The sequence below is a fragment of the Oryctolagus cuniculus genome, chromosome 12 (genome assembly GCF_964237555.1).
Source record: "Oryctolagus cuniculus chromosome 12, mOryCun1.1, whole genome shotgun sequence".
NCBI lineage: Eukaryota > Metazoa > Chordata > Mammalia > Lagomorpha > Leporidae > Oryctolagus > Oryctolagus cuniculus.
In genome coordinates this window covers 86,157,215-86,228,224 of record NC_091443.1, presented here as the reverse complement: position 1 = coordinate 86,228,224, position 71,010 = coordinate 86,157,215, and the positions used below count along the sequence as shown (strand labels likewise).

The following is a 71,010-nucleotide window of genomic DNA, read 5'->3' as shown; positions in this document are numbered from 1 at the left end:
TATCAGCTCCCACCAGATCTCTTAGGAAAACACTTGAGAGATGACATTTAGAATCTGCTTCCTCAGAAAAGAAAAAGTCCCACTCAAGACTGACTGCCAAGAACTTGCAAACTCAAACTTCCCCACGCCCAGACATCACAACACCAAGGAGGTTTCAGGCTGTTCAATCCGTACGAAAGAGGCCGGAGTCAAGCAGCAAACCGTAGGTTCTCTCGGTCTTGAACTGAAGAGGGCTCCATACTCAGGTACTTTTTTTTTTTTTTTTAAGGCAATTATCCTCACAAACACAAGTACATAAACACACTTATTACCAAAGTACAAGCTTTCCATTATTTCCCAATCCAGAAACTCATGCAGAGAAATATTTTAAGAACCATTTAAGAGATGTCTAAATTAGCTACTTCTAGAGGCCAGAAACATCTCCCAGACGGCCCAAAACCGATTCTTAAAGTACTTAATCTACTGTAGCCATTTAACTACAGAAGTGAGGTTAAGGACGCTTGTACAGCCGGGTAAAACCAACTTCGCTCCGCTTTTCAGTTTCTGATAAGTTAGAGATCTTTTTACCCGAACCCATTTCTTCCAGTAAAAAGGGAGGAAAAAATTAGTGTTGCATCAGTTGGAAGTAATTGGGGTACCGGTATATTGCAGGTTGTGATTGATTTAACAAGTCATCATTAGAACCGAAACAAAATATACAGAGTGGCAACAGAAAGCAAGATCAATTCCTTGGTTCAGAAGTTGTTAAGCATTCAAGTTCCCAATTAAAAAAAAAAAAAATCCAGCCGCGTTGCTTCTCAGGAGACAAGAAGGGGCGAGCCCTATTTTCCTGACCACATCACTCCCCGAAGTCAGCAATCCCCTTAACGCCCGTGCACACTGGGAACAACTCAATGCTCCACAGATAGCATTCCATCAGTAGTCACTTTCTGCTTTCTCCTGCACTGGACCCAAAGCAGCAGAGACGACGGTAAGCCGGAGCACCCAGTAAGACCGCGAAGTCCCGCACCCCTCTCACTGCCCACCTTGTCCGCCTCGCCTGCCCGCTGCTGCGTTCCCTTTCCACCCGCACCCCGCCCGCCTTTACTTTTCCAACCAGGTAGCCTCATCCCCCCTTCCTCCCCGCAACTCTTCTCCTGCCTGCAGTTCTCCTCGGCCTCCCCCCGCCCCCCAATCTCTGCCCGCACCTCTGCAGCCACCCCCCCGCGCGCGCCCTCCCCTCCGGATCATTCATTCCCCTCAGCCCCCTTCTCCCCGCCGGGTCCTCACCTCCGTCCCTTGTGTCCTCTGCCCGCCCCTCTCGTTCCCCCAACCCTTCCATTTCCCCTTCACATTTCCTTTCTCTTTCCTGCCCTCTAATCCATTCGCACATCCACGAGCCCCTTCTCGCTCTCCGCGGGATCCCCGTGTCCCCTCCTCACTCTGTCCCGCTGGGACCCTCCCTGTCAGCCCCCGCGCGCCCCCGTCGCCCCAGTCCTCCCAGTCCTGGCTCCTCGGGTTCGCCTTCCCCTGCCCTGGCCCCCAAGTTCCCCCTTCACGCCCAGGGCGCACGTCCCCCGCGCGCCCCTCTCCCTCACGCTGTCGCCCTCTCGCACGGCTCCCGCCGCCCCGCGGTCTCCGCTCCGGGGGCTCCCAAGCCCCTCGGTCGTCCCTCCGGCCCCTTCGTACCCACCCTCCAGGTCTCACCCCCGTCCCGGGCCGCAGCCCCTCCCTCACCGATGGTGGAGATGAAGGTGGTGTTGAAGGCGTCCTCGGAGAAGCGGAACAGGAGGCAGGTCTTGCCCACCCCCGAGTCGCCGATGAGCAGCAGCTTGAACAGATAATCGTACGTCTTCGCCATCTTCTCGCTCCGGCCCTCTGACCGGGGAGCTCGAGGAGGCGGCGGGGAGAAGCGAGGAGGGGGCCGCGGGAGAGGGGGCGTGCCCGCCGCGCCGCCACTCGCCCCGCCCCGTGCCCCGCCCCGCCCCTCGGAGAAGGCCTGCGCTCCCCGCCCCGCGTAGCCAATCCGCGAACGCTTCGTCATCACCGCCCGCGCCCCAGGGGCTTCATGGGATTTGTAGTCTCTCTGGCGGGGCGCTCGGGCGTGCCCAGCGCGGACAGTCCAAGCGACCCCAGCAGATAAAAGATGTCTGGGTGGGGTGACCGGGTGGAGTAGGCGGTGCCGCTGGAGCTGGGAAGGGAGGCTCCGTTTCGAACTCTGCTCTCGTCGCGCCGCCGGAATGGAACTCCGTTGTTTCTTTGTGTGCGGAATCTGTCTCGCAGTTCCCACATCTCTTCCGCCGGGACCCTGAGTGGAGATGCTCGTTTTCCTCGGGGCTGCCAGGACGCAGCCTGCGATTCTGGGCCGGGTGTGTTATTCGTCTGCTCCCCCGGCTCGCATCCGCAGCAATGCCCTTGCGCCCCCTCCGCAGCCCCTCGGCCCCGGAGCTGGGCGGGAGAGACCCCCGTGCTCACCGGAACCTTCCTCTGGCCCCTTTCTCCACGTCTCAGGCCAGAGCCAAAGTCTACTCCTCCCGGAGAGCATGGGCCACGCAGGCCGCTCCCTGCGCCCTGCAAATCCGAGAAGGCTCGTGCCACACATCTGCGCCCTGCAAAATTTCGGGCCTCGTGTCCTGAGAATTTAGAGGATAAGACTTTGTTTCCGTCTGGGCTCCGTCTCCTAGCTGCTGTGACAAGGCACGCGGGCTGCACGGCGGCAAGGTGTATTGAAAACATGCTACTTTGGAGGTGTGCAGAGAACATTAAATGAGATCCTGAAAAAAAGTGAAAGCACTTTGTTCCGTTCATCCCCCATCACTCATTGGTGACAAATGACGAGGGAATACTGTTATATGCGACTCAACTCTTTATTGCACATCGTCTGACTCATTCCTCCGTTTTATGAATCCACTACTGAGTCCTCTTTAATTCGCTCGTGGTAGAAACCCCTCCTGGAAAGGGGAGTTTACTGGTGCAGGTAATGTGGAAGAGAGAAGCTAGGGAGGCCCGGCCTGGGAGCTGCATCCTGGAGGGGCTTCCTCACTCTCCTCCCACCTTAGTTTTAATTTCTAAAAGGGGTGTGGGCGCTGTTGGTAGGGGGTTAAAGCTGGGGCCTGCAGCACCTGCATCCCATATGCGCACAGGTTTGAGTCCTGGCTGCTCCACTTCTAATCCAGCTCCCCGCTGATGCGCCTGGGAAAGCAGTGGAAGATGGCCCAGGTCCTTGGGCCCCTGCACCCACGTGGGAGACCTGGAAGAAGCTGCTGGCTCCTGGCTTTGGATAGGTCCAGCTCCGGCCATTGTGGCCATTTGGGGAGTGAACCTGCTGATGGAAGACCTCTTTCTCTACCCCTCTCTGTAACTCTGTCTTTCAAATAAATAAAAAATAAATATTTTGTTTAAAATGTCTAAAACGGCAAATTCAACAGGTAAAACCCACATGACAGTAGCTCCTTGGAATCCACAAAGATATTTAAGAGAATAAAGGGGTCTTGAGATCAACAATGATAAATATTTGAGAAACACTGGCCCAGACACCTACCCTTCAGGGGTGGGGAATTTCCAGCCCCCACCTGTAAGGCGCATGAGAAATGAAATCACGTGGTCTGGCTCTGCCAAGGCAACAGCAAGCGAGACTCAAAATGCAACAAATCTATAATAGCGGGCTGATTTTTAAGTTGGTGATTTTATATGGCCTGTGAATGAGGTTATAAATATCCAAATGGCCCTGGGCAGGAGAAAGGTTCCCCAGTCCTGCAGGGAAACACCTTCTGGAAGGCTAGCAGTATTAAGGGAGCCAGTGGACTCAGTGGAATAAGAGGAAGACACAGAATGGTTAGCTGAAGAAGACAGCAGCTTCTAAGATGCATCTTGAGTGCGTGCACAATGCCACTGATACTCCAAGCTCAGTCCTATTGTGGCAGAGACTTAGCTGGTCCTGGAATTGGCCTTCACCTTCTATGTGGACAGAAGGTAAATACATCGTAGTTACTGATCCTACAGTGTCCAGAGGGCTACCGCTGCTGCTGCAGCCTACCTGATGGGAACAAGGACCTTGGAGGTCAAAGTCACAGTGTCTGCCCCGCTAATAAGGAATCTCACGGGCTGGGCCTCTTTGCCCAAGCCAGCCCTTGGACAAGTCTTTGGCTTCATCCAGGCTCTGAATAAGTGGACAGCCCAGTTCTACACCTTCATCTTCATTGCTAGGAAAAAAAGGGGGGGGAATATAGCTCCAAAAACTAGTGGAATCATCTGTCTTTTGAAGAATGTGTACTTATTAAAATAACTTTAGTCCCACCATCTGCTGGCAACTAGTATCTTTCTCTTTCTGTATGAATAAGAACTTATGTTCACAAGAGAAGCTAGAGTTAGGAATTTTAAAGTCCCTAAATTTCCTTAGGGGAATTTTGTTAATACATGGGAATTTTTTAAAAATAATTCTGTCATATTTTCACTTCCCCAGTTTTTCTTTACTGGCAAGCATATATGATGTTTGAGACTTTTTAAAAACTTTTTTTTTATTTGAGAGGAAGAGTGGCAAGAGAGGAGAGAGAGAGAACTTCCATCCACTGGTTCACTCCCCAAGTGCCCACAATAGCCAGAAGTTGGAGCCAAAATCTGGAGCCAGGAACTCCAGCTGGGTTACCCACGTGAACGGCAGGGACCCAAGCACTTGAGCCATCATCTGCTGTCTCCCGGGTGCATTAGCAGGAAGCTGGAGACACGATTTGATCCCAGACACTTTGATAGAGGCTGCAGGCGTCCCAAGTGGGAACTTAACCAGCTATGCTACAATGCCCACCCCAATATTGGGACTTTCTTACTGCTAAGTTTGGCTTCCACTATTGAACCACTTGAACATACCAACCAAGAAGAATCAAATTTCCCTTTTTGAATCATTTTCCTATTTTGTGTAGCAGTATGGCATCAGGAGCTGAGATTTTGGTAGTAGTAATCGAGTACCACCAATTCAAGGCATTGTGCTCAAAGGACTGGACACAGCACATTTGTAGAGCTGAGGGTACCACAGGTAATATGCTGCTGGCTGCCATAGTCCCCTCTTTGTCCAAGTGGTATCAATGGCCCTTTCCTAAAAACCCATGTTGCAGTGTTCTGAGATAAGCACACCAATAATGCATGCCACCTGCCCAGCCCACCCTGGAATAGCTACAGCTCTGCAAGGCACTGGGCAGAGCAGCACCTTCCACGGGATTCTAAAGTCTTCCACAGAGCTCACGTTTACATGACAGCCTGACTACCCAAGGGTAGATATCCAAGGATTTGACCCTCTGTCGATTTTGTCACTATCACACTTTCCTCCTGCTTTGTGGAAGCTGCTCCTCCCCCCTGGTGGCTGTGCATCGTGGGACTCCAGTCCTGCATCCACAGAGCTGTGTCCATCTGGGTTCTCCCCTGTGAACTTGCTACTTTAAAGAAAAATTTTATTTTTTATTTGCTTGAAAGGCAGAGTTACAGAGAGGAGGAGAGCCAGGGAGAGAGAGATCCATCTTCTGTCCACTGGTTTACTCCCCGAATGGCCACAATGGCTGGGGCTGGAGCCTGGAGCTTCTTCCGGGTCTCCCACATGGATGCAGGGGCTTAAGTACTAGGGCCATCTTTCACTGCTTTCCCAAGTGCATTATCAGGGAGCTGGATTGGAAGTGGAGCAGCCAGCTCTTGATCAGGATGACCATATGGGATGCCAGTATCGCAGTTAGAGGCGTAACCTGCTATGCCATAACGCCAGCCCCAGAACTTACTACTTTCTTTTTTTTAATTTTAATATTTCCATTTTAAAAATTATTTGAAAGAGTTACAGAGAGAGGTAGGTAGAGACAGAGAGAGAGGTCTTCCATCTGCTGGTTCACTCCCTAAATGGCCACAATGGCCAGAGCTGGGCCTATTAGAAGCCAGGAGCCAGGAGCTTCTTCTGGGTCTCTCACGTGGGTGCAGGGGCCCAAGCACTTGGACCGTCTTCTGCTGCTTCCCCAGATGCATCAGCAGGGAGCTGGATTGGCAGTGGAGCAGCTGGAGGCTAGCACTGCAGGCGGGGGCTTTAACTTGCTGAGCTACAGCGCCAGCCCCAGAATTTGCTCCTTTCTGGTGAGGATGGTTTTGAGCTGAGCTTTATCCATTTCCTTTATTCCTCATGCCTGCCCTCCTCTGTGATTACTCTGTCCTCAGTCTGGCTCTCTTAGCAAGCCAGAGCGTCACCTTGCACAACTCCCACAGCATTGTTCACCTCCTACTGTAGATTATTCTTCTTGGGGGTCAAAGACCTCCCCCTCCCAAGAACCTACAAACATCCTCCTGAGAGTTTATGTTCTCTATGCAAATGTTCAAAATAAGTTAAGGATTTTTAGACTGGTGTCAGTTTCTCTAAGACATGTGAGTGCAAGAAATGTCAACTGTCTTAACTGCTTAAAGGACACTAAATGTGAGTGAAGCCCCTACTTGTCAAGCGTTAGCCAAACCAGTATTGGTGGTTACTGGGACTGTTTTTCCCCCTTAATTGTACCCTACAAGAACCCAGAAGCTAACATGGTCCCGAAACACTGTGGACAAAGCAGCCTCTGGCCGTCCGTGTGCAGCCATCAGTGTTGATGGATCCTGGCCCTCAGCCAGCTGTGGAGCACAGCTGTCCCGGTGGGCTACAAAGATGTCCTTCATGGTGACTATCTTCACTGGCTGATGACTCAGCTGTTGAATACGTTCTCTCACTGTTACCGAATGGTTTGTGTACTTCTTTGTCTTCTCCCTTGGAACTTGAGCTGTTTTAGGAAAGAGACATTGCTAAGTTCTTGCTATATTCCCAGCATGCCTAGCATGAAACCTTTACACATAGTAGGTATTCAGTTAACTTGTCGAATGGATGAATGAGCACCTATGACTGTCATGCCAGAAGCCTAGCTAATTTAAAAATGTCTGGGACAATTTCATGTGTTATTTGCTATAAGATTTAGGTGTATTGGGCCTTACCAGTACCTTTCCATTGATAGTCTACCTGGTATTTATGTTATTCTTCCTCTAAGTACCCTATTCACTGCTGTGTTTAAGAAACCAGTGTGATTATATATTATGTGTCTAGCTCATCAAGATCATATTGAATGATAAGCCCTTAAAAACACCCATTTGTCTTATCAGCTGTGTGTCATCCAAAAACATGCTATTTTAGTGATATTCTAGTGGTCTAATTCTATAATTATCCTCAGCAGAGAAGGGCAAACTGTACTCTTTCCACCCACTGATATTTCCTAAGCAATCACTAAGTGGATAATGTCCACGCCAACAAATATTCATTAAACTCACATTATGAAACCCACTCAGGAAGGCCACTGGGAAGATACAAAGATATGCATCATGTGGTCCCTGCCCTCAGTTTGCTCCCAGTTAATGGAGGGGAGAGCTGACAGATGAAAAGGTCAGTGATAAGCGTGAAGCAGATATCCACCTGGAACACACTGCATTTGTTCTGATGGGCCAAGTGTCCATTCTAGTTGGACGGCTTTTAATTTGAATTGGTAAGGCACCCGTTCTGATTTGATGATTTAAGCATCCATTCTGATTGGTCAGACTCCAAGTCTGGTAGGTCACATACTCATACAAAACTGATTGTTACATATTTCATATATCACCACTGGATGCAAAAGTTGGATGAAAATAAGATGATAATACCACAATAAAAAGCTACATGAACGTACAGTTTCTAACAAATTCCTATAAATCTAGCTTCTTAGAACTGAGTCAGTGTAGAGGGTGTGGGAGGAATGTGCATCCCTCAGCTGTGAGTTCATGAACATGACTGAAGGGAGGGCTGTCGTCTTTGGCTCAGGAGCCTAGTACATGGACAAGGGCCAAGGCCAAGGCCCAGATGAAGGCAAAACTCTTTTCTTAAGGGTCTAGGGTAAATACCTAATCACTTAAATGGAGAAGAAGCCACCCAAGTTGCAGTTATTTTGGGTGACTTCATTTCTGGATAGGGCTCAGTCCATAGAAAAGCGAGGTACAGTCTAGCATTCATGGAGAGTAGGCTCAATATTTTACTCCACTTAATGATGTCTTGGAAGGAATCCATTGTAATATCTCTTGCATTATTTGTCTAATAATAAAGTTTCTGATAGTAAAATATTAGTAAAATTCATCTCATACGTTAACTTAGGCATTGGTATTTTGTAGGATTTTTGTGTCAAGTAAAGTATATGTGCAGTAAATACTATGTATTTTTGGGTAGAGCTTATTATAAACCTGAGTCACTAAAAAAAGGTCTTTGGGGGCCAACTTTAAAATGGATTCAGATCCAACAGCAAAAGTCAAGATGAGCTGAAACACAGGCTGGTATTGTGGCATATTGGATAAAGCCACCACCTGCAATGCTGGCATCTCATATGGCCAATGGTTTGTGTCCCGGCTGCTCCTCTTCCAATCCAGTTCCCTGCTAACAGCCTGGGAAAAGCAGCAGAAGATGGCCCAAGTTTTTGGTCATTTGGGAAGTGAGTGATGGTTCACTCCCTGCAACCACATGGGAGACCTGTTGTGGCCATCTGGAGAGTGAGCCAGTGGATGGATGATCTCTCTGTGTCTCTCCCTCTCTCTCTCTGTAGCTCTTTCAAGTAAATAAATAAGTAAGTAAATAAATTTTTAAGAAAAAAAAAAGGGGGGGCTGGCACAGTGGCATTGCAGGTAAAGCTGCTGCCTGCAGTGCTGGCATCCCATATGGGCACTGGTTCGAGTCCCAGCTGCTCCACTTCCGATCCAGCTCTCTGCTGTGGCCTGGGAAAGCAGTAGAAGATGGCCAAGTCCAGCACCTGCATGGGAGACCTGGAAGAAGCTCCTGGCTCAGCTCAGCTCTGGCCGTTACGGCCAACTGGGGAGTGAACCAGCGGATAGAAGACCTCTCTCCCTGCCTCTGCTTCTCTGTGTAACTTTACCTTTCAAATAAGTAAAACTTAAAAAATAAACAAACAAACAAACAAACAAAAAACAATGAGCTGAAACAAGATCAGCCTCACAACAGGTATTGGGATGCTTATGGTAATAAATGACTTTAATAAAAATACTTAATCACTAAAGGATACTAAATATCAGATATACTAAAAGATATTCAGAGAGGAGGTGATATTGTGGTATAGTAGGTAGAGCTGCTGCCTGCGAGGCCAGCAGACCATTTGGGCACCAGTTCAAGTCCCTGCTGTTCCACTTCCGATCCAGCTCCCTGCTGTGGCCTGGGAAAGCAGCAGAAGATGGCCCAACTGCTTGGGCCCCTGCACCCACCCACAGCAGACCCAAATGGAGCTCCTGGCTGCTGGCTTCAGCCTGGCTCAGCCCCGGCCACTGTGGCAAGCTAGGGAATGAACCAGTAGATGCAAGAGAGCTTTCTCTCTCTCTCTTTTCTCCTTTTCCTTCTCCTCTCCCCCTCTCTATCTCTCCCTTTCTGTAATTCTGACTGCCAATAAAATAATGAATAAATCATTATTAAAAAATACTCAAAGAATCAGATAGAGGTCTCTTAACAAGTGAGTTTTAATCCAGCAGCTCAGATAAAACTCCTGGGATCTGGTTTCCCTGTTTCTTAGCAAGGCTTCCTGAAAGTAACGCTGACTTCAACAAGCCAGCCCCAGAGGTTTGCCAAAAAGTCTTCCTGAAACGCCTGGGGCTTCTTGCTTCAAGATTCACAGCAGAACACAGAGAATCCTTTTCTCCAAGAGTTCAAATAAATGCCCTGAAATTGAACTCTTGTCTCAGGTCAACTGGTTTAAGCCACTGGAATGAGGTGCAGGGGTCAGTCCTACCCTGAACACGTGGTTCTATCAGAAACAGAGAAGACCAGAGAAGACAGGCCTGGGGACACAATATGTGCCCGCTATCACCTGCATTTTAATGTCAGATGCACATAATCTTTGTTCAGGTATTACTGAGTGGTTGGTTATATTGAAATTTCTGGAGAAATCACATAGTTGAATCCAGGAAAATTCTGACTTGTCATTCTCTTAAACAGTTGAATTGATGTTTAATTGGAAGAGAAAATATGGCCTCCTTGAGGAGTATGTAGGTGGCCCGAAGTCAGCATTAACATGGGCACTCGGACACCAGGTCAACAACTAGCTAAGGCCAAGGCTCAGATGACACACTCTGGCAGCCTTGAACTTTCTAATTTCTCTATTTGACAGCTTTGGCCTGGGTGCCCAGCCCTGCCACTAACCAGCTCTGTGCTCTTAAACACGTTTGACAGCCTTGCCATGCCTCAGTGTCCTCATCTGTAAAATGAGCGGGCTGGACCAGATCGTCCCCTTCTGTCTGTCTTTAGACTCCTGCATCCAGGCTCCCATAAGAGATGAGCCAAGATCTGGGGCTTCCGGTCTTACAGACGTTGCTCTCCCAGGTCACCCAACCCCCTGGTGAACCCAGGGGACTTACCAGCAGCCTCAGAGACCATGCAGATCCGTTGGAGGCCACGCAACGTGTGGTGCTGGGAAGGGGGCCCAAGGCACCTAGTTCCTTGTTCTAGAGAGTACTCAGTACACCCTTATGACTCAGTTATCAGCACTTCTCTCTTTCCAAAAGGGGTGCAAAGTTTCATCCTGCCTGGGACAGTACCAGTGAGTTACCAGGTTGTCAAACTGCTGTATTAGAGAAAAATGAAATTCTGCTCTGCGTGTTAAACTGAATCCAGTCAGATTCCTGCCTCCTGTTCCCACTGAATATGGATGGTCAGACCCGGGAAAAATCCCCAACGTGGACAGTTTTCTGCTTAACTGAACAGCAGCAAGGACTTACAAACAGAGTTAACCAGGGAACGTGTGCAGCTGCTCTGTTTCCTCTGACAAAACACCCTGTCTCCCTGTGACTGCTCCCGCTGCTCGGACAGAGCTGAGGAGTTAATAAGAAACGAAGCACAACCCTCTGATTCCTCATTTTCCAGCCTGATGCTGAGAACATGATGCCGACAATGTAATAGAATGCTGAGGAAATTAAGCGGAATGGGTGATTCCTCTGGGCCAAGATGATTATTCAGATCAAGAAAAACTGCTAATGAAATCCCGGTCATATAGTCATTCCCCACCTATTACTTGCCGAAACCCAAATGGCAATGTGGCCTGATGAAGGCCCATGTGGGGATTATCCCAACATCTTACTTTTGCAATGAATGGCGTCATTCGAGGCTTAATATTCATTGAGGCTTTTTTGAAACAAAGAGGGCCCCATATGGCTCTAGAGCTAAACATTTGGATTTGCCATCTGCCTCTCAGGAGTAATTCTGTAGGAAAAGAGTGCCACTCGTGTGGTTCTTTAATTACTCTGGGGCGAGGCTACACTGCAGTTGGGGCAGCCGATTCCCTGGGAGAACGCCGTGGCTGACTTGGCCACCAACGTGCAGAATTCTTCACCAGCAAACAGCAGGAATAGAAACTGAAGCCTGAAATGATTTCTGTCCTTCTGCCTCGAGGCAAAGTCCACGAGAAGTGAGGTGCAACCCTTTTTCATCTGGCATAAAAGAGACGTCAGCTAGGATATTGGCTTGTGAGGTCGAAAGATCAAGTTTCTGTTCACTTTTCCCAGTTCTGACGCCAAAGGGATCTATGACTCATATTCAATATTTGAAAAGAAAAAAAATTATATTAAAGGCTCTTCTTGAGCTCGGTATCAAAAAAAAGATAACTTATTGTTTGCCATTAGGCGCCAGTTACCTGGGCTTTGGACTCGACGACCTTTGCCGCTTCCCTTCTTTTCATTAGTTTCTTTTCTTCTAATTTATTTATTTGAAAGTCAGAGTTACAGAGAGAGGGAGAGAGGCAGAGAGAAAGAAAGAGGTCTTTCATCCACTGGCTCACTCCCCAAATGGCTGCAACGGCCAGCGCTGGGCCAGGTCGAAGCCAGGAGCTAGGAACAACTTAATGTTGTTCCAGTCTCCCACGTGGGTACAGGGGCCCAAGCACTTGGTCCATTTTCTGCTGCTTTCCCAGGTACATTAGCAAAGAGCCGGATGGGAAGCGGAGCAGCCAGGACACAAATCGGCACCCATATGGGATGTCAGCATTGCCAGCAGCAGCTTTAACCCCTGGGCCACAACACCAGCCCCTCATTAGTTTCTTGACTGGTCGAAAATTCTCTACTCAGTAAAAACCCCACTAGCCTCTGGAGAGACCTGGTTAGAAAATACATTTCAGGGGCAAGCATTTGGCCTAACAGTTCAAACATCAGCTGGGATGCCTCCATTTCATACTGGAGTGCCTGGTTTTAAGTTGTGCCTGAGCTCCTAATTCTAGATTCCTGCTAATATGCACCCTAAGAGACAGCAGGAGCTAGCTGAAGTAGCTGGGCCCTGCCACCCACATGAAAGATCCACACTGAGTTCCTGGCTCCTGGCTTTGGCCAAACCCAGCTCCAGCTGCTGCAGGCATTTGGAGAGTGAACTAGTGAATGGTTGGGAGTATACTCTGCTTATCTCTGCCTCTCAAGTAAAATAAAAATGTAAAAAATAAAATACATTTCAAATCATTGAAATTCTTATTTTACTTATTTGAAAGGCAAAGAGACAGAGACAAATCCCACCTGCTGGCTTCCTCTCTAAATGCTAGTGACAGCTGGGGCTGGGCCAGCCCAAAGCCAGGAGCCAGAAACTCAGTCTGGATCTCCCACGTGGATGGCAAGAACCAAAGTACTCGAGCCATCACCTGTGGCCTCCCTGGGTGGCCATTAGCAGGAGGCTGAAGAGGAGATGGGACTGAACCCAACACTCTGATCTGGGGTACAGGCATCCCAGGTGCAGTCCTCACCACTATGCCAAACACCTGCTCCCTCAACTCAGTCCTGCTTCATCAGGCTTAATTCAGCCACCGGAGCCTGCCAAAACCAGCAACTCCGGAGCCTGGGGATGATCTCTAGATTCCGGTCCATGATGCTTTTTCTCTCTCTCTTCACAGTAAAACAGAGAATATAGGAAACTGACCAATGAAGGCAACCTAGGGTGGCCAAGGAGTGTGAGACCCCTGACAGAACACTTAACCCCACTGAGCTCCGACTCCCAAGGCTTGAAGATGTGGTCAAACCAGACTACAGAGATAGTTTATTCCAGTGTTTCTCGGAGTGTATGCAGATGTTAGTGGGTGGTACCAGAACAAAGAGTTCCATGGTCAAGGCTTTTGGCAAAGTGCTGCAGTCAGAGCGTGTAATGCCACAGCTTCTCAGAACCTTACGTAGACCACGTGCATGGCGATTCTCCCAGGCAGGTGCAGCACACAGCTCTCCCCACACTCCCTTCTGATCTTCTGGCACCTGCGCTCTGCAGACAGCATACTGGGAAACTGATGAGATAGGAAGACATTGAGCTGTGAAGTCCCAGTGTCAAGATGAGAATCGGCATGTTTATAGGAGGCTGTGGGGAAGGAAGGCAGTGTCACTTCCCAGCTTTCCTGACAAACTGGACCTAGAAACGCCTTTCCCTGCCTCCTGGATCCCCGGAGGCCCAGGGTAGGGCAGTGTCACTTCCCAGCTTTCCTGACAAACTGGACCTAGAAACGCCTTTCCCTGCCTCCTGGATCCCCGGAGGCCCAGAGTAGAGCTCCCTGCTGCTGCCTCTGCTACCCTCACAGGCAACAAAGATCAGCCGAGGACGGCTCTTTCCTCCCGATGGCGGGGAGGGAGTTAGTGCTGGAGGTTCGGCTGCTTTGCTCTCCAATCCCTGGAGGCACTAAACTGAAACAAACATCGCCTATGTGCAGACACGTATTTACCCCAAATCCTGAAGGCGCAAAAAACTACTCTTAAATGAACACTCGTTACGCCCATGGCAACTCATTACACGGACAGTCACATTGATTTCTGCTATTGTTCTGTCTTTTGAGTGGGTTATAGGACATGTGACAGGGTCACATTACACCCAGGCTAATTTCTGACACTGACATTTAAAGTGCTGTAAAGTCACCTGCACAAGGAAATGTTTTTCGAGATGAATTATTTAAATTTCTCGAGGGCATGATTATAATCACGCTGTATTCCTGGTAACTGACACAGAGCTCAGAGTATATTAGCCTCAGAGTAATAAATACACATGCCTTCTCAGAAAATTGTGAGCTAATGAGTGGGCTTTAATGAAATTAAGTAAAGGCAATAATACCCTAATAGTACTAATGGAATCCTGCCTCTTCAAAAAAAAAAATCTCAGAGATGGATTCCTTGACCTACCGTGGCCAAGAACCCTGGACTCTGGCTACAGCTCATAAACAGAGACTATTTAGCACTGTTTATGTGCAGTCAGATCTTATCAACAAGTGACCTGGCATATGCTGTTTTCTTTTAGCTAATAACTAGGATCATTCCGATATCTGGCTTATAAATACATGCACAGAGTCCTAAAATTGGACTGAGCTGGTAGGTATCAAGTCTTATCTTCTGGTCACTGCAGAATTCTCCTTTCAACCACTTGGCCTGTACTTAACCATCCCCGAGATAACATACTCAATAACAACCCTGAAGATATGCGTGGCCCTCAAGGGCCTGCTGGCTCATCCAAGGAGGATTAAGTCACGCTGCTAAATTACAGTCTGTGTTCTGTATTCTCATTCATTTAATAAAAACTTTTTTTTTTTGACAGTCAGAGTGGACAGTGAGAGAGAGAGAGACAGAGAGAAAGGTCTTCTTTTGCCGTTGGTTCACCCTCCAATGGCCGCCGCGGCCGGCGCGCTGCGGCCGGCGCACCGCGCTGATCCGATGGCAGGAGCCAGGTACTTCTCCTGGTCTCCCATGGGGTGCAGGGCCCAAGCACCTGAGCCATCCTCCACTGCACTCCCTGGCCCCTGGAAGAGGGGCAACCGGGAAAGAATCCGGCACCCCGACCGGGACTAGAACCCGGTGTGCTGGCGCCACAAGGCGGAGGATTAGCCTAGTGAGCCGCGGCGCCGGCCAATAAAAACTTTTTTAGCACCTACAATCTATAAAGCCATGTGCAGGGTGTGCTAAGGGGAGTAAAGATAAGACTAAAGCAGAGCATCCCTCAGGAAGCCCCTTAGAGGAGATTACTATGGAAATGGTTACGTTACCAGGTAGAATTATGATACACTGCTAAGGGGCTGATGTGCTGGTTTATAGTTGTTTCAAAACTGGCAGTCCCTACGTAAGCAGATTTTTTTTAAGGTTTATTTATTTGAAAGGCAGAGTTACAGAGACATAGAAAGAGAAAAAGATAAAGAGAGAGAGATCTTCCATCCACTGGTTCACTCTCCAAATGGCTGCAATGGCTGGAGCTGGGCCAATTTGAAGCCAGGAGCTGGGAGCTTGTTCCAGGTCTCCCACGTGGGTGCAGAGACCCAAGCACTCAGGCCATCTTCTCCTGCTCTCCCAGGCGCATTAGCAGGGAGCTGGATTGGAAGTGGAACAGTTGACTTGAACTAGCACCCATATGGGATGTCAGCACCACAGGAGGCAGCTTGACCCCCTATGCCACAGGCACTGGCAGATTACCCAGCGTAATAGACTACCCTATTCTGTAACTCGCCCAGTGAAGGGAAAGGTTAGGACGCTTACAATGGCATCAGGTTTTATTTTATTTCATTTTATTTCAGAATAATTTCAAATTTGCAAGACAAAAATTGTAGTACAAAGAATTCCTATATAGCCCTTACCCCACTTTCCCTGTTATTAACATCTCATATTAGTATATCTGTCACAATTAATGAACTATGCCTAACTTCCTCTATTTCTATTTTTAACCAAACTCTTTTTATCCTTCCCACTCCTCCCAGCCTCTACTAATCCATTCTGTGTTCAGATTGATTTATTTTTAATTTTAGCTCCCACATATCAGGGAGAATATATGGTATTTGTCTTTGTGTGTCTAGCTTATTTCACTCAATATGATGTCCTTGGGGCTGGTGCTATGGCATAACGGGCAAAGCTGCTGCCTTCAGTGCTGGCATCCCATATGGGCGTTGGTTCGAGACTCGGCTGCTCCACTTCCAGTCCAGCTCTCTGCTATGGCCTGGGAAAGCAGTAGAAGATGGCCCAAGTCTTTGGGGACCTGCACCTGCATGGGAGACCAGGAAGAAGTTTCTGGCTCCTGGCTTCAGATAGCTGCAGTTCTGGCCATTGTGGCTAATTGGGGAGTGAACCAGTGGATAGAAGACCTCCCTCTCTCTCTCTCTCTCTCTCTCTCTCTCTCTCTCTCTCTCTGTATTTCCTTCTCTGTGTAACGCTTTCAAATAAATAAATAAATCTTTAAAAAGATATTATGTTCTCCAGTTCCATCCATTTTGCTGCAAATGACAGGATTTCATTCTTTATAGCTGAGTGGCATTCCATGGTGTACATACATTTTCTTGATCGATTCATTTGATGATCAACACCTTGGTTGTTCCCATAATCCTGGCTATTGTGAATGGTGCTGCTATAAACGAGGTGGTACAGGTTATCTCTTTGATACAATGAGTTTGTATCTTTTGGATATATACCCTGTAGTGGGGTTGCTGGATCATATGGCAGTTCCATTTCTAATTTTTTTTAATAATTTCATTTTTTTAAATATTTATTTCATTTACTTGAAAGACAGAGTTACAGAGAGAGGTAGAGATAGAGAGAGAGGTCTTCCATCTGCTGGTTCACTCTCCAATCGGCCACAACAGCTGGAGCTGTGCTGATCTGAAGCCAGGGGCCAGGATCTGGGTCTCCCACATGGGTGCAGAGGCCCAAGGACTTGGGCCATCTTCTACTGCTTTCCCAGGCCATAGCAGAGAGCTGGATCGGAAGAGGAGCAGCCAGGACTAGAACCGGCGCCCATATGGGATGCCCGCACTTCAGGCCAGGGCGTTAACCTGCTGTGCCACAGCGCCGGCCCCTCTAATTTAAAAAAAAAAAAAAATTGCCATACTCTTCTCCATAGTGACTGCACAATTTACATTCCCACTAACAGTGTCTAAGAGTTCTCCTTTCTCCACATCCTCACCGGCATCTATTTCTCTCTTTTTGACAGCAAACCAGACAAGTGAGGTGATGTCTCATTGTGGGTTTTGATTTGCAATTCTCTGGTGGCTAATAATATTGAGCACTTTTTCATATTTTTGTTGGCCATTTGCAGTTCCCCTTTTGAGAACTGTCTATTTAGGTCCTTTGCCCATTTCTTAACTAGATTGATTTTGTTGTTGTTGTTGATTTTCTGAGTTGCTGCTATATTCTGGATATGAATCCCTTGTCAGATAAGTAGCTTGCAAATACTTTTTCTCACTCTGTCAAAAGTCTCTTCACTCTTTTGCTTCCTTTGCGTGCAGAAGCTTCAGAGTTTGATATAATAACACTTGTCTAGTTCTGTGTTTGCTGCCTGTGGGTCTTATTCAAGAAATCATCACCTACATTTGTGTCTTGAAGCATTTCTCTTGTTTTCTTTTAGCAATTTTATAGTTTCCGGTCTTCCGTTTAGGTCTTTGATCCATCTTGAGTTGATTTTTGTAAATGGTAAAGAAGTAGGGATCTAATTTTGCTCTTCTACTACATGTACATACAGTTTGGCCAATACCATTTATTGAAAAGTCTGTCCTGGGGCTGGCACCGAGGCGCAGTAGGTTAATGTTCTGCCTGTGGCACCGGCATCCCAAATGGGCACCGGTTCTAGTCCCGCTGCTCCTCTTCTGGTCCAGCTCTCTGCTGTGGTCTGGAAAAGCAGTAATAGATGGCCCAAGTCCTTGGGTCCCTGCATCCACATGGGAGACTGGTAGGGGGCATCTGGCTCCTGGCTTTGGATCAGTGCAGCTCCAGCCATTGTGGTCATTTGGGGAGTGAACCAGCGGACGGAAGACCTTTCTCTCTGTCTCTCCCTCTCAGTGTCTGTAATTCTGCAGGGTCTTAGCCCACCCAAACGACGGTGGACTGGGTCCAAGGAAAGGTAAGTGCGCGGCTTGCCCGTTCCCCAGCCTCCCTTGATCCCAGAGACAATCACACGCCACGGGGAGTGGAGTCAAGCAGGAACTCATTTATTATTGTAAGTAAGCCTCTTTTAAAGCAAAACTCGGCAGAGCTATAGGGGAGGGGAAAAGAAGCCAGCCAATCATTTTAAAGGTTACCCTATCATGCGCTTGGTTTCCATAAGGCCCACGCGCTGTTCACGCACTGACGTCGTCCTCTTTCCTGATGCCTGTGCCCAATCAAGTTTTCTTGTAAACAACTCGGACTCTGCCCGTCTAACTTCCTCTTGGTGCCATCTTTGCCACCCTCATGCCCCGCATAATTCTACCTCTCAAATTAAAAAAAAAAAAAAAAAAAAAAGACTGCCCTTTCTCCAATGTATATTCATGGCATCTTTGTAAAAAAAAAAAAAAAAACAGTTGGCTGTATATATGTGGATTAATCTATGGGCTCTCTATTCTGTTCCACTGATTTATGTGCTCATTTTTTTTAAATGTTCAATTAAGTTTAATTGAATATTTTATTTCATGGCCAGCGCCGCAGCTCAATGGGCTAATCCTCCCCCTGCGGCGCTGGCACACCAGGTTCTAATCCCGGTCAAGGTGCCAGATTCTTTTCCAGTTGCTCCTCTTTCAGTCCAGCTCTCTGCTGTGGCCCAGGAGTGCAGTGGAGGATGGCCCAAGTCTTTGGGCCCTGCACCCGCATGGGAGACCAGGAGAAGCACCTGGCTCCTGGCTTCGGATTGGTGTGGTGTGCCAGCCGCAGCGCACCACTGCAGTGGCCATTGAGGGGTGAACCAACGGAAAAGGAAGACCTTTCTCTCTGCCTCTCTCTCTCACTGTCTCTCTCTCTCACTGTCCACTCTGCCTGTCCAAAAAAAAAAAAAAAAAAAAGATATAAAAAAATAGTACTTCATGCACTTAAAAATTACAATAGGTCTATTTTCAGCTTCAGTTTAAAAAAAAAATCTTTGGATGCTCTGTGCTCCATATCTAAGATTTTATTGCTCATTTACCATTCATTATCATGTGTGTTTGAATTAGTTGCGTTTTATATTTTTTTTAAGTGATGATTTTTACATCAGTACCATGATTCTTTTATTACTGTAGTTTTGTAGTATGTTTTGAAATCAGGGTTGGTTTTTTTTTTTTTTTTTTTTCCTCAGGATCACCTTGGCTATTCTGGCTCTTTTGTGACACCATACGAATTTTAGTTTTTGTTTTTTTTTTTCTAATTCTGTATTTTGATTGGGACTGCATTACATCTGTAGACTGTTTTAGTGATGTTAATTCTAAGTTTTTAAAAAAGAGTTATTTATGTATTTGAAAGTCAGTGTTACACACACACAGAGAAGGAGAGGCAGAGGGGAGGGGGGGTCTTCCATCTGCTGGTTCTCTCCCCAGATGGCCGCAACTGTGCTGATCCAGAGCCAGGAGCCAGGATCTTCCTCAGGTCTCCCATGTAGGCACAGGGGCCAGAGCAGAGAGCTGGATTGGAAGTGGAGCAGCCGGGTCATGAACCGGTGCCCATATGTGATGCCGGCACTGCAGGCGGCAGCTTTACCCACCACGCCATAGTGCCAGCCCCAATTCTAACATTTTAATGATATTAATCTTTTCAATCCTCAGTAAGGAATATCTTCATGTGTGTGCCCTTGAGGACTTCTTTCATCAGTGGTTTATAATTTTCATTGTGGAGAGCTTTCACTTCTTTGGTCAAATTTATTACTACGTTATATTTTGGGGAAGTAACTTGTGAATGGAATTTCTTTCTTGATTTCTCTTTCAGCAAGATCATTACTGATGTATAAAAATGCTATCATTTTTGAATGTTGCCTTTATATCCTGCAACTTGACTGAATTGTTTTATCAGTACTAGCACCTTTTTTGTGGTGTGTTTAGGTTTTTCCATGTACAAGATCATGTTCTCTGCAAACATATTTTAACTTTTTCCTTTCCAATTTTGACACTCTTTATTTCTTTCTCTTAATTTCTCTTGCTAAAACTTCCAATACCATATTGAATAACAGAGGAGAAAGTGGACGTCCTTGGCTTATTCCAGATCTGAGCGGAAATGCTTTCAACTTTTGCCCATTCAGCATGATATTGGCTGCTGGTTTGTCATCTGTAGCCTTTACAGTTTAGAGGTATGTTCCTTCTGTGTCTAATTTGTTGCAGGTTTTTATCATGAAGGGACATTGAATCTTATCAAATAGTTTCTCTGCATCTACCATGTACAGTTCTGATATCTGATCTTTTTTATGGGAGCTCAAATTCTCCTGGAATATACAAGGGCTCTTCAAACAGTTCATGGAAAGTCCATGTTATAAAAAAAATTCTGCATGGATTTCAATTTTTTTGCACCAAACTAAAATTATATTTAAAAAAATTATTTGTTTGAGAGACAGAGAGCTGCCATCTGCTGGTTCATTCCCCAAATGCCCACAAAAGCTGAGATTGGACCAGCCAAGAACTCAATCCAAGTCTCCTCCATGAGTGGCAGGGACCCAAACATTTGAGCCATCACCTGTTGCCTCCCCCCGGGGTCTGCATTAGCAGGAAACTGGAGTCCAGAACCAGCGCTAGGATGTGAACCTAGGCCCTCCAGTAAGGAACACGGGCATCTTAACTGCTAGGCCAAACTCCTGCTCCTAGAGTTACTTTCAATTCCACTTTCCATGAACCTTTTCAAGTCCCCTCACACGTCATGACAGAGCTTGTCCATTTGGCTTCTGGCTCTTACACCTACGGGAGACCATGCTTACTTCCGAGAATAAGCAAGGTATTTATGGGAAGCAGCAGACAAAACACTTGAAATAGCACAGGCCTCCGTGTTCTACAGTTCAGGCAGGAATTCTTTATGGCACCCAGACTTGTGCAGATTCTTGTATTAACTCATATTTTTGGCTTAGTTATCATTTGGCCAGACAGGATTTGCTGTCCGGTCTTGGCAAGAGGCGTTCCCTCTCCGAGCTCACTCTTCAGAGGGCCCTACCCTTCCCTTCCTCCACTCACTGCCGCTATGAAGCAAGGAGTCCACAGGCCAAGGAGACTGGCCCGACTCCAGGGACCCAGATCCCAAAGTTCCTTGCCAAAGGCTGTGGCTCCCTGATCTACCCTTTAAGGTTGGACTATATAACTGATGTGGCACCAAAGGCCTAAGTGGTGGCAAAGACAGATGGAGAGACACGTGGAGCTTGTTCACTCAGACTGAGATCCACATCAGCTGTGTGTGAGGCCAGGCCTGAGGCAGGTCAGAGTGATGAGAGTTCAGGCCCAGTGTGCTCACCCTGAACCCCACGTTTTAATCTAGAGCTCTGAAGAACTGGAATAGTCAACTCAAACCAATTTTCTAGGCCACTTTAAATGTTGAATTATGGCTTCAGCTATAATTTTTAAATATTTAAATAAATGCGATACAAGTCCTCATTTTCACTGCTGTACCAGGTCCCACTGTGGGATGGGACTTGCTCGTGGGACAGGTTTGATTTTGAGAATTTTAATATTCTAGGGGACTTCAAAATACTCGTAGAAAAAAAAAACAGAATAGGAATTAAAAGATAATGGAGGCCAGCGCCGCGGCTCACTAGGCTAATCCTCCGCCTTGCGGCGCCGGCACACCGGGTTCTAGTCCCGATCGGGGCGCTGGATTCTGTCCCAGTTGCCCCTCTTCCAGGCCAGCTCTCTGCTGTGGCCAGGGAAGTGCAGTGGAGGATGGCCCAAGTACTTGGGCCCTGCACCCCATGGGAGACCAGGATAAGTACCTGGCTCCTGCCATCGAATCAGCATGGTGCGCTGGCTGCAGTGCGCTAGCCGCGCGGCCATTGGAGGGTGATCCAACGGCAAAGGAAGACCTTTCTCTCTGTCTCTCTCTCACTGTCCACTCTGCCTGTTAAAAAAAAAAAAAAAAAAAAAGATAATGGAGGGACGCCGCTGTGGCGTAGCGGGTAAAGCTGCTGCCTGCAGTGCTGGCATCCCATATGGGCGTTGGTTCGAGACTCGGCTGCTCCACTTCTGATCCAGCTCTCTGCTATGGCCTGGGAAAGCTGTAGAATATGGCCCAAGTCCTTGGGCCCCTGCACCCGTGTGGGAGACCCAGAAGAAGCTCCTGGCTCCTGGCTTCAGGTCAGCACAGCTCTGGTAGTTGCAGCTATCTGGAGAGTGAATGAGCAGATGGAAGACCTGTGTGTGTGTGTATGTGCGTGTGTGTGTGTCTGCCTCTCTGAAATTCTTTCAAATAAATAAATAAATTTTTTTAAAAAAGATAATAGGAGGGGCAGGTATTGTGGCCCAGCAGGTTAAACTGACACTTGAGATGCCCACATCCCACACTAGAGTGCTGGTTTGAGTCCTAGCTACTCCACTTCCAATCCAGCTTCCTGCTAACATGCCTGGGAGGTAGCAGAAGATGGCCCAAATACTTGGCTTCCTGCCACCCATGTGAGAGACCTGGATGGAGCTCCTGGCTCCTGGCTCCTAGCTATAGCCTGGCCCGGTGCTGGCTGTTGCTGGCATTTGGGAAGTGACCCAGTAGATGGAAGATCTACATCTTTTCCTCTCCCTGCCACTCTGCCTTTCACATAAAGAAGTAAATACGTCTTTAAAAAAAAAGATAATGCAAGTTTTCCATAACCATTTTGAAGCTCCCTTGTATAGTCATCCTTTGGGATCCACGGGAGACAGGTTCCAAGCCTCAGTCCTAACCTCCCTGAAGACAACAAAATCCGTGGACACTGAAGTCCCCCACATAAACGGTGTCATATTTGCACGTAACCTCTGCACATCCTGTCCTACACTTTAAATCATCTCTAGATCGTTTATGACGCCTACACAGTACAAACACTATATAAACAGCTGTTAGGCTGCATTGTTCACAGTCATGACCAACAGCAGAAAAGGCTGTCCATGTTCAGTGCAATATTTTTTTCCCCTGAATATTTTCTCTCCATGGTCGGTCACGTCCAAGAGTGTGAAACCCACTGCTGCGGAGAGCTGACTGTGGGTGACAGGGTTGAGCTGTGGGTGGCAAGTGTGTTAGCCGAGCAGGGGTGAGACACAGGAGTGGGAAGGGAGGTAGCAAGCTCGCGGCGTCCCAGTCCCCATCACAGACTGCGGCGACTGCAGGGGCGCAGGAAAGCACAGCCGGGCCCTCCTTGCCTGCACGGAAAGCAGGGCTCGGCAGTGGGAGGAGAGGACAGAGCAGGAACTAGGGCACGTCTCAGATGTCAGCCCCGCGACGCACGGGGCCCAGCTGGCGGCAGGTGACAGACTGGTTTCTGCAATCCAAGCACAAAGAACAAAGTGCTCCCATTTCTCCCTAGGGCTGCTCTGTGTCCCGTCGAGGGAAGGGCTCTTTGGGAAAATCTCCCTCGTCTCGCCTCGATGTGCTGCCTGACAGCGCACAGCAGCAGCGTATTGTTCAGGGCCAGTGTTCACTGAGAACCTGTAGCCGGGATCAGGCCTGCCTAGAATCCATTGCTTCCTTTAAAGTTTTGGGTCTTATCACAGGGATCCCGTCCCGCAGTTCACTTAAAGACACAGTTGCAAGAGTCACCTGAAGTCACACTGGTCCTGCAATTCCTTGTGAGAAGAAGATGTGTGTTTATTTAATTTTTTTATTTGAAAAGCAGAAGAGAGAGAGGAGAGAGAGAGAGAGAGAGAGAGAGAGAGAGAGAGAGAGAGAGATCTCACCTGCTGCTTCATTTCCCAAATGCCTGAAACAGCTGGGCCCAGGCTAGGCTGAAACCAGCAGTCAGGAACTCAGGCTAGGTCTCCCACCTGGGTGGCGGGGCCCATCACCTGCTGCCTGCCACGGGGCCCATCAGCAGGAAGCTGGAGTGAAGACACAGCCAGGACTCAGACCCAGGCACTCTGAGTGGGATGCAGGAGCACCAAGCAGCATCCTGACCACCACGCCAAGCACTTTCCCTGCACCTGGGAATTCTGATTTCTCTAAAAAGATTCATTCTTTTATTTATTTGAAAGGCAGATTTACACAGAGAGGCACAGGCATAGAGAGAGAGAGACAGAGGGAGAGAGAGAGAGGTCTTCCATCATCTAGTTCAGATGACCACAACAGCTGGAGCTGTGCTGATCTGAAGCCAGGAGCTTCTTCTGGGTCTCCCACATGGGTGCAGGGGCCCAAGCACTTGGGCCATCTTCTACTGCTTTCCCAGGCCACAGCAGAGAGCTCGGTAGGAAGTGGAGCGTCAAGACTCGAACCGGTGCCCATATAAGATGCCAGCACTACAGGCGGCAGCTTCACCCACACCGGCCCCTGCTTTTTGATGAACATGGGCTTTCTGTCTCACATGATTTATAAGTGATAAATCATAACATTTATATACTTAGTGGGCACGGCTGCTCCTTCCCTTACTCTCCCAGAGCCATACTGTTCCAGCATTCTGCTATGAATGGCACTGTGGTGTGGCGGGTAAAGCCGCTACTTACAGTACCGGCATCCCATGTGGGCACTGGTTCTAGTCCTGGCTGCTCCACTTCCAGTCCAGCTCTCTGCTATGGCCTGAGAGAGCAGTGGAGGATGGCCCAAGTCCTTGGGCCCCGCACCTGTGTGGGAGACATAGAAGAAGCTCCTAGCTCCTGGCTCCTGGCTTTGGATCGGTACAGCTCTGGCCACTGTGGCCATTTGGGGAGTGAACCAGCAGATGGAAGACCTCTCTCTCTCTCTCTCTCTCTCTCTCTCTGCTTCTGCCTCTCTGTAACTCTGCCTTCTTTTAAAAACTCAATAAAAAAATAAAAAGGCACTTTGCAGATGAATGACGTGTGCGTTACATATAGTAATTCAGTCGGCTGTAAGATACATCATGGGTGTGTGTGGATCCTTGTAACCTGACTCAGCACTCGCGTACTTGGTATACCTTTTATTTCAATGGGTTCTCCTTGCAACACATGGTCCCAGATGAGATTATTCTGTTTCTGCTGTAGACATTCACCAGCAATTTGCTGAAGCTGGAGGAGAAGGCGTTTCCAGTTACCCAGATCCAGGTAGCATTGGGGTTCCAGGAAGAAGGCAGAGCCACAGTGAGCCCCCCAACAGGAGAGGACTCAGAGCCACCAGCTGCCATGCCAGAGGCAGTGGGGACAACAGTTTGCAGGGAGTAGGCACCTTATGGGGTTTCTGTTCAGCCTGTGCCTCCTTCCCTAAGATTGTCCACCCAACCCCCTTCTGCAGGGGCGGGCCAAAGGTATCACTGTCACCCCAAGTGCCCCTGCTGCTCTGGGCACAGGTGATCAAGGTGGACACTCCTGACACAAGTGGAGACAACCCGATGCCCTGTCCCAGACACCTGGAACTGGGACACTGGTCAGTTACAACTGGATCCGGAACCAGATTAGCACACAACAGAGTGTTGGCCTGGCCATTTTCACGACGTGCCCTGGGAGCCAGCACACTGAAACCGTGTCGGGGAGGAAGAGAGATGAGAAACCAGGGCATCCCGAGAGGAACAGGGAGGTGGCTGTCTCCTTTCCCAGTGGCCTCTCGGGGCTTTGTTCCCACCCCACGAGGCCTGGCTGCCCTTCCTGCCCTGGGCCATGTCCAGTACACGCTCCATTTAACTCAGGCAAGTTGGAGATGGCTCTGTTATTTGAGATCCAAGGTGCCTTGGCTAAGTCAGTGGACTGGCAGTGGAGGGGGCAGGCATGCCAAAGCAGGGATTCCGGTTCTACAGAAAGCGTCTGCCTGTCGGTGCCCAGCCCGATGGTCCCCTCACACCGGCCCCTCCAAAGGAGAAGCGCACCACACAGGTCATTCTTGCTGAAGATAAAATATTGTAACAGATTCGCGTTTATCCTTGAAACGGTGTGTCCTCTTAGTCACTTCCTGACGCACTTTGTCACGTGGTGGGGGAGAGAGTGGCATCATGGATGGCACACCTAGATTTTGTCAATTGTTCTATAGGAGTGTGTGTACTCGTGGCTGTCACCGGCCATGCAAGTTGCAGCAATAAAACAAAGCAAAGCAGGCCGGCGCCGCGGCTCACTGGGCTAATCCTCTGCCTTGCGGCGCCGGCACACCGGGTTCTAGTCCCGGTCGGGGTGCCAGATTCTGTCCCGGTTACCCCTCTTCCAGGCCAGCTCTCTGCTGTGGCCAGGGAGTGCAGTGGAGGATGGCCCAAGTGCTTGGGCCCTGCACCCCATGGGAGACCAGGAGAAGCACCTGGCTCCTGCCATCGGATCAGCGCGGTGCGCCGGCCGCAGCACACCGGCCACAGCGGCCATTGGAGGGTGAACCAACAGCAAAAGGAAGACCTTTCTCTCTGTCTCTCTCTCTCACTGTCCACTCTGCCTGTCAAAAGTAAAAAAACAAACAAACAAAAAAAAACCACACACACACACATAAAAACAACAAAGCAAGGCAGCACAGGCTCTGGTCTCACCAACTCCTCCAACAAATGGAGAGTCCCGCTCTGGGGGCACCTGACACACACCTGGGCTCTACCCCAGGCTGAGAGACAAAGCCTGGGCTGAGCTGAAGGCTTGAGAGAACTGTTTCTAGTCACTCGGGTGACACGGTTAGGTTCCCCTCTGATGTGTGCTGCTCTGGTCAAAAGCACTGGTTCTGAATTCTGGCATCTGCCTTCACCCTGGGACCAGAGCGTTTCAGTTTGGATTCCCTACGTGGAACCTAATTTCTTGATTCCCCAGGCTTCAGTCTTGGCCTGCATAACCCAAGCAGAACTCTCATTTGCTTGCCTAGTCCCCCAGGGAGTACACCCGAAACCCAGACCAACCCTTGGCCGGTCTGAGACACTCGCACTGTTCTTCCCAACATCTCCCACAACTCCACCACAGCCATCTTCTTCCCTGCAAATAATCAGCTGTGCTTAATGAGAGCCCCGCCATGGGGGCCAGTGCTGTGGCGCAGCATGTTAAAGCCCTGGCCTGAAGCACTGGCATCCCATATGGGCGCTGGTTCTAGTCCCGGCTGCTCCTCTTCTGTTCCAGCTCTCTGCTGTGGCCTGGAAAGCAGTAGAAGATGGCCCAATTCCTTGGGTCCCTGCACCCATGTGGGAGACCTGGAAGAAGCTCCTGGCTTCGGATGGGCGTGGCTCCGGCCGTTTCGGCCATCTGGGGAGTAAACCAGCAGATGGAAGACCTCTCTCTCTGTCTCTAACTCTCTTTGTAACTCTGTCTTTCAAATAAATAAAATATTTAAAAAAAATAAATAAATAAAAGAGAAATGAAGCCCTCCCTTTTGCCAACTGCTAGATCTTTCTAACCCTGAGGCTCTCAATGGTCCCACGTTACTCCCACCATCTTTATCTGGGCACCAATTGCAAGGCCTGGCAGGCAGCAGGTGACCGAGGGGCAGTGCGGTATGGCAGAATGAGGGTGACGGGAGCATGGGCATCTGAGCACACCCTGCTTCAAATTCTTGCTCCAGGGACAAGTTTCTTAATTTCTCTAGAACTCAAAAGGACTGTTGAAAGTATTATAGGGCTGGTGCTGTGGCATGGAAGGTTAAGCCTCTGCCTGCAGTGTGGGTAGCACATGTGGGTGCCAGTTCAAGTCCTGGCTGCTCCACTTCCAATCCAGCTCTCTGCTAGGGCACCTGAGAAAGCAGTGGAGGATGGCTCAAGTGCTTGGGCCCCTGCACACATGTGGGAGACCCAGAAGAAGTTCCTGGCTCCTGGCTTTGGTTTGGCCCAGCCATGGCCATTGGGGAGTGAACCAGTGGATGAAAGATCTTTATTTATTTAATAAAAAAATAAATTTTTAAAAAGGGAAGTATTATATGAGACAAAGTACCTGTTAACATTTAGTAGGTATTTAATACAACATTTCTGTATTTCTCTCCTGTACTTAGATTTTTTAAAACAGCTTTATTGAGATATAATTCATACACTATTTAATTCTCTGATTTAAAATGTTCAGTATGGGGGGCCGGCGCTGTGGTGCAATAAGGTTAATCCTCTGCCTGTGGCACCAGCATTCCACATGGGCGCCGGTTCGAGTCCCGGCTGCTCCACTTCCAATCCAGCTCTCTGATATGGCCTGGGAAAGCAGTAGATGATGGCCCAAGTCCTTGGGCCTCTGCATCCACGTGGGAGACCAGGAGGAAGCTCCTGGCTTCTGGCTTTGGATTGGCGTAGCTCCAGCCATTGCAGCCATTTGAGGGAGTGAACCAACGGAAGGAAGACCTTTCTCTCTGTCTCTCCCTGACTGTCTGTAACTCTACCTTCTACCTCACAAATAAGATACATAAATTCTTTTTTTAAATGTTCAGTCTGGGGTGTAGTTTGGCCCGGCAGGTAAGATGCTGGTTGGCAGGGCAGGCATTGTGGTACAACAGGCTGTTTGGGTGCTGATTCAAATCCTAGCTACTCTGCTTCCAATCCAGCTCCCTGTTATTGTGCCCGAGAAGCGGTGATGATGGCCCAAGCCCTTGAGTCTCTGCCACCCACGTGGGAGACCCAGATGGAGTTCCAGTCTCCCGGCTTCAGTCTGGCCCGGTCCTAGCTGTTGTGGCCATTTGCAGAGTAAATAAGCAGGTGGAAGATTTCTCTCTCTCACTCACTCACTCTTCCTTTCAAATAAATAAATAAATCTTTTTTTTTTTTTAAGATACTGATTGGGATGGCCACATCTCACATCAGTCACATCAGAACCCATGGGTTTGATTCCTGCCTCCACTCTACATCCCAGTTTGCTGCTGATATAGACCCTCAGCGGCAGCAGTGGTGGCTCAAGTACTTGGGTTCCATACATGTGGAAGACTTGGATGGAGTTTCTGGCTCCTGGCTTCAGTCTGGCTCAGCCCTGGCCATTGGGCACTCGGGGAGTAAACCAGTGAATGAGAGCTCCCTTTTTTTTTTTTGTCTTTCTCTGCCTCTCAAGGAAATAAACCTTTAAAAATTTTGAAGTCAGCATTGTAATAAAGTAGGTAAAGCCCCGACCTGTGACACTGGCATCCCCTATGGGATGAACCAATGTTCATGCCCTGGCTGCTCCACTTCCCATCCAGCTCCCTGCTAATGGCCTGGGGAAAGCAGCAGAAGATGGCACAGATGTTTGGACCCTGCCACCCAAGTGGAGCTCCTGGCTCCTGGCTTCAGCCTGGCCCAGCCCTGGCCATTGCAGCCGTCTGGGAAGTGAACCAGCGGGTGGAAGATCTCTGTCTCTCCCTCTTTCTCTCTAACTCTGACTTTCAAAATAAATAACTCTTTTAAAAATGTTAAAGTATACAGTTTAATGGTTTTTAGTATATTGAATGTATTCACATTTCTTAAGGTGCAATTAAAGCATGAGGGATATGAGGCTTTAGCTGTTACAAAAACTTAGGATTTTAGCCATCTGTAAGTGGATATAAATCACTAGCGTGATACTATTGCATTACCAAGAAAGCATGTGTGATGTTGGGCTGTGCTGATGCACACGCGAGGCTCAGAATAGGATGAGTAACAGCTCCCTGTCATTCTGAGCTGGCAGTGGATTCCGCCATTGGGCCTATTTTAAGAGGAATTTGAGCAAACTGGAGCATGTCCAGAGAAATGTGAAAAGAGGATAAGAAACCACAAACATCATTTGCAGCAGCCGGCACTACTCATCCTGGAGGAAAAAAAGCCTACGAGGGTTTGAAACGCCATCCTCCGTCAGCACAAGGGCGTTGATTAGAAAGTGATTGACAGGGACTTCCAAGCCCGCTTCCCGGGCCAGAACCCCAACAGGTGAATTGAAGTTAAGCAAGTAGATTTCAACATGATATAAGGAATAACTAGAACTGCCTAAATTGGAGTGGATCATTCCTTCCTAATTCACAATTCTATATTTTGTATATGACCAATTGTTTTTTTTATTTTTAAAGTAGATATATTTTTACTTATTTATTTGGAAAGCAAAATGACAGAGAGAGGGAGACACAGAGAGATCTTTGTCTCCTGATTGACTCATTAAATGGCTGTAACAGCTCTGTGGGCCAGGTAGAAGCCAGGAGCCAGGAACTCCATTCTGATCTCCTACATGAGTGGCAGGGGCCCAGACACCTGGGCCATCTTCCACTGCTTTCCCAAACACAGGGAGCTGGATCAGAAGCACAGTAGCTGGGACTCGAACTGGCACTCTAATACAAGATGCCAGCATTGCAAGAGGCAGCTTAACCTACTGCACCACTAACCCCCATGTTGTTTTGTAAAAACCACTTTTTTTTTTTTTTTTTTGACAGGCAGAGTGGACAGTGAGAGAGAGACAGGGAGAAAGGTTTTCCCTTGCCGTTGGTTCACACTCCAATGGCCACCGCGGTCAGCGCACTGCTGCCAGTGCACCGCGCTGATCTGATGGCAGGAGCCAGGTACTTATCCTGGTCTCCCATGGGGTGCAGGGCCGAAGTACTCAGGCCATCCTCCACTGCACTCCCTGGCCACAGCAGAGAGCTGGCCTGGAAGAGGGGTAACCGGAACAGAATCCGGCGCCCCGACCGGGACTAGAACCTGGTGTGCCGGTGCCGCAAGGTGGAGGATTAGCCTAGTGAGCTGTGGCGCCAGCAAAAACCACTTTTTAAATGTATTTGAAAGGCAGGCTTATTCACTTCCCAAATGCTCCCCACAGCTCAGGCTGGGGGCCAAAGGCAGGAACTCAACCCAGGTCTCCCATGTGGGCGGCAGGAACCCAATCACTTGAGCCATCATTGCTGCCTCCCAGGGTCCACATTAGCAGGAAGGTGGAACCAAGAGCTGGAGCCAGAATTTGAACCCAAACACTCGGATTGGATGCAGGTGTCAACCGCGAGGCCAAATGCCCACCCCTGCCATATCACTGACAAGCCAGAAGGCAGTGTCTGTTCTCTTTCTCTGTGATGCTTTGCGCCCATGGAGCTCCAAGGATCATGCAGGTACTTTTCCCTTCAGGGCCAACCATCCAGTTTGTGGATCGGTGTAGGAGTCCATTCTTTCTTCTATCTTACATCCCTGCTCCCTGCTGTTTGATCAGAGGGTAGACAAAAGGAGGCTCAATAATGTGGATATTTTATTAGGAGTCCTGGTGATAATGGAAATATTCCTAAAGTAAGACTTGAGCGTTTGTTCCCCCGATAACAAGACTGAGTTCATCTCTTCCCAGTGCTCTGTAAAGTGATGGGAATACTTACACTACAGAAAACAGCAAACTCCAAAGATCGCCAGCCAAATCTCTCCCCACTCCCAGCTCATTTTCTAGTACCCACTGCTTGAAGAGTCCACACTGCCCAGAAACTACAGAGCTTGGCCCCGTTAATGGTGACAGGTCTGCTACAGAATCTCGGACTATGTGTCTCTAGGAAACATACCCTGAGAGCCAATGGTGTTCAGCCTTCACATGAGGGCAACGCAGAACCGAAGTAGTTGGAGTGAATGACCTAGTCCTGGAAGAGTGGAACACTTAGGGCAGACTATTTGGGGTGGACTAGGCACACTCACAGCTGCCTTGTAGACCACAGTTTTCTTAGGAAAACTCATACTAACTGCAGTCGTACATGTAAGGAGCCTATCTCTAGTGCACAGCTACTTGTGGAACGACTGTGGACACACAACAGGAAGACATCTCCCAGAGGAAGACAATCTCTCTGCTGGCCAGCGCTGGTCCTGCTCCACAGGCTTCTTGTACCACCTGCTGGACTCTGCAAGAACAATACATCCACCTTTCCCCTCTCAAAAAGTTTTTATTTATTTATTTGAAAGGCAGAGTGATAGAGGAAGAGGAAAAGATCTTCTACCCACTGACCGCTCCCCAAAATGTCCACAACAGCCACAGCTGGGCCAGGCCTAAGCCAGGAGCTGGGAACTCAAACCAAGTCTCCCATGTGGGCAGTAGGAACTCAAGCACCTGGGCGTCATCCACGCCTTCCTGGGCGCATTAGCAGGAAGCTGGATGGGAAGCAGAGCTGGGACTTGAGCTGAGGCACTCTGACATCGATGTGGGGATCCCAAGCAGAGGCTTAACTCACTGTGCCACAGTGCCACTTCTCTTTCTCTCTCTCAGCATTTGATTCAAAAGTTAAAGACTCCAGCCCCTGTTTTCCCCAGATGGAACATGTTTGTGATCTTCCTGAAGGCAGCACTGTTGTGAAGGTGCTGCATTTTGCAAGGCCATGTGCAGGAAATCACTATTAGCTTAAGATTCTCAGAGCCAACTGATTTCTTCAGAGCCAACAAGCACAAGGGAGTTGGTGTTTATTGAGCACTGAGAATGCACTACTTCCTTTTATCTTCATAGAACTTTACGAAATGGGCATAAATATCTCCCTTTTATAGATGGAGAAAGGACCTAGGGAGGTTTGGTGGCTGTGAAAGCTTCTGTGCTCTGAGCAAAGAGGGCTTACATTGCCCACTGCTCTGTATACTGCAGACATTCCTCACATAGTTGAGTGAGGTTCTCAACGTGAATACGTAGGGCGCCATTCTGCTCCATACTTTGAGCCCTTTTACCCATTAGCCTTTTAATCAGCTTTGGCCTAATGGAAAAACAGGATGCATCTCATTCATTTTGCCTGTACACGCTTTCCAAGGGAAGAGAAAGCAGAGCTCACTACGGTTTCTCATTAACCCTGCAAAGACTTCAAATTATTTTCCCAATTTTAGAAGCAAGTTAACTGAGATTCGGCCAGCATTCTGCAGCCTTTTACATTTCATCACACCGAACTGGGATAGAGAATTGATTGAAGGTGTGCACAGGAAGGACCTGGTGGGGCGGGCACCCTGGCACAGCAGGTTAAGCCACTGCTCAGAACGCTCACAGCCCATATCAGAGTGCCAGTTCAAATCCCGGCTGCTCCACTTTCAACCAGATATTACTGCTACTGTGCCTGGGAAGGCGGTATATGATGGTCCACGTATTTGGGTTCCTGCCACCCACATGGGAGAAGACAGAGTTCCTGGTTCTTGGCTTTGGCCTGGCCCAGCCCCAGCTGTTGCAGGCATTTGGGGAATGAACCAGTGAGTAGTTCTCTCTTGTTGTGTCTCTGTCACTCTACTTTTCAAATAAATAAATAAATCTTTTTTTAAAAAAATAAAATAAAAAACAGGCTCTAGTAAAGTCATAACTGGAAGATAAAGATTCTGCATGAACTAGATGGAACAGTTAGTCATCCAAACATGACCACTGAGGCAGTTATGCTGAGTGTGGCACCCAACTGACACATTCTAGAATGCCTATTATGCACTGTGCCAAGTATCTGGGAGATGAGATCAAGTTCCAATCATCAAGAAGTCTGTCTACAGGCTTTTAGGGAAAAGAAGACACAGACATAGGAAAAGGGATACAGCAGTACAACAGCATAAAAAAGGAAGCCCATGTGAGACGGCAGTGGCTACTGGGAAATGGCTAATGTAGGCAAGAAGAGTTCAGGCAGGGGAAAGATTGCATTTTCATCAATTGCTTCTGACCTTAGCATCTTCATAAATCATTTTTACTACGAGGCACGGGGTACAGTGCAGTTTGAGAGAGCACCTTGCCTCTAAGTAGCTCACTTTCTTCACTGGAGACTCCAGCAGAGAGAGAGAGAGAGAGAGAGAGAGAGAGAGAGAGATTGCAGGAAGCAATCATGGGGGAGATGAGGGGCGGGCCAGACACCTGACTAGCAGAGCAGGAGGCAGGACATGTGCTGGAGATCCCATCTGACTAACAAGCTTGACTATTGTGAAATACCAGTTAGGGGCTGGCACTGTCACACCGTGGGTTAAGCCGCCATCTGCAGTGCCAGCATCCCATATGAGCGCAGGTTCGAGTCCCAGCTGCTCCAGTTTCGATCCAGCCCCCTGTTAATGCACCTATGAAAGCAGTAGAAGATGGCCCAAGTGCTTGGGCCTTTGCACCCACGTGGGAGACCAGAAGAAGCTCCTGGCTCCTGGCTTCAGCCTGGCCCACTTCTGGCCGTTGCAGCCATTTGGGGGGGTGAGGTGAACCAGCGGATGGAAGACCTCTCTATCTCTCTTCTTTCTCTGTGTGTAACTCTGTCTCTCAGATAAATAAAACAAACCTTGAGAAAAAAGAAAATTAAAAAAATTAATGTTTCTTCTTCCCTGTATTTTCCCTTTTTACTCTTTTCAAACAGACTTTGCTTTACAAATTTGAAATTAAATTTTTAAAAATTTATTTGAAAGAGAGAGAGAGAGATTTTCATCTACTGGTTCACTCCCCAAATTCCTATAATAACCAGGTTCAGGCCAGGCTATATTCACGAGTCCAAAACTCCATCTGGGATTCCCATTTGGGCGGGGGACCCAAGGAGTTAAGCCATCATCTGCTGCCTCCCAGTTCTACACTAGTAGGAGGCTGAATCAGAAGTGAGGTGGGACTCAAACCCTGGCGTTCCAAGGGGCAGCTTAACCCACTATGCCACAGCGCCCACCCATGCTTTACAGTCCTAAGCCCTTCAGAGAACTTACAGCAGTGGTTCTCAGCTCTGCTTAATGGAATCACCTGGGAGACCCAAGCTCTGCTCTGCTCTCCTCTCCTCTCCTCTCCTCTCCTCTCCTCTCCTCTCCCCTCCCCTCCCCATCCCTCCCCTCCCCATCCCTTCCCTCCTCTCCTCTCCCCTTCCCTCCCCTCCCCTTCCCATCCCTTCCCTCCCCTCCCCTTCCCATCCCTCCCCTCCCCTCCCCTCCCCTCCCCATCCCTTCCCCTCCCCTCCCCTCCCCTCCTCTCCTCTCCTCTCCTCTCCTCTCCTCTCCTCTCCTCTCCTCTCCTCTCCTCTCCTCTCCTCTCCCTCTCTCTCATTTGAAAGGCACAGAAACACAGAGAAATAAACAGGCACAACCAGAAATCATCCATCCATTGGTTCAGTCCCCAAGATGCCTGCAACAGTCAGGGCTGGGCTAGACTGAAGCTAGGAACCAGGAGCTCCTTGGGTGGCGTAGACCCAAGTTAAGCACCCTCCAAGTATTCTTGATTTAGGTGATCTGGAGGCTCCTAATGTGCACCCAAGTTTGAGCATCACCAATTTAAAGGGTTCCTAGATCTGTTACAGAGAGTGAGATTAGATGCAATGAACAAAATATTTTTAAAGAAGCAGGGAACGTGGGGTGCTTTTCTCTCCAATGTAAACAAGTAAGCCTTGCTTTCTTTCCTTGGTATAGCAGGAGTCTGGGTGCCAGCACTGTAAAAGCTCCACTGGGGGTGTAGGAAGACTCACGAAAGGTGGGCCTGGCGGACCTGGGCCAGCGCTCGCAGCACAGACGTGCTCACGAGTCACCAGGGGTCTTGTGAAAACGCATATGCTGCTTCAGCACGTGGGGTGGGGTCTGAGTGTCTGGATTTCCAGAAAGCCCAGGGTTGATGGCCATGCTGCAGGTTCACAAGGTGGCCAGCCATCTGCACGTCTAGGCCTGTGGGCTCTCTGCCTTAATATTCCCTACTCGCTGCAAGCAGTACAGCAGAAGCCACACCCATCAAACCGCAATCACCTGGCTGGACTGATGACTGAGGAGCAGAGCGATCCCATCTGCAAAGCCTTCTGGGCTGCAAGGGGGAAGAGAGGGGTGGGTGCTTGGCGCAGTGGTGAGTTACGAGCCCGCGTGGAACACCCGCACCCGGTACCAGAGTGCCATGTGCGAACCAGCTCTGCTTCTGATTCCAGCAATTCTGCTACGGTGCACCCTGGGAAGCCACAGGTGATGGCTCAAGGATTTGCATCCCCGTCACCCACGTGGGAGAACTGGGTGAGTTTCCGGCTCCTGGGATCAGCCTAACCCAGCCACGGCTGTTGTGGGCATTTGGGGAGTACACCAGTGAATGGAAGATCTCTCTCTCTCTCTCTGTCTTTGAAATAAAATGTGAGTAAATAAATAAAACAAAAGAGGAGTACATGCTGGTGGGGAAGTCCTGGCTGATCACAGATGGCCCATTCAAAAGGGGTGACTGAGAAACATTTATTTATTTATGAGATTTATTTATTTACTGGAAAGTCAAAGCCACACACAGAGACAAGGAGAGGCAGAGAGAGAGAGGTCCTCCATCCAGCTGGAGCTGAGCCAATCAGAAAGCCAGGAGCCAGGAGCTTCCATTGGGTCTCCCACATGGGTGTAGGGGTCCAAGGACTTGGGCCATCTTCTGCTGCTTTCCCAGGCCACAGCAGAGAGCTGGATCAGAAGTGGAGCCGCCGGGACATGAACCAATGCCCATTTGGGATGCCGGCACTGCAAGTGGTGGATTTACCCGCTATACCACAGCGCTGGCCCTAAGCAACATTTCAAGAAGGGGCTATCTGCAAGATCTAGACAGCCTGAAAGGAAACCCAGCGAAGGAATCGGAGGCACCGCCCCTCAGCCACTAGGGCCAAGAGGGGAGGAAGGACAAACAGGAAGCCCTGAGAGGTGGAGGAGGGGAAGCCTAAGGCAACCCATTGGCTTTTGAGAAACAGCTAGATCCTGGGCAGTATTACCACACTCTCTGGTTTTGGACTGCTGCCTCCTAGTGGCCCAATGCAACTAGAGGCTGGAGGGCAAGGAGCTCAGTGAAGCACCCATCAGAATCAGCCTCCTGGGCAAGAAATATGTGAGTGTGCGTGTGTGCGTGTGTGCATACGTGTGTGTGCATGTACATGTGCATATACATATTTACAGTGCCAGGTTCAAGTCCCAGATATCCACTTTCGATCCAGTTTCCTGCTAACACGCACCCTTGGAGGCATCACATGGTGGCCCAAGTACTGGGACCCCTGCCACCCACATGGGAGACCTGGATGGAGATCTGTGCTCCTGGCTTCCACCTGGCCAAGCTCTGGTTGTTGTGGCTACTGGGGGAGTGAACCAGCAGATGGAAGATCTCTGTCTCTCCCTTTCTCTCTGTCACTCTGCCTTTCAAATAAATAAACAAATCTTAGAGGGGGGGGGGAGAGAGAGAGAGAGACTTTTCTGAGCATCTTACAAAGTACTTTAAAAGATAGGGATGTGAAAAGTTATATTTAGGTTCCCCACCTCACACTCTGAATTTTCTTTTTAAAAATTTATTAATTTTCACCTAATTTGAAAAGCTGTGAGAGGGAGGGAGGGAGGGAGAGAGGGAACTAGAGAGAGACAAAGAGAGAGAAAATGAGAGAGACTTAGAGATATCTTTCATCTGCTGGTTCACTCCCTAAATGTGTGCAATAGCTGGGGCCGAGCCATGTGGAAGGCAAGAGGCCAGAATTCACTCTTGGTCTCTGACATGGGCGGCAAGGATCCAATCCATCACCTGCCCTTTCCCAGAACACTCCTTAGTAGGAAGCTGGATCAGAAGCAGAGTAGCCAGGACTCGAAGCAGGGGCTTTGATATGGGATGTGGGTGTCCCAAGCAGGACTTAGCAGCGCCTGTCCCTCTGAATTTATTTTTAAAGATTTGTTTATTTGAAAGGTAGAGTGATGGGGGTAAGAGGGAAGAGACAGACAGAGGCAGAGAGACTGAGATGAGACTCTCACACCCACTGGTTCACTCCTCAAATGCCCATAACAGCCAGGGCTGGGCTGGGCCAGGCCAAAGCAGGGCACTGGAACTCTGCAATGCCCAACACTCTCTGAATTTCTGAAAATCAAAGCCAGTCCCCTAGCAGTCTCCTGGGGGAGAGGAGGGCCTGGGCCGGAAGGGGAGCCCAAGGGACAGGCGGGGCCTGACCTCCTGGCGGCGCGCCCCTTAGCACCAGCTCAACGGCAGGAAAAGAGGGAGCAGAGGGGGCTGCACTGCTGAGGTGAGGGGAGCCAGGCACCACCCGGGAGATGCCTGAGGCACCTTCGCAGGCCCGGCCAGACAGAGCTGGAGGGGCCCGCGGGCAGTCAGCAGGATTCCTACACACACACACACACACACACACACACACACCTGCCGAGGGAGGCCAGCAGGGAGCTCCTCCTGCAGGGCTGTCCAGAGGGACCCCGGGGCCGTGCCCCCCACCCCCATGTGACCCTCCATCTGCTGTCAGTGCAGAGGATGCTAAGGAGAGGCTGAGCTTTGGAGGAGCAGGCAGTCAGCAATGGAGTCCTGATCTCCTTCCCCCTCCCCCTCCCTCTCCCTCTCCTCTTTTTTTTTTTTTTTTTTTTTGGAAAGTCAGAATTACACAGAGAGAGGAGAGGCAGAGAGAGAGAGGTCTTCCATCCAATAGTTCACTCCCCAGTTGGCCGCAATGGCTGGAGCTGCGCTGATCCGAAGCCAGGAGCCAGGAGCTTCCTCCAGGTCTCCATGAGGGGGCAGGGGCCTAAGGACTTGGGCCATCTTCTACTGCCTTCCCAGGCCATAGCAGAGAGCTGGATCAGAAGTGGAGCAGCTGGGTCTCGAACCAGCGCCTATATGAGATGGATGCACTTCAGGCCAGGGTATTTACCCACTGTGCCATAGCGCCAGTCCCCCCCGCCCCCCATTAAGATTTATTTATTTATTTGAAAGTTACAAAAAGAGAAAGGGAGAGATATCAAGAGAGAGGTCTTCCATCCGTTGGCTCACTCCCCACATGGCCACAATGGCTGGGGCTGGGCCAGGCCTGGGCTAGGAACCAGAAGCTTCTTCTGGATCTCCTACGAGGGTGCAGGGGTCCAAGCACTTGGACCATCTTCTACAGGCCCCTGCCCCTCTGCCCCCGCAATCTTCTTGATACTGAGAATTTTATTTGTCATGGTTCCTCTGAGTGTCTTAGAGGTGGAAAGGTTTTGATACTGTGCTGGGCATAGGTTATATCTCGTAAAAGCAATAACTAGGGCTATTGTTAGAGATTGCTCAAAGGGCTGGCAGCGTGGTACAATGGGTTAAGCTACCACCTGCAACACTGGCAAACCATATGGTTGCAGGTTCAAGTCCCAGCTGCTCCACTTTTGATCCAGCTTCTTGCTAACACACCTGGGAAGGCAGCTGGGCTCCTGGTTTCTGGCTTCAGCCCAGCCTAGCCCTGGCTGTTGTGGCCATTTGGGGAAAGAACCAGCAGATGAAAGATTTCTCTTCTTCTCTCTTGGTAACTCTGCCTTTCAAATAAATATTTTTTAAAAAAGATTTATTTATTTGAAAGGTAGAGTTACACAGAGAGAGGGAAGAGAGAGAGAGAGAGAGGTCTTCCACCTGCTGGTTCACTCCCCAGTTGGCCGCAATGGCTGGAGCTGCACCGATCCAAAGCCAGGAGCCAGGAGCTTCTTCCGGGTCTCCCACATGGGTGCAGGGGCTCAAGGACGTGGGCCATCCTCCACTGCTTTCCCAGGCCATAGCAGAGAGCTGTATCGAAGAGGAGCAGCCGGGACTAGAACCGGTGCCCATATGGGATGCCGGCGCTTCAAGCCAGGGCTTTAACCCACTGCGCCACAGCGCCGGCCCCTTAAATAAATATTTTTTTAAAAAGAAATTGTTCTGGGATGTGCTAAAATAAATTCCAGGTTAATTAAAAAGTTAAAGAATACTTATCACAACAAAACAATCAGAAGAAAGCATGGATGACTATCTAGTTGATCTTAAGATGACCAAAGCCTGTCTAAGCAAAAAGGAAAAGTCAACATATTTGAATTGCAAGTTTCTGTGTGTGCACACATGAATACATAGTATTAAAAACTTCCGGGAGTGGGGGCTTGGTGTAGTGCTTAAAACAACCACTACTAAGTAGTAAATAAATAAAAACTTCTGTATAAAAATCTCCAAAAATTGGGGCTGGTACTGTGGCATAGTAGGCTAAATCTCTGCCTGCAGCCCTGGAATCCCATATGGGCGCCAGTTTCATGTTCCAGCTGCTCCTCTTCCGATCCAGCTCTCTGCTATGGCCTGGGAAAGCAGCAGAAGATGGCCCAAGTCCTTGGGTCCCTGCACCCTTATGGGAGACCTGGAAGAAACTCCTGGCTCCGGCTTCAGATCAGCACAGCTCTGGCTGTTGTGGCCATTTGGGGAGTGAACCAGAGGATGGAAGACCTCTCTGTCTCTCCCTCTGTCTGTAACTCTACCTCTAAAATAAATAAATTCTTTTAAAAATGTTTTTAAAATCTCCAAAAATTAAAATGGGAAGAAGTTGAAAAAATTTTGTAACAAATGATAAAGTGTTCATATTCTTAATATGGAAGGATTAAAAAAAGAAAAGAAATAGATGACCATTCCAATAGAAAGGTACCAGTGGCTAATAAGTATCTGAAAAATAGTAACCAAAACAGTGAACTATGACAAAAATAGTACCTAGTATTTCTGAATTGACTGAGAAATAGAAAAATATCTAATAATGTCAAGAGCGCATAGAAAGGGACATTCTCATGTATTTTCATCTAAACTGGTTTGACTTTTCTGGAGGAAAATTTTAGCAATCTACATTATAAACCTTAAAATGTCCCTAACTTTGGATGCAGCAATTCTTCCCTCGGATTTTTTTTTTTTTTTTTAAGATTTTATTGATTTATTTGGAAGGCAGAATTAGAGAAAGAGAGATCTTCCATCCACTGGTTCACCGCCCCCAAATAACCGCAATGACTGGGGCTGGGTCAGCCTGAAGTTTCATCTGAGTTTCATCTGGGTGGGTCTCCCACGTGGGCACAGGGGCTCACGGACGTGGGCCATCTCCCGCTGCTTTCCCAGGTGCAGTAGCAGGGAGCTGGATGGGGAACTGGAGTACCTGGGACTGGAGCCAGCACCCATGAGGGATGCTGGCGTCTCAGGCGGTCACTTAACCGGCTTTTGCAAGTCTGAGCCAGACCTCCCTGGGCTACAAGGCTGTGGGAACAGGGCTGTGTTCCTCCTGGGGCCTCTGGGAGGCGGGGGGCATGTTGATAATTTCTGGTCTCTCCCCACAATCCTTGGCTCCAGCTCTCTTCTTCCATCGTCAGAACCAGGAACACAGTGCCTATCAGCCACTTCCTCCATCACCGAATCTCACTCTCTCTTCTCCCACTTGGGTTTACAGTGGGCCTACCCAGATAATCCAGGATAATCTCCCTAGATTAAACTCAGCTAATTAGCAACCTTAATTCCACCTGTCAAGCAACTACATCAATGTCTCTGGAGGCCAGGATGCTATACAACTGTATTGTTCTATAAATGTGTCTGCATGAAAATATTTAATATTTGTTAGTTCTTAGTTTTAAGCATTATTTAAAAACCCAAACTTAATTGTACTTCAGGGTATGGTTGCAATGAGTTTCTATATTCATGATAATGTAGGAGAATCAGAGGTAACAGGGAGCCACGTTCATTATAAAGTAGTGGGGGGATCACATTTAGACAAGATTCTTCTCAAGAGGATTCCAACCACGGAAAACCCACATCCCAGGAGCTGGTGTTGCGGGGCAGTGCACCTGCGGGGCCCATGAGCCCCGTTCTAGCCCTGGCCGGTTGGCTTCAGATCCAGCTCCCTGTGAGTGGCCTGGGAAAGCAGCAGCAGATGGCCCAAGCCCTTGGGTCCCTGCCACTCCTGTGGGAGACCCCGACAGAGTTCCAGGCCCCTGGCTTCGGCCTGGCCCAGGTCTGTCCCTTGTGGCCATTTGGGGAATGAACCAGCAGATGGACGATCTCTGTTCCCCTTCTCTCTGTGTAACTCTACCTTTCAAATAAAGACATTTTTTTAAAAACCCCAAATCAACCTGTACACCAAGTGAATTAAAAAGTAAGCATACAGCTCAAAAGTAAACAACGTTTCTGGTTAGGATTTTTAGTGTTTTATTTTTCTGCATTTCCCAAAACGTTTAGCATTGCACGTATTCTTCTTGCAAAGACAAAGGGATTAAGAACGGCCGGCCTGGTCCAGGGCCTCCCCAGTTTCTTAGTCTTTGGTTATCCGCGCGCACATCGACCCCTCAAACTGGTCACAGCGGAACCACCTCCCGTCAGGCGGTGACGTTCGCCACGCGGGAAGCCTGGCGGAACCCCGGCGGAGCCCCTTCAGAGGCGCAAGCCCCCCGCACACAGCCGTCCGTGCCCGCCTCTGGCACCGCGCGCAGCCCGTGGGCCGCCGACCCGCACATCGCGGCGGGAGCGTCCCCCACGACCACCGAGAGGAGCGCCTAGAGCGGACGGCCCGGCCCGCCGCTCCGCCCCGCCTCTTCCCGCCTCCTCTGTCCCGGAAGTTGATGCCGAGCGCCCGCTCGCGTGCTGTCACTAGGGGAGTAGCCAGAACAAGCGAGAGGCGCCGGGCTCGCGGACCGCCGACATGCCCGTGAGTTGTTTACCTCGCGCTCGGAGGGTGTTTGGGGCTTGTCGGTCTGTCCAGGGTAGGACGGGAGGGCCTCCGGGGCCCCGCTGCGCTGCCCGCCGAGCGCGGCGCAGCCGCTCGGGTCGCCCCGCGCGCGGCGTGGCGGGCTTGTCGGGACTTGCCCAGGCATGGCGGGCCCTGGCTGGGCGGGGAGCGGGCCGCGCCGCCGCGGGCCGCCGGCTGGGGTCTGGTGGCCCGGAGAGGGAACGGCGCCCTTCGCCGTTGAACCCCTTGGTGTTCGAAGGGGGCGCCCGCGAGGCTGTGGTCGTCGGGGTCTTTAGGCTCGCGCCGTCTGACGCGATTTCCTGCTTGTAAAGGAAAAAAAAAAAAAAAAAAAAAAAACCTGCCTTCGCAGTTGCTTTACTTACTGATTCCTTCAAGGGCGGCCACGCCTCGGTCACCGCTGTCGGATCGGACTTGGAACCCCGCGGGCAGCCGTGCCCCGGCGTGCGCGCGGGCGAGGCCGGGGCGGGGGTTCGGTTTCTGTTGGGGATTATTCTGCCCGCCGGTGTCCGTCAGCGTAGCGAACGGGCCCGGAGCAGCCGCCCTCCCGGCCGAAGCGTGGCCTCCGCTGTGTGGCCGTGGTTTGTGGTCCACGTAGGGTCCCGTCCGCCGGCGCCCTGGTCTAACTCTAGTAACGATCCTGTGTTTTGTTTTGTTTTGTTTTGTTTTGTTTTGTTTTGTTTTTTAATTCAGTTGGCTAGAGATTTACTCCATCCCTCTTTGGAGGAGGAAAAGAAGAAACATAAGAAGAAACGGCTAGTTCAAAGTCCGAATTCTTATTTTATGGACGTAAAATGCCCAGGTAAAAATGTCACACCTTGATTGTTCTCTCCATAAGGAAAATTTCTGTAGGATTTGCTCTCTTGGTATGTGGATTTAGATATATCGAAACTTGGATACCAGTGAGGTGACGGCGTTTTCAGAATAAACGAGTGCAGAGACCAAGTCCTGAAGCTGTTCGCAGGCTGTTTGATGTCTCCTGCTGGGATGTCCGCCTCAGGTCGCGCTGCCCAGGGTGGTAGCCGTATGTGACTAGTCAACAGGGGAAAAGCCACCTTGCTTATATGTTGAGATGATCATGTTTTGGAAATAGTTCAGCAGAATATTGTTTTCACTTTTAAAACAATTTAAGTGCCTACTGGGAAAGTTTGTTACATATGTGACCTGCTGTCAGCAGCACCTAAATTCTTAGTGTTTCCAGGAAGCACGGGGAGATTGACTGTTACACAATAACTGCGTGTTATCAGCAGTTTGTTGAACAGGTGCTGTGTTTCCTCAGCTTTCCGTCTCCACTGCCCCACTTTTTAGGTTGCTACAAGATCACCACGGTTTTCAGCCATGCCCAAACAGTGGTTCTTTGTGTAGGCTGTTCTACAGTTTTGTGCCAGCCTACAGGAGGGAAGGCCCGACTCACAGAAGGTATATCTGGGTCTTTATTAAAGGGTTTAAGAAGGTCTTAAATTGATAATGACCAAGAGAGTTTTTAAGTTTTATTTATTTGAAAGGCAGAGTGACAGGAAGGTGGGGATAGAGGTATCTTCCATCCACTGGGTCATTCCCCAAATGGCTGCAACAGCCAGGTCTGGCCCAGGTGGAAGCTAGGAGCCAGGAACTCCATCCTGGGTGCCAGGGGTCCAGGCACTTGGTGCCTTAGCAGGAACCAGGATCAGAAGTAGAGTAGCCTGGACTCAAACTAGCACCGTGAAATGGGATGCCGGTGTTACAAGCAGCAGCTTAACCCATTGTGCTACAACGCTTGCCCCAAATTAATATTGTGTGCTCTTTTAGGAAACAGTGTCCTGATGAATTGGATAAGTGTATATGTACTCTTGTCCTAGCAGAGAATTCCTTTATTATTCTAAGTTTGGAACACCAATTCTTTTGTACTTAGCTTGCTTAACTTGGAGTAAATTTACCTAAATGGAAGAAAAAGAGTAACTATATTTAGGACACAGGGATTTTTAAAACCATAGGATTTTAAATTTTGTAAATATTTTGTTTCATATGTATTTGGTACATAAGACTGACTTAAGATTTTTTTTTTAATCATAATTAGCTAAGCAACAGATAACTAATGTGTAAATTTAAATGCCAGAGGTTCTGTTTTTATTAGCAACTACTGAATGGTTACCACAAAATCTCATTTTCAGTCCTCTTTAACTTGGAATAATAAGGGGGAAAGTGTATATATCGTTCCATAGCAATACTTGCAGATTCACAATTCAGTAAATTTGCTTGTGATATTCTGGGGAGCTGTGATTTTCACGTTCTCACCGGAGGAGTTAAAAGTGGAGTAGCAGCAAATCCAAGATCTATATCTGAATACTAAGTTGGTAATACTTCTCTTAAAGTGTACTTGGAAGATTTTTGAAACATGTCATCATGCCATGATCTTCGAATTTTGTGCCTGTATGCTGACAGATGGTACAAAGAGTACATTTGTATCAGAGTTTTCCTAACAGATATAAAAAGAACTCTAATCCAAATTACTCTTTTGGGAAAATTATTCAGAATAGTTTGAAAAAATTAACAGCTTGCATAAAACAGGTTGAACTGTTGTATTGAAAAGAGTTACAGTTGTAGTCCTATCAGAATCAACTCAGAAGGTGGGCGTTGGGGCAGGTGAAGCCACCACTGTCATACTGGAGTCCCTGGGATTGAGTCCAGCCTGTTTCTGATGCAGCTTCTTGCTAAAGCGCCTGGGAGGCAGCAGATGGTGGCCCAGTTACTTGGGAGACCCAGATAGAGGTCCTGGCTTTGTTTGGCCCAGCCCCTGCTGGCATTTTGGGAGTGAACCAGTGAAAGGAAAGTCTCAGATCTCTGCCTTTTAAATCAATAAAACGTAAACTCTGATACAATATAGCAGATTTCTGCTATAAAAGGATAAATCTGCATATAAATATTAATTGACTATTCTTAAATTTTAAGTGTTTTACTTACAGTTTTTGTCACTAAATAACACCAAGGGTAGAATACACGTCTGTTTAATTTACTCTTATGATTCCTTTGCAGGCTGTTCCTTTAGAAGAAAGCAACACTAGTGACCCACACAACCTCCTGGATTTGTGTTCTCACAGAAAGCCTTATCATAAGTTCAGTGATTCTAGTGAATCTACTAAGATAATGTAATTTTGTTTGATTTTATAAGGTATACAAGTTATCCCCTATTTTGATGTCAGTTTTTCAATAAAGTTTTGATTATGGGCAAATCCTCTCTTTTTTTTTAAATGTGTGTGAGTGTGCCATGTATATGCTGTGTGAATCTGCATTAAAAATTTAAAAGTGTGTTCTGGGGCCAGTGCTGTGGTGCAGTGCATTCCATATGGGTGCCAGCTCAAGTCCCAGCTGCTCCACTTCCTGTCCAACTCCCTGCTAAAGTGCCTGGGAAAGCAGCAGGAGATGGCCCAAGTGCTGCTTGGGCCCCAGCACGCTCCACATGGGAGACGCAGAAGTTGCTGACTCCTAGCTTTCGTCTGGCCCAGCCCTGGCTGACGCTGCCATTTGGGGAGCAAACCAGCAGATGAAGATCTCTCTCCCTCCCTCAAACTCTCTGAAATAAATCCTCAAATTAAAAATGTGTTCTGATTAGTTTGTCTAATTTATGAGGGGAGACCAGTAAATATTAAATTTTTAGTCCTTTTTCAAATTGTTATGGACTAAAGGTTTCCTTTTAGGTGTTTACAGCTACATATCACGACTATAGGTAGAAGTCGTTACCTAGGCGGAATGTGTGTTTGCTGTTGATCTGTGCTTACATATGTTTTCAGTCTTGCTTCAGAGTCAGTGGCACAATAGCAAGTGTTCTGAGTTTATTTCTGCTCTAGGTATTCTGCCTCTCTTCCTCTTATTTATTTCCTTTTTCAACCTCACCTTAGAATTAGAATACTTTTGTCAAATTTTGTTAAAGCTTGACGTTTACAGTTTTTCTTGGGGATAGTTTTAGTCTCGACAGGAACAGATCTTAGCTGCCACTGCCTTCTAGACCCAGAGCCAAGGATCCTCAGCCTCACCCTGTTCAGTGTTCTGTGTCCCTGAGTGTCTAATGTTCTCATTTCACATTTTACATCTATACTGTCCATTTAGATGGAGTGTGTAAGCATGACTACTGGGTCATTTTTTATTCAATTTTTCTATATTTTTTGACAGGCAGAGTGGACAGTGAGAAAGAGAGAGACAGAGAGAAAGGTCTTCCTTTTCCGTTGGTTCACCCTCCAATGGCTGCCGCGGCCGGCACACTGCACTGATCCGAAGCCAGGAGTCAGGTGCTTCTGGTCTCCCATGGGGTGCAGGGCCCAAGCACTTGGGCCATCCTCCACTGCCTTCCCGGGCCACAGCAGAGAGCTGGCCTGGAAGAGGGGCAACCGGGACTAGAACTCAGTGTGCTGGCACCGCAGGCGGAGGATTAGCCTGTTGAGCTGGGGCGCCGGCCCATTTTTTATTCAATTTTGAAAACTAAGTCACATCAATAAAATTCCATGCCAAATAATCATGACTTAATAAGCTGATAAATATTTAGACATGCTTTTTTTTTTACATGGGAAGACAGGGTAATGGTTGCACAAGTTCTAGTGGTTTACAGGTTTGTGACCTTGGGGGAAAATAAGGGTAGTTTCCATGTAACAGTTGTTTGGAAGGTAAAATGATGTAACATACAAAGTACTTAACAATGCTTTTCACAGTAAGTGCTCTCTGGGTTTTAAGTTAGAGGTGATCCTGCCTAAGTACTTTGAAGTTCTGTTTTGTCTCCCGGATTATCTACCTCATACTGGAGCACTGTTGTGTTAAAATACTGCTACAAAACAAGCAACTCCCAAATGCAGTGGCTTAAAATATTTTAGTATCTCTTGATTGTGTGGGTTGACTGGTGACTTGGCTCCATCTTACCTAGGTTTACTCTTGCAGCTGACTTCAAGCTCGGGGCTCAGCTGGATCAGGGGGTCCAAGATGGCTTCTGTCCTGTGTCTGGCAACTGAGGCTTCTTGGCTTTCCCCCTTGTTGCCTCCCACTTCCAGGAAGCTGGACTGGCTTCCTTATGTGGTGGTCTCAGGGTGGTAAGGAGGGCTGAAGGCCCCTGAAAGCCTCAGCTGTCGATCGGGAACATTTCCACCATGCTTGGGGCTCGAACAAGTCACATGCCTCATAAATATCACCAGTGTCAATAAGGATATTTTTTAAAAGTGTAATAAAAGTTTCAAAAACATTGGCCGGCGCCGCGGCTCAATAGGCTAATCCTCCACCTTGCGGCGCCAGCACACCGGGTTCTAGTCCCGGTCGGGGCGCCGGATTCTGTCCCGGTTACCCCTCTTCCAGGCCAGCTCTCTGCTGTGGCCCAGGAAAACAGTGGAGGATGGCCCAAGTGCTTGGGCCCTGCACCCCATGGGAGACCAGGAGAAGTACCTGGCTCCTGCCATTGGATCAGCGCGGTGCGCCGGCTGCAGTGCGCCAGCCGTGGCGGCCATTGGAGGGTGAACCAATGGCAAAAGGAAGACCTTTCTCTCTGTCTCTCTCTCACACTATCCACTCTGCCTGTCAAAAAAAAAAAAAAAAAAAAAAAAAAAGTTTCAAAAACAAGTCAACAACCAGCACAGATTCAGGAGAGAGCAGGGACAGCTCCACTTTGGATGGAGTGGCAAAACCACATTGCAAAGTTGCACAGTGGAATGAGGGAAATTGTACGCTGAACAAGGAACAAGTTGCTACACTTCCAAAAAAACCCCAGTATTCACCAAGGTAATTCATTCCCTAATCCATGAGTATGTCCACAAAAAATTCTTCCAACAGTGCTCTATTTTCCTTTGGATGAGCACAGGCTCTAAAAGGGAAATTTTCATTTGAGGAAATCCAAATAGCCAGTGAACATGAAAATATGTCTAACTTCATTAACATTAAGCAAATGGCAAAGAAAAACTTTACCCATTGAACATACAGTCAACATTTAAAAGTCATGTTCAAGTGTTAGCTTGCTAAGTGTGGTTAGGTTCAACCACATAACATGATTCAAATTCAAGTATTTCTGACCTTCAAAAAGAGCAATCTCATGACCTAACCTAAGAAAACTTCAGCATTCCCTGTGTACACACACATCAGGGGTAGGCACTGCCCAGGCCTATGCTGCCGGCATCCCATATGTTTGCCAGTTCAAGCCCCAGCTGCTCCACTTCCAATCTAGCTCCTTGCTAATGCGCTTGGGAAAGCAATGGAAGATGGCCCAAGTGCTTGGCTCCTGCACCCACAGGGGAGACCTGGAAGAAGCTCCTGGCTCCTGGCTTTGGATTAGTTCAGTTCCAGCCATTTCAGCCATTTGGTAAGTAAACCAGCAGATGGAAGATCTCTGTCTCTATCTCTCTAATTCTGTCTCAAATAGATTAAAAAAAACATCAAAACACCCATCAATTAATGGATAGTGCCATGTGACATAAATTGAATTTACATGTTTCAACTTGGTCAGATCACAAAAACAAATTGAAGGGAAGGTAGAAAATGCATATGATGCAATTTGCATGAATGCAAATACAAATTAATACTCTGTGTTAGAGATATGTAACATGTCTGAAAGAAACAATTCATAGACTGCTGACAGCAGTTTTGGCTGGGCAACAGGAGTCGGACTTTGGGTAGTTATTAAAGCGATCTTCAGCTTTATCTGTTCTATCATTTTTATAAAACTGAAATTTGACTAAATGTGAGCATTTTAAATTCTTAGTATTGGGAATATGGATATTTGTCATGTGAATCTTCTATAGTACTTTTTTGGTCTCACAAAATAAAAGATCAATTTAATTTAAGTGAAGCAAATGATTTGTAACCAGTGATCACCTTGACAACAAAACAAGAAAACAAAAACAAGAAACTTGTGCCAAGTTCCCTTAGATTTTTTTTTTTCTCCTCCTAATACTAAGATTCACACTAGAGGGGCTGGCGCTGCGCAGTGGGTTAACACCTTGGCCTGAAGCACCGGCATTCCATACGGGCGCTGGTTCCACTTCCTGTCCAGCTCTCTGCTGTGGCCCGGGAAGGCAGTAGAAGATGACCCAAGTCCTTGGGCCCCTGCACCTGCGTGGGAGACCCGGAAGAAGCTCCTGGCTCCTGGCTTCGGATTGGCGCAGCTCCAGCCACTGTGGCAGAATGGGGAGTGAACCATCAGATGGAGGACCTCCCTCTCTCTCTCTGCCTTTCCTCTCTGTGTAACTCTGACTTTCAAATAAATAAATAAATCTTTGAAAAAAAAAAAGATCACACTAGAGATACCATTGTGGGAGATGGGGGAATTTATTAATACTAACAGTGTTATATAAGAAAAGTTATGATAAAAATATCTAAAATGAATTCTTAATTTGGTATCTGTATATTGACTTGTTTTCTGAGAAAATTCACAGCTCTTCTCAGAGCTTCAAAAAGAATCCTTAAAAACAATTTAAAATATGGGTGCCGGGTTCTAGTCCCAGCTGCCCCTCTTCCAGTCCAGCTCTCTGCTGTGGCCCAGGAGGGCAGTGCAGGGCAGCCACATGGGAGACCAGAAAGAGGCTCCTGGCTCCTGATTGGCGCAGTTCTAGCCATAGTGGCCATTTGGGGAGTGAACCAATGGAAGGAAGACCTTTCTCTTTCTCTCACTGTCTGTAAACTCTACCTGTCAAATAAATAAATAAAAAACAAACAAAAAAATTTTAAAAACAGCTAGTCTGCAACAGTGCCTTGTTTAAAATACAGTCACTGAATTCACAGGGCTTTTCGCTTTGCGGATCCTCCTGCGCCACAGTTCAGCCACACTTCTCCTTGATGCCCAGCTATGTCCCTCCCTCATCCTCTCCCAGTTAAATGGCATCTGCGTGGAGGCTCTAGGCAGCTGGTTTTTCATCCTCTAGAATCTCTACAAAGGTTCAAAAGCTTACATAGATGTATGATTAAATTTAAACAGGTGAATCTTTTAGTATCACAAAGTTTTAAAAAGTCACCGTTAATTTCATTTGCTTTACAATATGTAATTCATATTTAAATAAAAAAACCAGAGGAAGCCATGGTGTTTCTATGTTTATCAAGGACAGCATGGATTGAGAAATTTAACAAACATGGACATAAATCCTAGTGGTCAGGAGAAGCCAGAAGGAAACCAGGTGAACTGGATCTATTTTAGGGGAGCTGCTCACTATACGTCAGCCAACTCCGGGAGAGCCATCCATTTACTTTTATAAAGTGTAAAGTGAAGCGACAGACTCAATGATCAGAACCATGGGAAATCCTTCAATTAAATTGTGTAAAAGTTTCTGAGTTTACCTGAATTCGGCCAGCACACTACTCACTCTACAGTATTGCACCATCTATGGCAACAACAAGTTTCCCAATAACATCCACACCATGACAAGCCCGACGTGGAGCCAGTCTCTAAGCGGGCTCTCAGGGATCCCCACCTTTCACTGAGTGTAATCCTCCCCCCCACTGAATCAGCGCTGGCCTCTGTGATCAACAGAATCTGGCAAAGGCAATGGCATTATGACTTTAAGGCTTGATGAGAAAAGACACTGTGGCTTTGCCTGGCTCTCCATTCACTAGCGAGCAGAGCTACGAAGCCCAGCATGGTGGGAATTGGTACCTCCTGCCTGCAGCCTCGGTCAGGCTTCAGACGACTGACGACTGATGGCCCTACTGACAACTCGTCTGCAACCGCATGAGACAACCTGAGCCAGAACCGCCTGGCTAAACTGGTCGCAAACTTCTGAAACAGAAACTCGGAGAGATGCTCTGGGGTCACCTGTCACCTGGAAATGCATTACTCACACACACTATACCAAGTAAAAAGCAGACACAAAAGGCCACATGTGCTGTGATTCCTTTTATGTGAGATGTCCTAATAGGCAAATCTAAAGAAACAGGATGTAGATTGCTAGTTGCCAGAGGCTGGAAGGAGTGAATAGAGTGACATGGGTGTGAAGATTTCTTCTTGGGCGAAAATGTTCTAAAATTCCATAGTGCTAGTGGGTAACAACCTTGTGGATACAGTAAAAAGCCACGGATCGTATACTTTAAAAGTTGAGGTCTATAGCATGTTAACTGTGAATTACACTGGAAATTATGTGTGTGTCTGCGTGTGTGAGAATGGATGGATGTGGAACACAGCAGTGGACTGAAGCCGGACGGACTTTCGGTGACTCCTTCAGTGAAATTCTGAAAAACTCTGACAAATGCTGGACAAGTGTGATGGCCTTTGAGGGGCTGCAGGTGCAGATGTAAGGCAAGTACGGAAAATCTTACTGGCGTTTGGAGGAAAGGAGGCTCTTATTCCACAGTGGCAGGGAGTTTAGCAGCACCGTTGCCTGCAGTGACAAATGGGCAGAGGGAATTCCACACACGGCTGCGTGTTCCTCCCAGGTTCTTCTTGTTTCTACCAATATGCAAGAGAGAGGTGAGCTAAAGGAAAAGCTATTAAACATTAATAATTAATTGATGGTTTATAAAATGTCCAGGCTCTTTAGGTGGCAAATGATACTAAAATTAAGAAACGGCGTCAGGCAAAGATAAAGTCTAGGGCACTTCCAGGAAAGCATGGTCGAAAGATAAAAATAACAGAGTAGAGAAATCCTTTCTTATGACTTCCAAAGAATACCAAATGGCCCCCCAGAGAACTCTTTAAACAACAGGACTCACTAGAAGTTTACCAGCATTTTTCCCAATTGTCGCAGAATTCCAAGTTAGGAGAAACCTATTTGGAAGAGATTTTTGGATATAGTTTTTGTTTACTGGTATGAATTCCAATAAGATTTGCAGGGTACTTAAATACACTTCTTAAAAAATTATACTAGCAGAAATGCTGCTTGGATTAAAAGGAGAGAACACACGTCTTTGAAGACTCAGGAAATCACTCAATATGATCCAGGCTGCCCAGCCTGAACACAGCAGCTCCAGCAGCAGAACCAAGAGGCCAGAGAACATATACCAGAGCCGAGAATTATTCCCAAGCTCTAAGTACTAAATGGGGGCTGCCAACACATGTCCAGTTAGATTTCAGAATTGCTATAGACTCTGTACATCCTCCATTTCTGCTCTTTTTGAGGAAGGGTCTATAGCAATTATCCCATATCTTTCACACCATTCTATCTGCACATGTGGGAAGTAAATAACTAGCTCATAGGCCTTAAGATCAAGAGGACCTATCCTTGAGCTGTGCTTAAAGCACTATGAACTGCCCTCACGTAGCCTCACTCAAGCTTGCAGGGTGGTGAACCCTTTTTCTGCCAAGGGCTATTTGTGAATTTATAACATCATTTGTGGGCCACACAAAATCATCAACTTAAAAACTAGCCTGCTACAGATTTAGTGAATTTCGAGTCCCACCCTGCCTTGGCAGACCAAATGATTCCATGGGCCTTATACAGTCTGTGGGCCAGATGTTCCCTACCTCTGAAAAATACTGGGCTTTGAGCTAATGCTATAATGGGATGAAACTTCCAGAAGACCCGGGCGGAGATAAGTGTATTTTGTATGTGAGAAGAAATGACCACTGGGACCAAAGGTCAGACTATGGTAGCCAACTTCCAAGTCGACCTTCAAAGATCTCCACCTGCTGATAATTATGCTCTGTGTGATCTCTCCAATCTTTTTATCAGGTCCCATGCAATTTATGGAACATGTCAAATGCGACACAGTGCGACTTTTAAAGCTGGCTTATAAAAGATAGTGACCTCTGCCTAGCATGTACACTTCTTTTACTTACCTGGGGGAATCCAACTGCCATGACATTAAGATACTCAAGCAGCTCTACAGAGAGGCCCACATGGTGACACACTAAGGCCTGTTTGCACCAGACAGGCAAAGAATTGACTCTGGACATGTGAATGAACCATTCTGGAACACTTAAAACAGTACTAGAGAGTTCTTTAGATGACTACAACCCCATTTCTGCGACCTGATTAGACTGCACTAGGCCTGCCCAACTACGGTCACACTGCTTAATGATGGGGATACATTCTGAGAAATGCATCAGGCCGTCCTGTTGCTGTGCAAACATCGTAGCATGTACTTGCACCACCAGGACGCTGTGACGTCGCAAGGCAATATCACCTCACAGGAACACTACTGCATACGCAGCCTCTCACTAACCAAGACGTTGTTAGGTGGCACGTGGTTGCATATTAGTCCTTAATTCCTAAGCCGCAGAAACTGGGATGACAAGTGTTTATTCTTTTAAGCTGCAAATGCTAACTATGAGAAATATGTCACTTATCATCATCTTATTCTTGCTGTCATATTAAAAGGAAAATATTTGGAGGCCCCTGTTGAGTGAGATTTTTCTCTCTATTACACAAAGAGTACATATTTTTATCAGAATATTTTATTTCAAGAGTTAACACCATTTTCCAGAAGTTAAAAACCAATAGTTACTTCCCTGAGTGTAAAGAATTAATTCTACAATAAAAGGACAGTTACAAAAGTAAGCAATTAGAGGTACATAATTCTGTGCATTCAATTATATACTCTGTTACAAATTCATTCTTAAAAACCTCATGTAGTTTAGAACGTTCACGCTTCAAACAGAGCCCCAGATAGCTCATTTTTTTCATGTATAATATTGTTCTCAGTCTGCTCGGTCTTTATCAAATTCCAGGGCAATCTTTAAAGCAGTGCTGTTGAGACCGACAGACTGCATGTTACATATGATAGAGACAACGATCCCCCTGGGGGGGACCTTGTTATCGATAGCCTCTGTATCCAGTTCTTCAGGAAGGACCAGCAAGACGCTGCTGGCACCCACTGCGCCCCCCGTGTGTGAGGCGTAGTGCCGCTGCTTCCTGCACGAACCATACGTCTGCTTCTTCTCCACAACACCCCACGCCATGGCATATTTACCCTCTTTATCCCAAGACATCTCCGTGTTAGGGACTGGTGTCCACATCATAACCATTGTTTCGGGTTTGAGATAGCCAGGTAAAAGGTTTTCATTTGAGTTCTTAAACAGCCCGACTTGGTAGCCATACAGCATCGCATTTCCAAATTTCAGAAGGTCACCCACTGTAGACAGAAATCCACCACCAGCCCACTTATAGGAATTATCCACGTAAGGTGTGTTGACAAGACGTCTCTTTTTATTGTAAACGTAAAATCTAAAATGAAATAAGAATCATCATTAACAATCTAATAGACTATTACTGACTCTACACATGATAATAGGAAAATGTATACAATTCAGACTGCACTTCAAAGAAGTGATCATATATTCTCAGGAACTATAAACCAACCACAAATTTTTAGTATGATTCAGTTCCTATGACACACAGATAACTGAACAGTCGAATTACTTTGTGAATTAAAGCATAAAAAGTGGTTTCTTTTTCCCTATTGGTATGGCTTGCCCATGACTCATGTATTAAATTTTTAATACCTAAAAAATGTATGAGTATTACACAATCATTGGCCTTGTACTGGTATATGGAGAAACACCTCTCATTTGACACACATTCCTAGTCCTTGGGCTTAATGTGGAATCGTGCTATAAGTGAATTTTATAACTAAAAGTCCACTGGGATGTTTAGGAATAGGTTAACATTTTTAAGAAGACTAGGTTTCTTAAAAAACAGCATATAAATGCCAGGTGTAACAACGTGATGCCTTCTTGGCAGAGTGGGAGAGGCTAAAGTTAGCAAACCTCGGTTTGAATCCCAACTTTCGCCCTTACTAATAAAGCTTATTTTATTTAACGTACAGTTCTTAATATGTACCAAGCACTGTTCTACAAACTACGTGAAGATGAACCAAGTTATCTTATAGCAACATCAGCAGCAGATAGGATTGTATGCCTCTTCCACTGGAGTGCAAGTGCTCCCGGGGAATGCATAGTGCTGGGCCCTGGGCCAACCTCTGAGTGCCAGGTTACTGGACAGCCAGCAACATGGATGTGAGGACTCCCGAGCCCTAGGGAGAGGATCACCGCACCGGCAGCTCACAGGACCTTGGCTAAGCAGCAAAGGAGCTCGGTTCAGCTGACACACGGAATCCGAGTGGGCAAGAGGCAGAGGTAAGGCTGGAGGAACAGACTGGGGTTTAGAGCACAGATCACAGAGGACCTCCATCTTACCTCACAAAGTACTCAAGTTTCTTCCGGGGGGGGGGGGGGGGGATCCTTGCTACAGCTCCCAGTCTTCTCTCTCTTCATTTACTGCTGACTACAGGCACCACCCACACTTGCTGTTTCTACATCAGCCTGTCCGTTCATTCTTCAGCCCCTTCCAGCCTACATGGCTCAGGTACATTACAGTCCTCATCTGCTCTGGCTTGCATGGCACTGCTGACCGGCGCTTCTGAGCCCTCAATCCTAGGACTCCCTGACCCGCTCCACTGACCAGGGGTGCCAGGGATGCCAGTCTTCTCTGCTACAGACAGAACCACCAATCTACCACATCCTCTGCTCAAAGTTAACACCTGGGCTTTCTACTAACATTTGTAATTCTCAAATGTGGCCTGAGAGGACAAATTTGTTTGTTTGTCAGATCAGCTGTGGGCCTCATTCCCTCCACAGTTCCTACCTTTGGAGGGACAGTGGGCACAAATAGTTTAAAAATGACTCCTTTTCTTCTTCCGAGATTCTTAGACATCCCCTAAAATCTCAGGTCATGATACTGAGTCAGGAGGGACTGGCACTCAGGAAAAGGGTGGCCATAGTTACGTATATGCAGATGAAAAAAACAGTCTGGGAGCAGACATGTGGCCAGGTGGTTAAGCCCCTGGTTAGGAAGCCCGGGTTCCATACTGGAGTTCCTGGGTTTGATACCTGGCTTTGGCTCCTGACTCCAGCCTCCTCCTAAGGCACCAGTGCCAGGAAGGCAGTGGTGATGGCTCAAGTGAATGGGTTCCTGCCACCCGTGTGGGACACCTCGACTGAGTTTCTAGCTCCCAGCTGTGGTGCAGTGCAGTCCCGGCCATTGTGGGCATTTGGGGAGAAAGCCAGTGATAGTGCTTTCTCACTCACTCTCTGCCTCTCGAATTAATACAAAAATTAAGGGTTATGTGTTTGGCTTAGTGGTTACGATGCCTGTATCCTACACCAGAATATCTGGGTTCTAGTCCTGATTCCAGCTCTCATCTTCAGCTTCCTGCTAATGCAGACCTTAACAGGCAGTGGTGATGGCTCTAGTGATTGGGTCCCCGGATTGAGGTTATAGCTCCCAGCTTTGGTCGGGCCCTCTTTGTCTCTCTGCCTCTCAAATAAAAATATAAATAAATAAAATATTTTAAAAATTTAAGCTCATGGAAAATGGAATTTAAAAACAGTTAAAACAGACTGCAGAGGACCTTAATATACTCTTCTATGAACCAATGATTTGATTTATGTCCTTTTCATGTATCAAAATCAACATGTCTAAAACTAAGATTTAATCTCTTTCAAACCCTGCCATATTTTTTCTCTCCATTAAAACCCTCATTGAAAACCTTGGATGGGGGCAGGTGCTGTGGCATAGTGGGTGAAGCTGCCACCTGCAGTACCAGCATCCCACAAGGGTGTCAGTTCGAGTCCCGGCTGCTCTGCTTCCAATCCAGCTCTCTGCTATGGCCTGCGAAAGCAAAGAAGATGGCCCAGGTGCTTGGACCCTTGCACCCGTGTAGGAGACCCAGAGGAGGCTCCTCCTGGCTCCTGGCTTCAGATCAGCCCAGTTCCGTCATTGCAGCCATTTGTGGAGTGAACCAGCAGATGGAAGACTCTTTCTCTCTTTCGCTCGCTCTCTCTCTCTCTCCCTATCCCCCCGCCCCGTAACTCCGCCTTTCAAATAAATAAATAAATCTTTAAAAAAAAAAAAAAAACTTTGGATAACACTCTTGCCTTCAAGTTCACATCCAATAAGAAGCTAAACCCCATTTATTCAATTCTGCTTATTGTCTTTTATTTTAAAGACTTATTTATTTGAAAGTCAGAGTTACATAGAGAGAGGAGAGGCAGAGAGAGAGGAAGAGAGAGAGTTCTTCCACCCGATGGTTCACTCCCCAATTGGCCCCAATAGCCGGAGCTGTGCCAATCTGAAGCCAGGATCCAGGAGCTTCTTTTGGGTCTTCCATGTGGGTGCAAGGGTCCAAGTCCCATCTTCTACTGCTTTCCCAGTTCATAGCAGAGAACTGGATCAAAAGTGGAGCAGCCGGGCCTCAAACCAGCGCTCATATGGGATGCCAGCGCTTCAGGCCAGGGTGTTAACCCACTGTGCCACAGTGCCGGCCCCTGCTTTTTGTCTTACCTTTCTTCCTTTCTTCTATCCCTATGGCCACTCTCATACTTTAGGGCCTCATTACTTTCTGCCTCAATTCTGATTATACTTGTAATTCCAGTAAGATAAAATCTAAAGAAGCTACATAATAGGGGCCGGCACTGTGGCATCATGAGATAAGACACAGCCTGCAGTGCCAACATCCCATATAGGTGCTGGTTCAAGTCCTGGCTGCTCCACTTCTGATCCAACTCCCTGCTAATGTGCCTGGGAAAGCAGCAGAGGATGGTCCAAGTGCTTGGGCCTCTGCATCTATGTGGGAGACTCAGAACAAGCTCCTGGTCCCTGGCTTCGGATTGGCCCAATTCCAGCTATCGTGGCCACTTGGGGAGTGTACCAGCAGATGGAGATTTCTCTCTCTGTCTCTCTCTCTAACTCCACCTTTCAAGTAAAAACAATAATTAAATCTTTAAAAGCAGCGGGGAGGGGCAGCACTGTGGTGCAATAGGTTAATTCTCTCCGCCTGTGCCAGCATCCCATATGGACACCCAGTTCTAGTCCCGGCTGCTCCTCTTCTGATCCAGCTCTCTGCTATGGGCTGGGAAAGCAGTACAAGATGGCCCAGGTGCTTGTGCCCCTGTGCCTGTGTGGGAGACCTGGAAGAAGCTCCTGGCTCCTGGCTTCGTATTGGTCCAGCTCCGGCTGTTGCAGCAATTTGGAGAGTGAACCATCAGATGGAAAACCTTTCTCTCTTTCCTTTTCACTGTCATTAACTTTACCTCTCAAATAAATTCATAAAATATTTAAAAAAAAGAAGCTATATTAACAGAAGTATATTTTGTCACTGAGAAATGTATTTTTTAGATTTATTTATTTATTTGAGAGGTAGAGTTATAGACAGAGAGAGGGAGAGACAGAGAGGTCTTCTGTCCACTGGTTCGCTCCCCAGATGGCAGCAATGGCCAGAACTGGGTTGATCCAAAGTCAGGAGCCAGGAGCTCCTTCTGGGTCTCCCATGTGGGTACAGGGGCCCAAGGACTTGGGCCATCTTCTACTGCTTTCCTAAGCCATAGCAGAGAGCTGGATCAGAAGAGGAGCAGCCGGGACACAAACCGGCACCCGTATGGGATGCTGATGCTGCAGGAGGAGGCTTTGTTCACTACAGCGTCAGCCCCTGAGAAATGTATTTTTTTAGAGTGAGCTCCAAGCTTGTAAACCAGAGCTACCATTATTTTTTGGGAAATAATTAGTTTGGGGTAACTTACTATTTTAAAATAACATTTAGCGGATGGCGCTGTGGCATAGAAGGTTAAGCCTCTGCCTGCAGAGTCCACTTCTGGTCCAACTCCCTGCTAATGCAACTGGGAAAGCAGTGGAAGAAGGCCCAAGTACTTGGGGACCCTGCATCTGTGGGAGACCCCTAAGAAGCTCCTGGTTCCTGGCTCCAGCTTGGTCCAGCCCCAGCTGTTGCCACCATTTGGGGAGTGAACCAGCAGATGGAAGATCTCTCTCTCCCTCTCTCTCTCTGCCTCTGCCTCTCTATAACTCTGCCTTTCAAATAAATAAATAAATCTTTAAAAAAAATAAAATAGAGGCCAGCGCCGTGGCTCACTTGGTTAGTCCTCTGCCTGCGGCGCTGGCATCCCATATGGGCACCGGGTTCTAGTCCCGGCTGCTCCTCTTCTAGTCCAGCTCTCTGCTGTGGCCCGGAAGGGCAGTGGAGGATGGCCCAAGTGCTTGGGCTCCTGCACCTGCGTGGGAGACCCAGAAGAAGCTCCTGGTTCCTGGCTTCGGATCGGTGTAGCTCCGGCCATTGCAGTCATTTGGGGAGTGAACCAGCGGACGGAAGACCTTTCTCTCTGTCTCTCCCTCTCACTGTCTGTAATTTTACCTCTCAAATAAATAAATAAATAAATATTTAAAAGAATAAAAATAAAAGTGCTTATTTATATTTTATTATTCCTAGATGTTAAAAAACAAATAGAACTGGCTGGCGCTGCGGCTCACTAGGCTAATCCTCCGCCTGCGGCGCTGGTACTCCAGGTTCTAGTCCCAGTTGGGGCTCCTCTTCCAGTCCAGCTCTCTGCTGTGGCCCAGGAGGGCAGTGGAGGATGGCCCAAGTGCTTGGGTCCCTGCACCCACATGGGAGACCAGGAGGAAGCACCTGGCTCCTGCCTTCAGATTGGCGCAGTGCACCGGCTGTAGCAGCCACTTGGGGGGTGAACCAGTGGAAGGAAGACCAGTTCTCTCTGTCTCTCTCTCTCACTGTCTAACTCTGCCTATCAAAAACAAAACAAAACAAAAAAAAACAGATAGAACTGATAATGCATATTACAAAAACAATCTCATTGTAACATGAAGATTTGCACTAAACACACTAGTAAAGTCTGTCAGCTAAAGGCACTGAAAAAACAGCTTAATAAAAGCCCGCACTCAGTTCTGCAGGACACACAGGGAAATACGTGGGAGGGATCTATATGTTCAAAGTACAGAAAACAGTCATTTTGTTTGATTTTGATCACACCCAATTACAAAATTAGAGATTTTTGTTGAAACTACTATGCCAAAACCAGAAACTGAGCAGGTCTGACAATAAACTACTGAATTACTAAGCATTCTCCTGTCAACAAACCAGGTATCTCTCAGTGGCCAGCTCACTCCCAGCACACCTTGGGGATGTTTGCTTAAAGAGTAATTTAGTTGACTTGCCTAGAAGAGCATATTTGCCTATATGGAATCAATGTTCCTATTAAGAAAATGCCATTTTTATCTAGGACAACAATGTACCCAGCTAAAAATGAATTTCCTTATCTCTCCTACAATTAGGGGTGGCCTTGAGGCTAAATTCTGGCCAAGGAAATTTAAATACTACTTGAAGGTAGAATTCTGGGGATAGATTTTAAAAGGGTGATAAACACCACATGGCTCTATTTTAAACACACACATACACACACAGAGAAGTGATAAAAAAGATAAATATTTACTTTTAGAATATAATAACTCCACAAAGCTGTGGTCAGGATATTATAAACTTTTCTATGGTTTTGTCCAAGAAGTCAGTAGACTAAATAACAAAGCTAAATACATTTTATTTTCTGCAAATAGTACTATAAAGCAAATGAATAGAAACATGCACTTACTGCCTATTAATCTGACGTTCTGTCGGTCTACTCTTTGAAGATCACTGTTACTCCTGAATTCCCCTCAAAAGCCGATGCTTTAAAACTCCTTTACCATCATCATTACAAAAAAAGAATCAAAATCGAGTTTTAGAGGCCCAAATAAATAGTTGGAAAATAATGCGAATGGATAGAACATTCTCCTAGGCTACAATATTTCCTTCTTTTGCCCCTGTTTTATTTCAGTAGCCCACTTAATCTAACTAAAATGAATCAACTACCCCTTCAGAACCACTGGGACTACCAAAAATCAGCCAAAGAAACAAATGAACAAACTGGTCAAGCCCGAGCCCAGAGCTGAAAAGAGCCTTTAAAACTAGAAACAGAAATGCACTGCATTCTTTTAAAGAATGGGAGCTAACATGAGATGAACTCACCATCGTATGCCAGGTTTTGATTTGTGTACAAGTCACAAATTAGAGCCACTCATCTGAAACAGCAAATGACAACTGCTTGCAGACTGTGCCTTCCTAGAGTCTTGATTTTCAGTTTAGAAAACAGGTTCAGTGTGTCTATAATGTGCTTATCCCTCCTTATTCATTCATTTTCAAATGCCTACTTCTAAGTCAAAGGTCACTCATCTATGCCTTCTTTTTCATATTCACTTGATAACCTCTGATATTTGTCATTTTTTCTTATGCTTTCAATACAATGCTAGACCTAAAAATAATGACTACAAATCATCTGCAGTGGTCAAGAACCAGAGGCCACTTCAGAAAATTCAAATTCATTGCTAGTTGCTAACCTCATTTCTTTTGGGTCCTCAAAAATCTCTCTTAAGTCATAGATTGATTTGCAATGCATATTTAATCCTTTAAAATAAGCTAATAATTTAAAAATTATATTTTAAATATAAAAAATAAACAAACTAATGTATTATTCCAAGAATGTCACTATTTTGTTTCTTTACAAAGTACCATTAAAGTATTTTAGAAGTATGATTCATGGAAATATGCAAAGTAAAAGTAACAGCTGACATGCTAAATGTGCTACTTTTCTAACAAATCAAATGATAAAATGGAAAAGAAAACATCATGACTCTACGACTCAGATAGTAGTTAGCCTCAAATTCTTTCCCAAAGCTTCTTGAACAAGCTACTAACAAGCTAGTACCAATTAGGATAAAATTTTACTCTGGTATATTTCACTAAATGGCTTTCAAATGTTTTTTTCCTACCTGAAATCACAGTTAAGAAATACACTTCTCACTTTGACTAAATGAACACATGACCATGAATATATACATAGATGTGCCCTGAAGCCGAAGTTACTGTAGCATCCACAAACTGATTCTTCTCTTCTTCCTATCAGTTACAGCAAGGCCCAGGCCTGCTCAGCTAGAATCTCCGTTTCCCAGCCTCCCTTGTCACTAAGTGTGATCATACAGCCACATCTCTGCCAACAGCAGGTAAGCAGAAATGAAGTGTGACACCTGCGAACCGGACCTGGAGCCACTGAGTGAGTGACGCTCAGGCTCTGCTCCAGCTCTGACACAGACGGGGACATTGCACAGAGGGGAGCAGTACTGTCTGAACGCCTTCCCTCAGGAACGCTGCCTGAGAGAATCAGACTTTCACTGTCTTCAGGCCATTCTACATTGGTTATCTTTGCTATAACAATTTAGCTTTTACTCTAAGTTTTATATTTACCCTTACTCTACAAAGTACATTTTTTTCTTTTTTAAAAAATTTATTTATTTGAAAGGCAGAGTTAGAATTCAAATCTGGATCTTCCACCTGAGTGGCAGTCCTCACCTGCATCCTCCCAGGCTCTGCCTTAACAGGAAGCTGGAAGGTGGAGCAGGGACTCCAGCTCATCTCACGTGAGAGGCAGACACCCCAAGTGGCATCGGACCTGCTGGACCAAATACCTAGCCTTCTATAAACTTTTTAAAGCACCTCATATACTAGGAAGAAAAAGGAGTAAAAAGAAAATAATCAGGGTAGGCATTATGGTGCAACAGCGAACAAGCGACCACCAGGAATGCCCACATTGCTTATCAGTGTGAGCTCAAGATCCCACCGCTCTGCTTCCAGTCTAGCTTCCTGTTAATGCACCCTGGGAGGCGGCAGGTGACAGCTCAGGTGCCATGTGGGAACCTGGACGGAATTCCAGGCTTCTGGCTTTGGCATGGTCCAGCCCCAGCTGTTGGGGCATTTGAGGAAGATCTCTCTATTTGCCACTCTGCCTTTCAAGCAGATTTTAAAAGATAAACAAAAAATTTAATAAAAGAGAAAATAACCAGTAAAGAACATGAAAACTTAATAAACTGAATAACTCTGACCATAAATAATCAAGAGATAACTGAAGTGCCATTTCACAAAGTTTTGAGTTAACTCTTTTTTTTAAGATTTATTTTTTATTTATTTGAAAGGCAGAGTTACAGAGAGAGGAGAAGAGGCAGAAAGAGACAGAAATATTCCATCTGTTGATTCATTCCCCAAATGGCTTCAACAGCCAGGGCTGGGACAGGCCAAATCCAGGAGCCTGGAGGCTCCTCTCGGTCTTCCACATGAGTGCAGAGGCCCAAGCACCTGGACCAGCCTCTGCTGCTTTCCCAGGTGCATCAGCTGGGAGCTGGATAGGAAGTGGAGCAGCTGGGACTCTAAATGGGATGCTGCACTGCAGGTGGAGGCTTAACCTGCTATACCACAGTGCCGGCCCCTGAGTCACCTTCTTAACATTTGACATAATTGCCTTTTCCTTAGTATTCTTCCCTTATTTTTCCTGAGCTAAGTTGTTTTGATATCACGTTTTTGCTTTTCAAATACTTTTTCCTCAAATAAAGTAAAACAAATTTTTATTGCGTTTGCTAACACTTTGTTCAACTTAATTTTTTTATCTCCTGGGATGTGAAATTTTTCTCTAAAAAATGAGCCAAAATTTTTTAAATTTAATGAAATAATTTTAAACAACTACTTCTATATTTGATTTTAAAGTATCCCTTTGCATTTGGGTCACATTATATTACTCCTGTCTCATCTCAACTGAACATTTAAATTTTTTGCCACTTTCATATAGTTGTGCTTAAGTTATTAAGCTTATTTATTTATTTGAAAGATAGAGAGGCTGACGGGGGAGGGAGGAAAGGTAGATATATTGATAGATAGATAGGTGAAAGATAGCTCGATCGATCTTCTATCTGCTGGTTCACTCCCCATATGCCTGCAACAGCCAGGGCGGGGCAGGCAGAGTCAGGAATTCCATCTGGGTCTCCTATGTGTGTGACAGGGACCCAAGTACTTAAGCTCTCATTTGCTGCCTCTCAGAGTGTATATTACCAGAATGCTAGACAGGAAGCAGAGGTGACTCCATCCCAGGTACTGACAGGGAACGCAGATGTTCTGAGCAGTGGCTTAACCTGCTATGCCACAACGCCCTCCCCAGGCTGTTTTAGATAACATAAATTACACTTAAAACTTGAAATCATACCAAACCACTCCATTACTACAAAGTATAAGACAAATTTTAAAAGATTAAACAGTGGGGCTGGTGCGGTGGTGTAACAGGTAAAGCCACTGCCTGCAGTGCTAGCATCCAATGTGGGCATCAGTTCAAGTTCCAACTGCTCCACTTCTGATCCAGCTCTCTGTATGGCCTGGGAAAGCAGTGGAAGACGGCCCAAGTCCTTGGGCCCCTGCACCCGCATAGGAGACCTGGAAGAAGCTCCTGGCTCCTGGCTTCGGATTGGTGCAGCTGCAGCCATTGCAGCCATCTGGGGAGTGAACCAGCGGATGGAAGACCTCTCTCTCTCTGCCTCTCTGTAACGCTGCCTTTCAAATAAATAATTAAAAAAAAATACTATTTAAAAGAAAACTGAGAGAAACCATGGCTCAAATGTGTTAAAACATTTTTAAAAAATTATTTATTTGAGAGGCAGAGACAGATAGATGGACAGATTGAGTAAGCTCCTACCCACTGGTTCAGCCCCTAAGTGCCCATAATGATGATGCTGAGTGGGGCCAAAGCTAGGATTCCAGAACTTAACATAGGTCTCCCATCTGGGTGATAGGAACCCAAATATTTGAGCCATCACTGCTGTTTCCTAGGGTCCGCATTAGTAGGGAGCTGGAGTCAGGAACCAGAGGCAGGACAAACTAAGACACTCTGGAATCTAAACTGCTGGGCTAAACACCTGCACCAGCTTAAACGTTTTAAATCTTAATCCTTATAATTAAGAAATGTCTGGCCGGTGCCGTGGCTAACTTGGCTAATCCTCCACCTGTGGCGCTGGCACCCCAGGTTCTAGTCCCGGTTGGGGCACTGAGTACTAGTCCCGGCTGCCACCCTTCCTGTCCAACTCTCTGCTGTGGCCCGGGAGGGCAGTGGAGGATGGCCCAAGTGCTTGGGTCCCTGCACCCGCATGGGAGACCAGGAGGAAGTACCCAGCTCTTGGCTTCAGATCGGCACAGTGCTGGCCATAGCAGCCCTTAGGTGAGTGAACCAACGGAAGGAAGACCTTTCTCTCTGTCTCTCTCTCACTGTCTATAACTCTCTGTCTCTCTCTCTGTCTAACTCTGCCTGACGAAAAAAAAATGTCTAAAATTACTTACTATAAACATTACTTAAACCCAGATATTTTTAAATAGTCAATTATCTTAATTATATAACACTTAGTATTTTTTATAATTTTTATAATTTTTTATAATACACAGAAAATCTTTTAAAAATATTTATTAATTTTTTGGGTAGTCAGAGTCAGAGAGAGAGAGAGGGAAAGACAGAGAAAGAGATCCTCTACCACTGGTTCATTCTCCATTTTCCAAACGGCCACAACAGAGGAGCCAGCAGTCAGCAGCCCATTCAGGTCTCCAGTGTGGGTGACAGGGGTTCAAGTCCTTGGGTCATCTTCCTCTGCTTTCCCAGGTGCACCAGCCGGGAGTTAGATTGGAAGTGAGACAAAGGGGATTCAAACTGGTGCTCTAATATGGGATGCTGCTGTCACAGGAAGCGGCTTAACCCTCTGCACCACAGTGCAGTACCCTCCAAAACATTAATTACCCTTATTAATGATATGCAGTGGAATCTACATTATCCAAATCAGAAGAATATTTTAATGTCCACTGTTATAACACACACATATTCAACATAAAATCCTGTGATTAAGGGCTGGCAGCAGGTGATGTCAGCATCCCATAGTGGGGTACTGGGAGTTCTGGCTGCTCCACTCAGTCTGGCTTCCTGTCAATGCACTTGGGAAAGCAGCTGAAGATTGCCAAGTACGTGGGTCCCTGCTACTCTTGTGGAATAGCTAGAAGGAATTTTGGGCTCCTGGCTTCAACGTGGCCCAGATCCAGCTACTGTGGCCAACTAGGGAGTGAACCAGTGGATGGAAGATCTCTGTCTCTCCATCTCTCTGACACTTTGCTTTCAAATAAATAAATATTAAAAAATTCTTTGATTGAAAGTAGACACATACATGGGGCCAGCCCTGTGGCATAGTGGATAAAGCTGCCGCCTGCAGTCCCGGCATCCCATATGGGCACCGGTTCGAGTCCTGGCTGCTCCACTTCCAATCCAGCTCTCTGCTCTGGCCTGAGAAAGCAGTAGAAGATGGCCCAAGTCCTTGGGAAGAAGCTCTTGGCTTCGGATCAGATCAGCTCCAGCCAACTGTGGAGTGAACTAACAGGTAGAAGACTTTCTCTCTCTCCCTCTCTCTCTCTCTTTCTCTCTCTGCCTCTCCTCTCTCTGTGTAACTCTGATTTTCAAATAAATAAATCTTCTCTTTTTTTGCCAGGCAGAATTAGACAGTGAGAGAGAGAGATATATAGACGGTGAGAAAGAGAGAAACAGAGAGAAAGGTCTTCCTTCTGTTGGTTCAATTCCCTAATGGCCGCTATGGCCAGTACTGTGCCGATCCGAAGCCAGGAGCCGGGTACTTCCTCCCGGTCTCCCATGCGGGTACAGGGGCCCAAGAACTTGGGCCATCCTCCACTGCCTTCCCGAGCCACAGCAGAGAGCTGGACTGGAAGAGGAGCAACCGGGATAGTACCTGGCGCCCTGACCGACACTAGAACCCAGGGTGCCGGTGCCACAGGTGGAAGATTAGCTTAGTGAGCCACAGCGCCGGCCAAATAAATAAATCTTAAATAAAAAAAAAAGTAGACACATACAGGTAAGCAACCTAATAACCATTTATCCTTACAGTTTTCTTTAAATATATTATATACTTAATGTTTTAAATGATACTAAATAATGACAGTAATAGATTTTAACTCATTGACTAAAATAAGAATCCATGAGTGATATGAACAACTAAATGCATAAATAAGTAAAGGAAAAGGAAAGCACTTTCTTATAACAGAATGCCAACTAACAAGTATTGTATTGAATAATGGAAGCAGAAAGCCATCATTTGGCAACCATCATTGTGATAACTGACTCAGTCAAGAATCATCAATGGATGCTAAAACTAGTAACAAGTTTGATGAGAAACAGGATTTTTACATAGTCTCAAAATATCTCTCCAAAAATATACTGTGAATATCAAAGGGGAAAATAGTAACTGTACAGTGGAGAAAGCTGACAGGTACCACCTCAACAAAGCACTTAAAATATCACACCAATAACTGATTAAATAGACATAACTTCTAAGAGACATGACAACTAAGCTCAATGTAGGAAACTGGACTGGATCCTAGACCAGGAAAAATATTTTTCTTCTCTTTGTAAAGGACATTTTAAGAACAATTGGCAAGATTTGATTGAGATTTATAAAGTGATTTATCAATGTTAATTTCCCAAATTTTTTTTTTTTTAGAAAATGCATATTTAAATATTTACAGGTAAAGGGTACCACGTCTGCAAGGATTCATCAAACACCATCATAGAGACAGACAATGCAAATGTGGCAGAAATGACAGCATCTGGTGATTTTTGGTGGATTTTTAAACTACTGTTGCTACTTTTCTATAAATAAATAATTTCAAAATAAACATTAAAACAAACAAAAGAAGGTAAACTAATCATCCACTAAAACAGAAGAAAACAGATGCTTAAAGAGCAAATTACATATATCCAGGATGGGTACAACTCTGGTTTAATCATTCTCCTGCTTGAATTATAAATGTTGTCTTTCACCTAAGATCTTGGGGCATTTTACAAGCATGCTTCATTTCCCTCACTTTATAGACAGAAAGACAGACAAGTAGAAAAGCTCCCAAAACGAGGTAAGGTAACTTGGACTAGAGAACAGGGAAATTCTGAACTTGAAGTGATAACGTAAGTGTTAAGATGAGACATAGCTAAACATGCCAGAAGGTATTCGTTTACCTTGCTCTATTGTAAATCACTGGCTCGTTTTCTTCCTGCACAGTTGTCAGCATATCCAAGTCTTGGAATATTTTCTGCATGTAGTCCAAATATTTATATCCTGAAGCTCTTTCTACTATGGCTGCCAGTAGGGTGTAGCCAAAAGTTGAATATAAAAACTGACTACCTTGAGATATCATTGCAAGGGGTGAAGGGGAGAAAAAAAAGAAAACATTATTCAAAATTACATAAAATATCTTCCCACTGAAAACTGGCATGCCTTTAAATTGAGAATATTTTACTCTAGCATTTAGAAAAGCATCACGGCAGATAAATCAACAAAACTAACTTTTCAATGGCTCTGCTTACTCCATGTCCCAAACATGAGAATACAATAATGGTTAGTATACTTATAACGCACATGACTCTGCTCTTTTCTCTGAGTAGGAAACTTATTTTAAAACACAAAATCCATAATTATATTTTTGGTCCTTATTAATTATACCTTTATAATATTTGTTCACAGTAAAATAACTTTTAAAATGACAATGGAAAAACTACATAAGCCTATGGTAAATCTAAAGATACTAAGTGGTTTCAAAAGGCATTATATTGGGGCCGTTGCTGTGGAGCAGCGGGTTAATCCTCTGCCTGCGGTGCCTGCATCCCATATGGTTGCCAGTTCTAGTCCTGGCTGCTCCTCTTCCAATCCAGCTTTCTGCTGTGGCCTGGGAAAGCAGCAGAAGATGGCCCAAATGCTTGGGCTCCTGCACCCACGTGGGAGACCGGGAAGAAGCTCCTGGCTCCTGGCTTTGGATTGGTGCAGCTCTGGCAGTTGTGGCCATTAGGGGAGTGAACCAACGGAAGGAAAACCTTTCTCTCTGTCTTCTTCTTATTGTCTGTAACTCTACATCTCAAATAAATAATAAAATCTTTAAAAAAAAAAAGGCATTATATAAAAAAATGTACAAAAGCAAAGCTAATTATTTTTACAGTCAATTTTTGGGAAATAAAATTAAATTGATGAATATTCACTTACTTAAGAAATGAAGGCACAAAATTAGTTGAGGAACTTAAATTCTAACTAAATACTAAAATATCAGCAATATTTGATCATGTTAACAGTGATCCACATTTTTATTGAGTGAACTATTATTCTGTAATTATCCATGAAAATCTTGATACTCGGAAACCTCTAAACGAGGCTAACCCTAAACTACCCGCCTGGATGCCAGCCTTTGTTAGAGATGGTAGGCAAAAGAGCAAGCACTGCGCCGCCTCACACAACTGTCAGCCTCACCAAACACACTCAACATGGGATCATTTTGGATTTCCCAAAAATTAACACTTCAATAATGACAACTTTGTTAAGAGAAGGAATTAACACTCACCAGGTTTAAAGAACAAAGGATCATTTTTAAACAATCTTAGGGATTCAATAGAATTTTCAAATTTTTCTTTCAAATATAATTCGCCTTGTTCAAAATCATTCTTCTTTTTGCCAGGTTTTGAATTCCGGCCTTTGGCTTCAGGGTCCTGCTCTGTCTTAGGTTTAGCAAAGTCATTCTTGTCGCTATTTCTGCCTCCTTTTTCTTTCAGTTCCCTCTCGTGGTCGGATACCATCGTTCCTTTCATCATCTTCAAGGCTTTGTAAGCTTTCTCTTCTTTCACCTTTTTCATGTCCTTTTCATAATGACGAATTCCACTTAAATGGGAAATCAGTAATCTTGTTGTGACAGAAACCTAATTGTAAAAAAGTGACAATTCAATTACAACAGTAAACTGTAAAATAAAAAGTTAGGAGCCTTGGAATAATGCCTTGGTAATATTTTCCATTTTGAAATGGTGCTGGAAAAATAATCACATTCAGATCCTTGGCTTCAAATTTCAGAAACATACCTACCCGAGTACCTTCTGAATTTAAAAAATAACCTAATTTATTAATACTAATTAAAAACAAACCAAAGAATTGTATGGAATATTTTAACTATCAACTTCAGCATAAACCATGTCACACACCACTAGTAAAATGAACTGTGAGTTTCACTACCTTTTCACCTTCGTATTCTTTTTCTGGGAATTCAGGAACATAATGTTGCACTGGAATATCAAGATCCAGTTTCCCTGCTTCCCACAATTTGGCAAGAGCAACCATCGTGAGGCTTTTGCTGATACTGGCAATTCTCATAACCGTCTCTGGCTTACATGGTACACGGTTCTCAACATCAGCATAACCTAAACCTTTGGGGGGAAAAAAGCAAAAAGTCACTATTAACAGGCTGCATGGCCCAAGAAGTCTTCAAAAACTGAAACAATACTATCTTAAAACACCCTTTTGTATTTATTTAAAGAAAAAGGTATTCTACTTTTATAAATTACTTAAAAATACACATGAAAGGAATGAATGTTAGCAACACTGACATCAGCAAGCCCAACTTAACCTTGTAACTAAATTGAAATTGTACCCTGTGTGCAACTGTACTTTTCCATCCATCTGATTCAAGTATTAATTTTTCTTAGTTTAACTAAGCAATATGGTTATATAATATTTTAAATAAATTACACTCATTAAAAAATGCCTTCATTCCTTTTCAGATTTATTTTTGATTTCTGAGTTTCTACTGAATTCCTTAAAATAGCCTCCCCCACAAAAAACGGATGTATTAAGATGTCTTACAAACCAAACCCAGGCAATCATCAATTTAATTCAGCTGCAGGCCAGGACAAAAACTATGTAGTAGTAACTTAAAACTCCTTCTATAAAAAGAAGTCTAGTTTCCATCTTCTGCACAGACTGAATAGGTGAAAATCTAAGAGAGATAAAGTACTGATGTCTGAAAAGAAAGAAAAAGCACGCAGGGGGATGGTGCTAGGCCAAGTAGTTAAGCACTCCGTATTGGAGTTATCTGGGTTCAAGAGCTGCCTCTAGCTTCTGACCCCACCTTCCTGCCAGTGTAGACCCTGGGAGACAGCCAGGTGGTGGCTCAAGCTCCTGCCATCCAAGAAGACTTGGATAAAGTTCCCAGCTTCCAACTGCAGCCTCTACCCAGCCCCAGCCACTGTGGTCATTCGGGAGTGAATAAGAGGATGGGAGCTCATGTCTGTCTACCTCTCAAACAAATAAATAAATTTCTTTTAGCGAATACAATGACTATTTTAAAATGTATACTGCGTGAACCAGTGGATGGAAGACCTCTCTCTGTAACTCTGTCTTTCAAATAAATAAAATAAATCTTGAGAGAGAGAGAGGGAGAGGGGGAGGGAGGGAGAGGGGGAGAGAGGGAGAGAGGGAGAGAGAGGGAGAGAGGGGGAGAGGGGGAGAGAGGGGAGAGGGGGAGAGAGGGAGAGAGGGAGAGAGGGAGAGAGGGAGAGAGGGAGAGAGGGAGAGAGAGAAGTCTTTCCATCCACTGGTTCATTCCCCAAATGACCGCAAT

The 71,010-nt window shown here is 46.6% G+C and overlaps 3 protein-coding genes and 1 long non-coding RNA gene across 4 annotated transcripts in view; 2 read left to right on the top strand and 2 right to left on the bottom strand.

The window, feature by feature from the left end:
- Positions 1-1,945, bottom strand: part of RAB8B (RAB8B, member RAS oncogene family) — an 82,944-nt gene extending 80,999 nt beyond the window's left edge. The window contains exon 1 of the mRNA XM_002718184.5: positions 1,717-1,945. Coding sequence (XP_002718230.3) covers positions 1,717-1,840 — 124 coding nt within the window. The 5' untranslated portion in view covers positions 1,841-1,945. The remainder of the gene's footprint in view (positions 1-1,716) is intronic.
- Positions 1,946-1,993: 48 nt separating this feature from the next.
- On the top strand, positions 1,994-3,476 carry LOC108178249 (uncharacterized). Its single transcript, XR_001794973.3, has 2 exons — positions 1,994-2,348; positions 2,491-3,476. It is a non-coding gene; the product is annotated as an uncharacterized lncRNA (long non-coding RNA).
- A 37,937-nt stretch (positions 3,477-41,413) lies between these two features.
- RPS27L (ribosomal protein S27 like) lies at positions 41,414-45,176 on the top strand. Its single transcript, XM_002718188.5, has 4 exons — positions 41,414-41,928; positions 42,661-42,769; positions 43,276-43,386; positions 44,980-45,176. The coding sequence occupies exons 1-4, from the start codon at positions 41,923-41,925 to the stop codon at positions 45,006-45,008; spliced, it is 255 nt and encodes an 84-aa protein (XP_002718234.1). The 5' UTR covers positions 41,414-41,922; the 3' UTR covers positions 45,009-45,176.
- Positions 45,177-53,274: 8,098 nt separating this feature from the next.
- On the bottom strand, positions 53,275-69,817 carry LACTB (lactamase beta; the record flags this gene model as incomplete). The annotated part of the gene is given in 4 exon segments (XM_070054333.1): positions 53,275-54,059; positions 67,598-67,763; positions 68,968-69,319; positions 69,627-69,817. Coding segments are annotated over 4 exon segments (1,182 nt in total). The 3' UTR covers positions 53,275-53,533.
- Positions 69,818-71,010: the final 1,193 nt, after the last annotated feature.

Coding starts and splice junctions, on each gene's coding strand:
- RPS27L (XM_002718188.5), top strand. Junction 42,770..43,275: donor TATGGACGTAAAATGCCCAG/GTAAAAATGTCA, acceptor CCCACTTTTTAG/GTTGCTACAAGATCACCACG. Junction 43,387..44,979: donor GAAGGCCCGACTCACAGAAG/GTATATCTGGGT, acceptor ATTCCTTTGCAG/GCTGTTCCTTTAGAAGAAAG.